General features: G+C 47.6%; 6 protein-coding genes across 10 annotated transcripts; 3 read left to right on the top strand and 3 right to left on the bottom strand.

Annotated features, from left to right (window-relative positions):
• The first annotated feature begins 12101 nt into the window (after positions 1-12101).
• On the top strand, positions 12102-15854 carry LOC109785963 (electron transfer flavoprotein subunit beta, mitochondrial). The gene is made up of 4 exons (XM_020344547.4): positions 12102-12772; positions 13651-13731; positions 15198-15292; positions 15491-15854. The coding sequence occupies exons 1-4, from the start codon at positions 12407-12409 to the stop codon at positions 15714-15716; spliced, it is 768 nt and encodes a 255-aa protein (XP_020200136.1). The 5' UTR covers positions 12102-12406; the 3' UTR covers positions 15717-15854.
• An 802-nt stretch (positions 15855-16656) lies between these two features.
• LOC109785957 (uncharacterized) lies at positions 16657-17362 on the top strand. The gene has a single exon (XM_020344543.4). The coding sequence runs from the start codon at positions 16808-16810 to the stop codon at positions 17048-17050; it is 243 nt and encodes an 80-aa protein (XP_020200132.1). The 5' UTR covers positions 16657-16807; the 3' UTR covers positions 17051-17362.
• Positions 17363-27554: 10192 nt separating this feature from the next.
• Positions 27555-33177, bottom strand: LOC109785961 (uncharacterized). Of its 2 annotated transcripts, XM_073502656.1 has the most exons (9): positions 32865-33177; positions 31846-31982; positions 31677-31743; positions 31529-31595; positions 31275-31405; positions 29465-29691; positions 29318-29348; positions 29103-29231; positions 27555-28284 (listed from the first exon to the last, which is right to left on the bottom strand). In XM_073502656.1, the coding sequence occupies exons 2-9, from the start codon at positions 31873-31875 to the stop codon at positions 28097-28099; spliced, it is 870 nt and encodes a 289-aa protein (XP_073358757.1). In that variant the 5' UTR covers positions 31876-31982; positions 32865-33177; the 3' UTR covers positions 27555-28096. The 2 variants fall into 2 exon arrangements, with proteins under 2 accessions (XP_073358757.1, XP_040249101.1); XM_040393167.3 differs by lacking the exon at positions 32865-33177 and having other exon boundaries at positions 31846-31986.
• A 1422-nt stretch (positions 33178-34599) lies between these two features.
• LOC109785964 (ASI1-immunoprecipitated protein 1) lies at positions 34600-36961 on the bottom strand. Of its 3 annotated transcripts, none has more exons than XM_020344549.4 (3): positions 36527-36961; positions 35346-35873; positions 34600-35069 (listed from the first exon to the last, which is right to left on the bottom strand). In XM_020344549.4, the coding sequence occupies exons 2-3, from the start codon at positions 35859-35861 to the stop codon at positions 34917-34919; spliced, it is 669 nt and encodes a 222-aa protein (XP_020200138.1). In that variant the 5' UTR covers positions 35862-35873; positions 36527-36961; the 3' UTR covers positions 34600-34916. The 3 variants fall into 3 exon arrangements, with proteins under 3 accessions (XP_020200138.1, XP_020200137.1, XP_073358756.1); XM_020344548.4 differs by having other exon boundaries at positions 36679-36959; XM_073502655.1 differs by having other exon boundaries at positions 35346-35892; positions 36679-36817.
• A 7616-nt stretch (positions 36962-44577) lies between these two features.
• Positions 44578-47673, bottom strand: LOC109785967 (uncharacterized). Its single transcript, XM_020344554.4, has 6 exons — positions 47443-47673; positions 46497-46656; positions 45953-46140; positions 45707-45830; positions 45361-45491; positions 44578-45118 (listed from the first exon to the last, which is right to left on the bottom strand). The coding sequence occupies exons 1-6, from the start codon at positions 47671-47673 to the stop codon at positions 44987-44989; spliced, it is 966 nt and encodes a 321-aa protein (XP_020200143.1). The 3' UTR covers positions 44578-44986.
• A 205-nt stretch (positions 47674-47878) lies between these two features.
• On the top strand, positions 47879-53119 carry LOC109785966 (DEAD-box ATP-dependent RNA helicase 48). Of its 2 annotated transcripts, XM_020344551.3 has the most exons (12): positions 47895-48144; positions 48314-48380; positions 48466-49652; positions 50109-50215; positions 50449-50504; positions 50604-50828; positions 50919-51125; positions 51252-51338; positions 51902-51997; positions 52095-52310; positions 52484-52666; positions 52760-53119. In XM_020344551.3, exons 3-12 carry the CDS (start codon positions 48532-48534, stop codon positions 52988-52990), a joined length of 2529 nt encoding a protein of 842 aa, XP_020200140.1. In that variant the 5' UTR covers positions 47895-48144; positions 48314-48380; positions 48466-48531; the 3' UTR covers positions 52991-53119. The 2 variants fall into 2 exon arrangements, with proteins under 2 accessions (XP_020200141.1, XP_020200140.1); XM_020344552.4 differs by lacking the exon at positions 48314-48380 and having other exon boundaries at positions 47879-48144.
• Positions 53120-69843: the final 16724 nt, after the last annotated feature.

Below are 69843 nucleotides of genomic sequence, written 5' to 3'. Positions count from 1 at the left end.
GCCAAAGTAGCCGGCGAGATGCTGAAGGCCGCCACACGCACGAGGTTGCCCTCCGCCACCCCCCTCCTACGTCAGCTGGCCGGAAAGTTGCAGATATGCGGCCCTTGGTCGCGGGGCGGCCCGGATTTGGCTTTTCCGGCCGCCGCCGGCTGCGCCAAGCCATGGAATGGTCGGGGAGCACCTCGCGTAGCCCCGACAAAAGTCCCATCACCGCATGCAGCTACGGGTTCGTCCTGTCGCCGCCACCGACGGTTTGCCGGCATTGATTCGGACGGCCGTCCGCCGGGCTCATCGCTCGCGCAGCGGCTCTGCGGCTCGCCGATGCCACTCATACAGTGCGACGATTGCACGCAGACAGTGCTGCGGCTAACTTCGGGCACGCCGAAGCACCCCGGATGGGTGTTCTTCAAATGCGAAAACGGCGGGGTACATGTTCGTTTCTTTCGGCTTTGGCACCGCATTCTTTGGTTCAATTTGCATAGCTCATTTCAAACACCATCATGTGTGTAGGAATATAGATGCTTATTTTGGTTTTGGGAAGGCGAATACATTGATTTATTGATAGAAAGAAAATTAATAGACATTGGTGCACTTCTTAGTAGAATCGTAGGCAATGAAGCGGCTGCATGTGCAACTAGAGGGGAAGCAGCGTCTACTAACCAAAGAAGAAGAATTAATGAAGAATGTAAGATCAAGAATCCGCAGATCAATAATGAGTGCATGGAGAAGATATTGCTTCAACTAGTGGGAGCAGTTATGGAAGTTGAAAATCTTCTAAAATGCATAATTGTGGTTCTTGTTTTCTTTGGTCTTGCTATTCTATCAAAGATTTGGTGATATCTATGTATCCAATGTTGTTAAAAAAAGCAAAAAAAATGCATATCTTGTGTCAAATTTAGGTGCAAATTTAGGATTTGCGGGCCGGCGGCAGCGGCGCAAGAGCAGACCCTGCAAAGCCGACCCGTAAAAAAGTATATTCCACGAATATCCTTTTATACGGGTCCGTTTTGCGGGGTCTGCCTCTGCGGCCGTCCGCACCGGCCCGCAAAGACGTTTTTCCGCGAACTGGAAACGCGTTTGCAGGTCGGCGGGATGCGGGGTCTACTAGAGATGCTCTAAGTGCAGTAATATACCACCCCCTCTCCCAAGTCCCAAGTGTAGTTGTGCACTGAAATGACACCCGTTGTCACTTCTAGCATAACAAATTTAGTCACTATAACAATTATAATAGTACGAACAAAAGATAATAATCAAATGTGTAACATATCATTTTATGATAATCTCTGTCATAATAACGTGGCGACATAATGACATCGACAGCAGCTAGGACCAGAACCTGCACGCCGTTCGCAAGGAACCGGGGTCACCGACCCGTATGGACCCGCACGACCACATGTTGTAATTCGTTCGGCCACGGAGCATGATGTCAAAAATCTGCTCCCCGCGGCGCAAATCGGTATCGAGGCCATTCAACACAGACCCTGGCTTTCCTATCACAATTTTGAATCTTGGGTTCACTCTTTTAGACAGTGAATCGACGACAAGACTGTGATTTCTGTATAGGGATGTAAACGGATTGGATAATGCCTTTACCATATCCTTTACCACATTTTTTTATCGGATTCGGAGCGGATCCGATAATGACCGGATGCGGATTCGAATACGGATTATATCGGACTACGGATTCGGAGCGGAAGCGGAGCGGATTCGGACCGTAAGCGGATAAAAAAAATCTATGTATACATCTTGTCCATAATATCTATCATGATCTATGCAAAGAAGAACAATATATAAGTAACCAATCAATTTTTATTGATCAATGAAATTAAGAACTTACACGCTACACCAAGCAAGACATTAGCCATCGTAGGTTCATAGTGTTCTCTGGTTCATAACAGAATATGCTATATACTATGTAAGTGAGCTTGTACAGTACGTGTTCTCAAGTCTATTGGTTGTGCTTGTACGTACATTTTATGTGTACAGTCGTACAACAGTGCTATTAGGTTTGGGGTTATATGATATTTATATGTGGTGATGTGGTGATTCTAATCAGTGGTCTAATTGGATCGTTGGGCTTGTCGATTGGACCAAATTTATCGGATAATCCTATTTGATAACACCGGATAATCCGCAAAAAATACCGGATAATCCACATCCGTCGGATATTATCGATACCATATCCGCTACCATATTCGTCGGATATCCGATTAACAATTATCCGTATCCGTCGGATTTGTGAAAGTGCATACCATATCCTTAAAAACGGATGCGGATGCGGATTCTTAGGTTTTCTTTCTCTTTGTTGTATAGCTTTTTTCTCTTTCGGTTGGACCTTCAGGTTCAACACACCCCGGTACTATTTATTTGAAAATCAATAAAAATACGCAGCAGGGACCTGTTGTTTCCCTAAAAAAACACAGACCCTGGCACAACCACCCCGGCGCCCCTTGCTATGCCGGCATGGTCAGTCACGTTCCTCGGCCTGGCGCAGATCCTCTCAGTCATGGTTCCGCTGGATGCCAGCGAGACACCACCATATGAGACCTCCACATACATGCTGGGCTGGACGCATTCGGTGACCCAGAGACCAGAGTGACCTCAGACGTAACGCGAAAAGTGAAGCTAAACTCCGGGTCGTCCAGCATGGGCCGTTGGCCGAGATCCATCGTCGATCGTGTCAAGGCCGGAGAAGGAGTCAATTTTTTTAAAGGAGGTTAAACCCCCAGTCTTTGCATCAATCGATGCATGCAGCCCAGAGAAAGAGTCAATGGCGGCGGAGTAACAGTGACGTTCCTCGTCGTCTGTTTCGTCCATGTAGAAACATGCGGCAGGCTGTGACGAGAAGGGCCACCACCAGGACGGACGTACCACAGCCAGCACGGGTTGCTCCCAGCCTAGCGGAGAGCTGATCTTGGGCGCAGGCGCCGGCCCAAGGTTACCTGGCTCTTGTTGGTGGAATTCCGGCAGACCGTCCGGCGTCGTCCGGAGATCGATCGGCGGTATATGTTGTTTGGTGGCTTGGTACCCTGGGGTTTTACATACACGTATTGTTCAGATTTACATCAAACTTGACCTTCAGAACAACCAATAACAGATCGAGAGGTCCCTTCAAAAAAATTTAACAGATCGAGAGAGTTTATCTCAACTAACTAGGACTCAGATTTTATCTCATTGGTGAGTGTGCATATCACGTCTCCACATATGCATGCGCGTATATTCCTAGCCTAAAGATTTTCTTTTCTTTTAGGGTTTAAGATTTTTCTCCACGGATGAAGCATAGTCTACTCAACCTTAGAAAATAAAGGGTTCCATGCCGCATTAGCAGAAGCGAAAAATAAAATAAAACACACACAAAACATAAGCCAACAACATTGATCAAATATCACAACCGCAGCCTTTTGAGTTGTGGTTTCAAAGAATCATAACCGAAGAGAACTTCTTCAGTTAAGCACAACTTTTAGAATAAGTTCTATATATTATCAAATACAAATATCTCATTTAGAACGTTTGATAGAATTTCCGACACCATGGGCTCACACGCAAGTTTGTCGGTGGCAAGATCAGTCTTTTACTCATCGACTGATGGTCGACTCGGTGGACTCGACCTGGCCATGGATTAAGTGCCGGTGCAGTGGTTCTTGCACTTGTGTCGTTGTTGGCGGGCTTTTTGCGTGGTCACGGGTGGAGGAGGCGGCCCCGCGGATGATGGACTTCATGGAGAGAGGGTTCTAAGGAGGCGTCATGAGATGATATCTTGGTGGCACAACCAACCTTCAGTGCGAGTTGTATGCACTTGTTTTTTCCATCCATACCTTCGTGCACTCGCCAACCACCCTCCTCTGTTCAGTTTTGAGTTTAGCAACATGTCATCAGTTGCTGTGTTAAATACAAGATTAGGCTATTTAAATCTTGCCATATAGGTGTAGTAGACCTACAGGTAGAACGAAAAATTTAACTTGTGTTGGTTAGAACAGATGCTCAGCTTGCCTCGTTTTTGTGCCTCTTGTTGGTCCCGTTAAGAAGAGATGCTACATGCTTGTAGCTGTCCGCCTATCCCGGCCCTTGTATAGTTGTATTTATTGAAAATAAGATTTGCTGATATAAAAGATGGATATGTGTTGGACGCCCTCGGGATGTTAACCTTGGATGTATATCCATGCCTTTCAGTTTTACTTGTACCCATGTTTATGACACTTGCTGCCTTGTTATGTTAATGATTGTCAGGATGTTAACACCTACACTATTTTATTTTATTTTAGAAAAGGAGGATGACCCCCGGCCTCTGCATCTGGGCGATGCATACGGCCATTTTATTAATTATTCTTATAAGACTTTAACAAAGCCATACAATAGCAAGACTAAAGCCACCGTCTAAGCAACAATTGTCGCTACACCTATCCAATTGATAAAGGGGCGCAGATAGTCTGGGCTTAATACCAAACAGACATCGCAGCCAAACCTAAACATCTAAGACCTGAGGTCCCAACCAGGACGCCTGCCGGGTATGGGGCACCTACCAGTCCGGCGCACTCCTCAACCAGGACGCCTGCCAGGTATGAGGCCGCCGCAGACACCTGCCACCAATCCATCTTCAGAGCTGTACTGTTGCATGTACCATGCCAGGTCTCTCTGCCATCGACGCCACCACGACACTCGATAGCGCCGTCCTCCTGCGCGAGTCCATCCTCCCACAGCGAACTTCGAATCTGCACTGCGCCACGCCGTCAAGATCCGTCGCCATCAGTGTGTAGGATGAAGCACCACTCCACCAAAGAATCCGTCCTCTGGTCCCTCGATCACGTGTGTACCTCCAAGGATGACGCCCCCAAGGGAGGAACGACACCAGAGCGCCGCCGTCATCCGATCATCCGATCTAGGGTTTCCCCCGGAGGTAGCAGAGAGTGGCCTTGAATTTCTCCACGGCAATGCCTTCAAGAAGGGAACGACGTAGATAGCGCTGCCACCGCCGGCCTTAGCAGAAGCCGAAGGCAAGTTTTCACCCAGATCAGTTCGAAGGGATCCAACTCTCGTGCACGGACCGCCGTCACCACCAGCACCACCAGACAGAAACCCTGGAGCACTGGCAGATCAGCGAGCCGCCGGCACCACCGCATCCAGATCGCCGGCCACGCCGGGCCGCCGCCATCCCCCGCGCCGTCCGGGTCAGAGACGAACTGCCGACCGCGCACAGGGACCACCGCCGCCTGCACACGTCGGAGCGCCGCCGAGAGCCCAGCACCCGCCACCGCTTGCCGAGGACCGCCGCCGCGCGCCCCGAGCGGACTCCCACGCACACCAGGGAAAACCGCGAGTGTGAGCCTCCTGCCGTCGCCCCCAATCTCGCGCCGCCAACAACTGCCGCGATCGGCCCGCGCCAGATCCAGCGAGCCGTGGGAGAAGAGATCCCGCCGCCGCCGCCATCGAGCGGGCTTTGCCCGGCGGCGCGCCCCGGCGGTGGCGAGGAGGAGAGGTCGGGGGAGGGACGAGGACGCGGCGGCGCTAGGGTTCCCCCCGGTCGTGGTCGCTATATATCCTGGGTAAACCATATTTCATTGTTTTAGAATCACACGTTTGTCCTACCTAAACCACATGAATTTTATTAACTTGCTTGGCTACTATATGACGAAAGGTATCGTTTTACCAGAACTACGGGTTTGCAATATGATCCGGTTTTATCACTTTTGGAGTATTTACATGGTAGGGCTCTGCTTCGAAGATATCGACGGGATTCCACAGCAGGATAAAACGTTCGACTTGCCAAAGGACCTGAAAATCTGAGGATACCTTCTATCACACCTCACGCATACGGAGGTACATATGGGAAAACAAAATCATAATCAGAGGATCCTTCCTTCCATCTTTCACTTCAGGTTTGTTGCCTTTTACAATCTACTCCCTCCGTTTACGCTCTTATATTATGTGACGGAGGGAGTATCATTTATTTTTTTAGGACTTGTTCTATATGAACATGCCGTTGAAGCTGTAACCTGCATAGAGATTTTTGGGATGGTATGGTGAAAAACTTTAACTTTCTAAAAAGCTGCTGCTTCTCAGTGGAAGCTGCTGATTTTCAATAAAAAGATGTTATTCAGTGGGTCGAAATTCACTGTGATTTCGTTCAGATTCGGAAGAAGCATCCCACGGACCATGGAAAGAAGGGGAAGCATTGGAAAGAACGCATGGTTGAGGTACGGAGGAAATTGAGCGTGGCGTGGCCTAAATATCTAGCTGTTTGTTTCAAGCGGAGCAACCACCAAATAGTCAATGCACATATGAATCCTGAATTGTTGTGGATATAGAAACATAAAAAGCAGTATGAGAACGACAACAAATTGTTCTACGCCAGCCCAGTTAAAATGAAACTGGAAAGCAAAATAACAATGTTGTACGGCGGTGATCAACAACACTTAGTATGTATATCTTGTGCACGTCGAATAAGTCTGGGAGCACCGCGTCCGCAAGACACCGGCATCACCGACCCGTCGAGTCCCGCAAGACAACGCGCAGCACCGCCATAGGCCAAGGAACACGACGTTGAAATCCGGCAATGGACCGCGCAACTCCCCCACAAGGCTATCCTGCACGGACACCGGCATGACCACGTCGCGGCCCCTCGCGACAAAGGGCCGATCCACCACCTTCCCAGGCCCGACACAGATCTTGTCCGTCGTGGGCACGCTGGTGGCGAACCAGAAGCCGCGGTAGGCCACCCCCACATATGCGCCACGGTCGAGGCACTTCTTGAACCATAGCGTGTGCGGGGCGACACGGACGGTGAGGTTGAACTCCGGGTAGAGCAGCGCGGGGCGGCGTGCGAGGTCGGTGGTGAGGTTGAGGCCGGAGACGGAGTCGATCGCGGCATAGTAATAAGGCGGCTCGTGGTATTGGTAGGCACAGAAGGTAATGACACCTACGAGGAGCACCATCGGCAATATCACGGCCCAGAAAAGGTGGCAGCGCGACATTGGCCGGCTCGGCGCTTCCACCAGCTGATCGGAGCGCTGGTCCGGAATCATGGCGCCCCCCCTAGCTGCTTGTGGATCCGTCTCGGGCGGCCGGTCTGCTGTGGAAGGTATTGTCTGTTGATTTTAGTTGCTTGGGATTGGGGTTTGTGTTTGTGGAACAGGTAGATATATATAGACGTGTTGGGAGGGAGAGGACGCGCGTGCAACCGGGACCGACCTCCAGTCGATCAATAAAATTTCCTACCGTGGATGCATGTTTCCTTTTTTTTCAGTGCATGTTTCCTTGTTGGACGTACAATGCGTGATTTCGCGTGTACGTGTTGGACAAGGACCATATATATCACAGACTCGGTTGCTTTCTAAATTATCAGATTTGGATTACAAGAACCAACAGATCAAGAAAACTAGTAAATGCTTGCGTGCAATGCACGTTTTTTTTTCCGGGTGAAAGACTTGTATTACTCAACTCATACTGTCCTTACAATCATCAGCAGCTAGCTGTAAAGAAACATTGGGACCAGAACCCAACCAAGCCATGGTTCTTCCTTCAGTACGAGCAAATTTAGCTAGAATATTGCTAACCTTATTCTAAAAGCGAGATACATGAGTAATACAAGAATCACAAAGACTCATAAGGTGTCTAATTTCCCTAGTAAGAGAGGAGTAAACCGATCTATCAACTCTCTTCGTCTGAATAAGTTTAACAAGAACAATAGAATCCATTTTGATGATAAAGAGCGAACACTAAGAGTTGTCCCGATCGCCATCGTTCCCGCCGGCGAGGACTGGCTTGCCCGCGCGGCGGCCCACGCGAACGAGTCCGAGGGATGGCCCGGACGGTCGATGGGGGCCCTGTCGTCGTTGTCCTCATGCATGTAGACGAGTCAGAGTGGAGGATGGTGGCGCCGGTCGCAGGGGAGGCCGAAGGGCGTGGAAAAGCTAGATCCGGGCCGGAGGATGGACGCCGGCGGCCTGGGGATACATATCCCGCTGATCTGAGCGGCCGCCGGCGAACTCGAAGGCGGCGGCGGCGGCGCGACGACGTCCGTGGTCGTGGTGTGGTGGCGGCAGCGACGAGGCTCCTTGCGTACTACTGCTCATGGCCAGGGAAAAAAGAAAGAACTAAGAGGCGGGGGAGAAAGAGAAAGTGAAAGGAGGGAGGAGGAGAGGTGCGCTGCGGGGAGGTGCTAGAGCTCCGCTGTATGGCAGCATGCGCGAGGACGCGGAGGTGGATCGGGCACTGAGAAGAGAGGAAGGGAATCAGGGGACGTGGAGAAAGATGAGGGCGGGCTGAGAGCATCTCTAGCAGACCCCATATAACTCCGGCGAACTGCGCTTTCCCAAACATTATGCGGGATGGCCCAAAAGAACGGCCCGCGCGGATCTTGCAAACGAGGCTCGCCCCTTTTTTTTACATGCGGCCCGTAAACCGACCGGCTTTCCGGTATATTTGCGGGGCATGGGGTGATTTTAGGATTCCTATCCGGCATTCCCCGCATCCATCTCCGCCGCAAAATCCACCCCTCCGGCTGCGATTTTCGGCGCCTCCGGCCACGGGATCTTGGCAGCAATGGCATCAGCGGGTGCAAGGCGTGCCGGCGGTGGGGGTTTCGGCAGGCACAGTGGGTTCGTCGGCCGCAAGCGTCGCAACGACGATGAGGCTGGCAGCTCCTCCCTTCTCCCTCCCGTGTCGGACAAGCAAAGGGAGGCGGTGTGCACCCGCGGCACGAAGTCCCGCAGCGCCGGCTCGCGGGCGTGGGCGACTTTCTGGCGCCTCGGGAGGTTCTTCGACTCATCCTTCCAGCGACTCCGGGCGGCCGAGACCGCGTTGTGGCAGGCGAGGGAGGCCGCCGCTGAAGATGCAGCTGCGGCCGTGCGCCTGCCAGAGCTCCGGGAGGAGTACCAACTCCAGCAGATGCTTTCCAGCACCCTGATCTACCACACCCTCCACAGCAACGAGCCCCTGCCATGCGAGGACGGCTCCGACGATGAGGGTGACAATGGCGACTCCGGCCCCAGTGCCGATGCATAGAACAAGTATGGATTATTAGAAGTAGAACGCCGTGTAGTATGAACTAGTTTAATTTCTGTATGAACTATGTTTAAGTAAGCTTGTATAAAGTATGTGTGGAACTCCGGTGATGTTATGGCGCGAACTACTAGTTTTAAAATCTAGTTGAATTCCGGTGATGTATGCGGGGTCTGCTCTATCTCCGCCTCTGTCGTCCCATAAATTTCGTTTACGGAAATTTTACGGATCGTTCGGTTGCGAGATCTGTTAGAAATGCTCTGACCAGATAAGGTTGGAGGCAATAACGGTGCCGGGGCCAGACACACACGCGTCGCCTGCGCGCGAGACAGCTGGTGCCCAGGCATGCTGGAATCCGCTTGATTCTCGCCGTGCAAACCACACATTGAGGAAAGAAGAATTAATTCAGCGCGGATTAAATCGCTTGATTCTCGCCGCTGCATGCACACGATTGACGGGTTTGGTTCTACATTTTATTTTCTTCTTGATGAAGTTTTTTTTATGGTTAATCTTTTGGATGAAGTTACATGTATAGGATTGACGGGTTTGGTTCTATATTTTTTTTCTTCTTGAAGTTAGATTTCCATCTGTTTGTGTTTTTGACATACTCATTATAACTACATAGGTCAGGACACATGGTGGAAACATATATGTTTGGATGCCTAAGACTAAGAGCAACTCCAATGGGGCGACCCATTTTGTCCGTTTGGGTTATCCGGACAGAAAACTTAGCCCAACGGGGCGACCCAAACGGACGCGCATGTCCGCCTGCTGTCCGTTTGTCATCCGCCGCGACCCAAACTGAGCCCAAATTTGGGCCACAAATGGGTCCACGACGGACAAAAGCGGGCGCTCCCCTCGTCCGCTGCTACCCTCCCGTGTCTGCCCTGGTCCTATTAGTCAGCGACACAGCACGGGCCGCTCGACCGGGAACTGCAACCGAGATCCCCACCCAGCCGAGCGCCGCCACGAGCTGCCGTCCTCGACGGCGAGGCCTCCGCCTCCTCCGTTGTCCTTGCCGGCGAGGCCTCGGGTCACTGGCCACGGCGGCGGCTGGATCTCGCGTCGTGCGGCGGCGGTTGGATCTCGCGTCGTGCGGCGACGGCGGCTGGAGCTTGCGTCGTGCGGCGGCGACTAGATCTCGCGTCGTGTGGCAACGGCGGCTGGAGCTCGTGTCGTGCGGCTGGAGCTCTAGGTGTCGCTGCCCTGCAGCTGCGACCCCGTCGGAGGGGAGCTCGTCGTGCGCCTGCTGGGAGCTCCGTCGCCGGGATTGCGGAGGAGTACGGGACCACGAAGGAGACGATACTGGCGCTCAACTGCATGCCCGACGCCAAGAGCCTCCTCGCAGGCCAGGTCCTCGACGTGCCGCTCCGAGGTAGTGCCACCACAAAGTTATCTCTCTTTTCTTGTTGCTAACCTGCTATTGCTCCAAGATTCAGCCCTTTTGCAATGCATTTTACCTTATACTTTTTGTGCTCCATATCAGCGGCGCTGGAGCTCGCGTCATGCGGCCGCAGCTGGAGTTCGCGTCCTGCACCGGCACAGGCGGCGCGGGGAGGGGCATGGCGACGGCGCCGGCGAGACGGGGTCCGTGCAGAGTGGGTGCTTGACTGGTGTTGCTCCGTGGGCGCATGTCCGCATTTGTGTCTCACGTTGGATGCATCCTTCGTCCACGCGTGTCCGTGGCATGTCCGCTAGGCGGACGAGAGACACAAACGGACAAAAAAGATAAAATTCGTGTCCGTTTGGGTCACCCATTGAAGTTGCTCTAATGAAATAAATAAATAAATAATCTTCGAGCACTGCTGGTATGCGTGTGCATACTAAACTATCGGCGCCCAAACAGAGGTATTTATATGTCATGGCCGCAGAGTCTTTAATCGTTCTCAATAAAAACTCAATGTTTTATAAAAATATTTGTAAATAGTATAAAATATTCATGAATTCAAAAAATATTCATGATTTTTTTTAAAAACGCAAATTTATAAAAATGTTCATGATTACAAATATGTTTATGAGTTTAAAAACTGTTCATGATTTTTAGAAATTGTTCACGATTTCATGAAAATATTTGCAAGTTTGAAATGATGTTGGAAAAAAGGAAATAGAATAAAAAAAGAATAGGACATAAAAGAAAGACGAAAAAGAAAAAAAGGAAGAAGAAAAAGGACCCGAAGGTTCTAAAACCTTCCCAAAACAGATGAGGAAGAAATCCAGAAATAGGCCGGTCCAAAACAGGATTGAAAGCAGGGTAGTCGCTGCGCGCCAAATAGGATACCCCACGGAGTAGCGGTTGGAAAAATACGTTTTACATAGAGGAATCCTCCAACCTGGGCCGGCCCAGGCGGTAGCAGGTGGGAAAATACGTTTTAGATAAGGGAGTTCCTCCAACCTGGGCCGGCCCAGACGGTAGCGAATGAAAAAAATATGGTTGAAAATCCCCCACCTAGGCTGCACACGTAATGAGAAAGAGAGTGATAGTGTATCTTGATGATGCAGCAAAATGTGATTATAGTCATCGAAGATTACAATCTTTTTCTCGTTACAACGCGCGGTCTTTGCTGGTTAAAGGTAATGAATGAACATGGACTTTGCTAATAACCGGAGAAACGAAAACCTTACCTCTAACCCGGCTATTGCTGGGCTATCAAGAAAAATAAGAGGGAAAATAAAGAACAACCACCATCATCGATCGAAGAATTTGTTTTGCATATCTTTCCATAGACTGATATTGCATGATGCATCACTGTTTTTTCTCTAACATACTATAATCAAAGTCGCTCACACCCTTATGAATGCAGGCACACACACCCTATCTTATGAGCATCTCTAAGAGGCTGAGCCGGCATAGCATCTTGAGATTTTACGAAGTCACCACAGACGCGTCACAGTCGACGAGAACGTCTTCTCCCAATGAACAAATATTGCTGCAAGCCTGAAATAAAATATAGGAATATTACAAGCATTAATTAATGTCAAGTCTAAGACTTGAACCGTGATGGGCTGAGATACTGCTACCTTCTAACCATACAAAAATCAAAATGTTGGTTCACTTTTGTATCCAAAGTCTTTGATCAGAAATTAAATTAAGAGTCTGAAATCAAGTTGGAGTGATGAGAGTGCCACACAAGGGTGTGTTGAGATTTGTGGGTGAGCACTGATGACTCAGCAGCAGTAGTAGTGAGACGATACAACTCGCAACCGCTTGCTTGGATGCTCTCCCCCAACTCTCCTCCCCTCCACCGCCGGTCCGCCGCCGCGACAGCTCGCCGTGGCCTCCGACCCCAAGACAGACTGCCGATCTCCTCTGCTCGGGCCTAGGGCACTGGGATCGGAAACCGGGACAAGTGCCGGTACTGGTTGACACCGAGCAGAGCGCATCGCCATCGCCATTGCCGGCGGCGGCGGGATGAAGATCCTGGTGGCGGTGAAGCGGGTGGTGGACTACGCGGTGAAGGTGCGGGTCCGGCCGGACCGGACGGCCGTGGACACGGGCAGCGTCAAGATGTCCATGAACCCCTTCTGCGAGATCGCCGTGGAGGAGGCGCTGCGGCTGCGCGAGGCCGGCGCTGCCTCCGAGGTCGTCGCCGCCACCGTCGGCCCCGCGCAGGCCGCCGACACGCTCCGCACCGCGCTCGCCATGGGCGCCGACCGCGCCGTCCACGTCCTCCACGACCCCGACCCCGCCCGCCCGCTCCTCCCGCTCGCCGTCGCCAAGATCCTCCGCGCCCTCGCGCTCCAGGAGAGCCCCGGACTCCTCATCCTCGGCAAGCAGGTCAGTAGTCCCGGGCCGCCACCGTCCAAGATTTCACCTTGATTCACTCAGTTTTGCCTGCTCTTTCATGCCTCTGAAACTCTGAACTGTTAGCTGGAACAAAGTTCAGAACTGAGACCAAATCTTATGGACAGCACATGCCCAACATCATCACATCCACTGCTTATGTAACACCTGAATCCTTAGTTTCACTGTTTGAAGTTGAATGATAATTTTGTCGAAAACAGAGTTGAACAGAAACCAGCTCAATTACCAGCTTCTTGTTGATCTACTCAGCTAGTGTAGCTGTAAAATACAGGATGAAAGTGTTCTCATTTCACATTCTGCACGGTATGTAATTCGTAGTACTATTTTCGACAGGAAAGATGGGGGATGTTACTTAGATATGCCAGTTGTATCTCAGATGTTCAAGACAGAACAATTCTCTTATCTTTCTGGGGGTATTCGTAGAAATATATAACACTCCAGTGATGTGATTGTCAATCATGCGTAAACCACTCTATTGCTCAAATTGAAATGTTTCTTCTACTGTTTCGGGGTCAAATTTTTTTGGAGTGTTTCTTTCTATATAGGGAATATAGGGATTTTAGGGATAAATTTATAGCTCGAAATGTTATTGTGAATGCCTGAAGGGCATGGATGTCTGCGTTTGTTTTCTTCCTGCTTACTTTGTTTAACATAATTGTGTTTGCTTGGATTGTTTGCAAGTTCTCGTTTGTAATAACTCGTCACGAAGAAATAATTACAGAAGCTTTACTGCTAAGTTTTGTCATGAAGAATGAGAGCAAAGAACAGACAAGAAGAAATGTGTGAAAAAAGTTTAGATTTGGAGTATATCTTTTCATAATCATAACTTCTACTTCCATCTGTAATTACAGGCAATTGATGATGATTGCAACCAAACAGGACAAATGCTAGCTGCATTGCTCAACTGGCCGCAGGGAACCTTTGCCTCAAAGGTTTGTTTTTGTTTGTTCCTTTAAGATATCAAGTAATGTCAGGTTTTTATCACTAGATCATTTTGGTCGTTCGAATAACCACTGAGACTGATGCATCTTTTATTGCAATCTGAATAACTAATGGGTACTAGTATGGATCTTAATTGCATTTAGATTCTGGAAATAACTATTTTTGTAACTGGTGTTGTACTAACTTGAAACGTATGTTTGATTATGGCATTATGCTCACGCAGAACGTCAGCCAACACACACGTTGGGACTGAACCCTGCAAAAGGACCACCACCTGACACGTTACGACCAAACTGTCACAGTCCGTGCCCTACCCTGTTTACTTTGCAATGGATTTTCTCCACCTTGAAGCGAGGTATATCCTGGAGAAGGAACTTTGTTTCTCGATTAATGGTTCTGATTGCTGAAAGATTTCTCGCCTTGCACTTCAAGGCTTCAACTACTAAGCTGCAGTCACTCTCCAAGACCACTGTGGCATTATATATCACTGCCTTGCGAGCCCATTCTAGGCATTCCAGAGCTTTGGCTTCCTCTGCACTAGCACAGAGTTTGATCGTGCCCCACGCCACGACAATAACATTCCCATTCATATCCTGCAGCGCCACACACCATGCTGTTTCTTTTGTATCGTCAAGGGAACTGGCATCAACATTCAGTTTTAGCTAGCCCTTGTTTGGACGTTTTCAAGGATTTAATTGTCAGACGGAAGTTTGCAAGACTCCTGAGTATGCACCTCATGAGGAAGTTAGTCTAGGCAACCACTAGTGCATCCCCTTTAGCGGAAAACACATCATTTTGCAGGTGCCAAGCATGCTACCAGAGGAAGAGATTCACTCGCATATCACCTGGGACGCTGTCCAACAGCACAAGGAACCATTCATGCCGTGAGTAGAGTACACAGCTGCTCCTCTGGTGGAAGCTCAAACCTGAGAGCAGGAGCCTTTGTTTATGTCAGCACTGCATGGAAGCAGCTCTAGTATAAGTTGGAAGCACATTTCTCAGTCTTCTGCTTCGGTTCTGTTACACGGCCAAAGTGTTCGTAGTTAATCTCCAGGGAAAACTCTGATTTTTGGGAGAGCTTGTGCTTTTGGACCAGGTTCCAAAGGGTTCTATCACTCACAAGCTGAGCACTAGAAGTAACTATTTTTAGTGAGGAAAGAACTTGCTGTTGTCACAGACTCGCAGTTTTCAAATTCTTATTTGACCCCACTTCCCTAGAAGCATTTAATTTCATTTCACGGGCCAACATTTTGTTTCATCTTTGTGGGCTAAATAAGATGAAGCAACAAGGGGCGCAAATCTGATGAAATTGTTCCCTTAAAATAGCGAAAAAGAAACTCGATCTTGACCATCTCTTCCACTGTGCTGTCTTATGTACTGTCAGAGTTCTATGCCAAATGGTTCTCAAGATTCTGCTAAACAGAAAATTGTAGTTAATGGTGGTTTTTTCTTTCAGGTGATAATTGACAAGGATAAGCAAAAAGCTACTGTGGAGCGAGAGGTCGATGGTGGAACCGAGACCATCTGCTTGGATTTACCAGCAGTGATCACGTATGCTCCGTTACACGTCTGTGTTTCTTATTTTCAGTAGACTGCTCATTGGTCATAAAAGCACAGTAGTACTCAAGCTTTTTTTCATAACTGAAATGTTCAGTTCTTATGCTCATAACTAGCGCTGACAAGCTACGGTTTGGCTCCCATTTCTGTGACTTCATCTGAGCTACACATGCCATGGTTGCTGTCTTGCAGGACTGATCTGAGACTGAACCAGCCTCGGTACGCGACGCTGCCCAACATAATGAAGGCGAAGTCGAAGGTGATCAAGAAAGTCACCCCCGCAGACCTGGACGTCGATGTCAGGTCAGACATGGAGGTGCTCCGGGTGGACGAGCCGCCAAAGAGGAAAGCCGGGGTGATCCTCTCGTCGGTCGACGAGCTCCTTGACAAACTGAAAAACGAAGCCCGCGTCCTGTAAATGGTTCACACATGTGCATTCAAATAAATTGCGACTCCAGATGCTCCTGCCATTTGCAAATGAGAATAAGGAGATGCTGATCCATTGTGTCCAGCGGTTGTTTTTAATAAAATGCATGACTTATGGAGTGTTTCTGAATTTGGGTGGAAACTGAACTGGTTATGTGTTGCTGGGCCTTAACCAGATCTGTGTTTGTGTTTAGTTGGGCTGCAAATAGGCTTGTAGATGGGCTGTCATGCGACCAACATGCCTGAATTGCCTCAAATTCAACCAGCTTAACTTATGGAGCGTTTCTAAAAAAAAGGATTAAACTTACTGGAGTACTCAGAAGTCAGAGAACCCCCCATGATCCCCTAAATGAATAGACATTCCCATACACCAGACATTTGGAGCCATCTTGAAAGCTATTCCTAAATGTACCTTGCAAAACCCCCACGTCCAAGTGGCCACCTCGAATTCGAAAGATGGTCTCCGGCGCTTGTCGAATTCGAAAGATGGTCTCCGGCGCTTGTCGCTAGGTCGCCGCCGAAGACTCGATGGATCGCAATCGCAACTTTCTCTTCAACTGTGCCAAGAACCACCACCAAACACACGGGGGGGGAAGGATGAACCGGGCATGTGTAGTGAGCCAACAAGGCGAGGCCATGCGGCGATGGAGGAGGAGGCGTGACCGAGAGTGACAAGCCGACACACAAGGTGCGAGGTTTTTGCTCCGAAAGGGTAAGGCACAACCGTCCTCCACTTCACGGCGCTCTAATGCGTGCCTCGCACATTAAATCCGTGTGCCAAACCACATGTCCTCTGGTCGGACCGACGATGACGTCTTCACTTCCTTTTAAATTTATGACGATGATATAGTACTTCATGTAATTTTGCGCAAAAAGATATGTGTCATAGTTAGTATGGTCTTCATGGATTTTATATTTGGTATTTGGGTTGGGGTTGGGGAGAAGTATCCCGTGGATCTCGCCAAATCCCCATTCCCCTCCCCTCCAGCAGTCCTCTCTGCTCTCGCCTAGTCGCCTCCCCGTCTCCCATCCCCCCACCCCGCTGACCCAACCCTAGCAATCAAGCAGATCGCGTCGCCGCCGATGGATCAGGGCTGGGCGAGCTGGTTCGGCGCCGGCGTCACCTCCGCCTTCTTCGCCTCGCTCGAGCGCTGCTCCTGCATCAACCTCTCCACCGACGACGACGACGACGACGACGCCGACGCCCTCATGCTCGCGGCCGCCGCCCCCTCCGACCAGCCCCAGCTCGACGCCGCCCCCGCCCCCGCCGTCGCCGCCGGCAAGGAGGAGGGGCAGGAGCAGGAGCCTCCCCTCCCGCCCGTGTGACCCGCTCCCTCCCCCCATCCATCGCTTGCGTACGCCTTACTCCTCCTCTCGTCCGCGTCCTCTGCTCTAGATCTGGTGAACTGCTGCTCGTCGCTCGTGGCCGACTAATAAATCCTGTCGATTTTACTGCTGGCCGGCCATGTTTAAATTAATTGAACTAGTAGTATGTCTGCGTGTGTGTGTATGCCATTACCATGCCTGTTGTTTGTGTTCATGTGAATATATCATCATGCCGTCGTGTGGTAATTCCGTTCGTAGCGGGTCGATGTGTCGGATCATGGATCAATCTCTATATATCTGTCGTTGAATTGCTGCCCTGTGGATGGTTCTACGCTCCGCGATGAACAGATCGATGCGGGGCATATCACCTGTCGACCTGTTCATGCAATGAGTTGTTGCTTGCCACAGCATATAGATCCCTGATGAGTGGAAATGGCCGATGCAATGCTTGCAAATGGTTCCTTTGATTTTTCTCTCAAGCCGTCTCGGATTGTGGTATGTTATATGGATGGATTGTGTCAGTTGCGAATTGTTGTACGCCATCAGTTCTGTAGCTGTGTGACTGTCGACATCGACCTGATGGCTTTCGTGATTGGGCTAGGCTTGTTCATATAAGGAATTGGTAGGGTTTTGCTCTAGACTGCTGATGAAGATGCCAAAGATCCGTTCGACAGTGCTTGCCTGTTGTGTTCATGTGGATGTTATGCTGTCCTGTAACTTGTAGCGGGTTGCTGTGTGTCGGGTTAAATTGGCATCGGTTGATTGCTGTCCTGTGATTCTAAGCCGTCAAGTGATCAGATTGGGGTGCAGCATGGCTTTGTCTACCTGTTATCTGTTCCCGACCACATTGTGCAGCTCTCAGGAGGAATCAAGGGCTGGTTGCTGGTTGCCACTAACCCTAATGCTAGCATATTTCGCAGCAATCAAATTAAGAATTGTGGCGATTCTAAACACGTTTTTACTGGGTTTTGTAGTGTTCGTGAACACACTACCATCATTGGAAATTAGACACCTGTGCTTCCTGTAGTTGAAAGAACATGTTCCTGCTAAGTTGTGCATGAAGCCGCATTCAGTATGACTGTATGAGTACAAGTATTTGCTAAAATGGCGCAATATTGTACTGTACTAGGAAGTGGTAGACGGCAAGATTTCATAATTGATTACCCCGGTCACTATCTGCTAAATCTCGTACATTATCTGCTTGCTCTTGTACGCTCCGGTCATTACACGCCAGGAGGACAATGTGTGCCGGTACTGGTGTAATCTTAATTTCCTTTGCACAGGTCAGATATCTACCTGCCCTTGTTGTTGGGGTGCTATTATGCCTAATAAGCCGTGCCGGGTACATAGATTAACCGTGGCTTCTAAGAAATGAAGTCCATTAACAGACAGGTAAAACACAGGTTCATTTTTTCAATACTGCCTGCAAATGATTTGTCCTCCATTGTGTTTCAACTGCACAGTGATGTATGGCCCATGTTCTCTTTGCCCAAATATGCTGCTGAAAAATCTGATAACCCACCCAATCCGTGATTTTTGTAGTTGTTACACAATTTCAGCATTATACTTGCATTTTGATTTTCCTGCTTCGGAAAATAGCATAAAAGCAATCGACGACTTTCGGCGCACCCAGGAGTGTGTTGTGTGCACAGATGAGAGTGCGTTAATTGGTCCAAGTTTTCGACACATGTGCAACTTATTTTCAAAATGGTTTGTGTGCTTTCTGCAATCGACATATTAGTCTGCTCTCATATGTGCTCTTGTTGTTACTGCTACCATGGCTATCACACCTGAACCCACCGAAGATCATATCACCAGGTCGCCCCTATGGAACAATGGAAGCTACCGTCTCAAGGCAGGTTTAAACTGAATGTGGACTGTGCTTACCCTGAGTCTGAAGGCAATGTTGTTTAGGGATAGCACGAGGCATATCGTGCTCTCGTCTTGCCTCCATTTGTTCACCTGTGGGACTACCTTGGAAGTGGAAAATCACAAGCTAACGTACTAGAATATTTATATCTCGTTGCAACGCGCGGACATTATTCTAGTAACACTGTAATATAAGGAGAAATTGATATAGGAGATGCTGAGACAAGTTGGAAATTCCATGGCGCAGACGAGTTGCCTGGTCACGATATACTAGGCGTCTAGCGGTCACGGGATATGTGATGGATGCATCTAGGGAGCGGCCGGATACTCCCTAGCCCAGAGTGACTGGCTAAAAAGGAAATATTTGGTCCCTTAGTCTATAAAAAGAAATAATTTGTCTCCCTATCTATATTAGGAATGTAACATGTAAACGGAAAAAAATACAAAAACACCCGTCTCATCCCTTACTAACACACCGCCAAAGATCACACTTTAAAAGTGATTGTTCGCCCCTACAAATAGCCCAAATGGCATGTCGTACAGGTTTGTACAGTATGTTGTATCGAAAGTTATGGCATCTACAAAGTAATAGTACTGAGCTCTGCTTGCCCCTGTAGACGTAGACCATAACAGATTCCATATGCGGCTCCCTTCATCCGGCTGCACTCTGTAGTACAACCCAGAATCTTTGGATCCCTGTTCAGCCAAAACTTCCATTGTCTTCTAGACATAATTGTTTGCCTGGTCTTGGCTGATCTCCCCACAAAGCCCCCTTAATACTCTTTTGCTGAAGGGAACATTGCTCATTGAACCAAAGAAGTTCCCAATTATATTGCACGCCTTGCCGATGCTAATATTATTTTCGCGAAGTTGCTTGACAAGGTTTTTTTTGAAGCCCAGAACCGTAGAACAATCGTTCTACGGTATAATTTCATTTATAAGATAAAAACAACAATACATAAAAAAGAAAAGAGGAAAAAAAAAGTCAGAGGGCACAGTTCATCCTACACCAGTTCTATCAAACATAGGTGCTTGACAAGGTCACGTGTACATATGCCGATATGTTTATGGTAAGGCCAGTATACCTTCTTGCCACACTCTGTTTATGAACTTTTCCATAGAAATCCTGTAGCTTATTCCTTTGATCCGAACGCAACTAAAGGGATGGAATGGACATTCCTTTGAAAACTCTACAAATCCTGTGAAGCGAACGCATCCTTAATAGTTTTTCTACGGGTTTACGCTCGATTCCTATGCGGGAATTGTTGGAACCGTGGGCCCCTCTTTCTTTCCTAATAAATCTCCCCCTAATCCAACCGTGGGGTCTTTCCTCAAATAAGGGCCTCTTTGATTCAAAGGATTTTCATAGGATTTTTGAAGGATTGAAATCCTTAGGAATTTTTCCTATGTTGGTCGTTTGATTCATAGGATTGAATCTTATAGAATTTTTCCTAAGGCTTCATTTGTACTACATTTCACAGGAATTCTAACATCCACTCCAACCTCTTGAAAGAAATCCTTTGTTTTTCCTATGACACAATCAAACAAACTCAAATTCTATAAGGATCCAATGGACATGCCATTCCAATCCTACGTTTTTCCTATTCCTGTATTTTTGCAATCCTATGAATCAAAGAGGCCCCAAATCTCTCTCTCTTTCCCTGAGATCTCCCTCTAATCTCTCTCTCTCCTCCCTCTAATCTCTCCCCCCCCTGATTTTAAGGGGGTGGGTGGCTGCATGCATCGTACTTTTGTTTCCTGGGCCTTACTTGTGTTTACGGTTTGCATGCAAATTAAAAAAAAAGGAAATAAAGGAAAAGGAAACAACACATGGAACCGCTTCAATCTGGAATACAAAGGCTGGTCGGAAAGCGAGCGCTCCGACGCGCGAGCGCTAATTAGCAACGTCCGTTTTCGTATAGTGGGGGGGGGGGGGGGGGGGGGGGGGGCGGCAATGGCCCCATGAAGCTGGGCCTCCATGAAGCAAGCCTTGGCACAAAATAATGAAGCAGATAGAACGACAAAGCGTGTGACTCACCCTTTGTGCATTGGACCATGGGACGAAACGGGGAAGCATATGTGACGCGCGGATCTTGCGGCGCTGCAGGTTCAGCAAGTGAGGACGTGGACGTTCGCCCACATTTTTATACCAGGCACCAAGCAAGTTTAACTCCTTAGGTCATTGGGGTTTGACACTTTGACAGTATTAGATTACCATCTAATTACGTATTCACAAAACATTAGCACCATCATGGCATGGAATTTTTTTTATTTGCCCATCAAGTTAGAGAAAGTGGAACCCACGGTAGAATGTATCAGCACTGGGTGAAAGAGGCCTGCTAGGTGAGACTGTGAGAGCCTTTCATAGGATGTGCCGAATAGCCTATCATATAAACTTACTTATACGGAATGGAATGAATTTCACTCCCATTCCTTGGAGTTGAGGGTGAGCACTTGTCTTTTATATACCGGTTTCTATACTAAGTCAGGAGCGATAGCGAAGCCGCCTATGGTAGTCGAAGTGAAAGATCGTGGATGTCGCCTAGAGGGGGTTGAATAGGCGCTTTAAAATAATTACGGTTTAGGCTTGAACAAATGCGGAATAAACCTAGCGGTTAATTTGACAAGCACAAAACCTACAACGACTAGGCTCACCTATGTGCACCAACAACTTATGCTAAGCAAGATAAACAACTAAGTGATAGCAAGATATATGACAAGAAACAATATGGCTATCACAAAGTAATGTGCATAAGTAAATGGTTCGGATAAGAGATAACCGAGGCACACGGAGACGACGATGTATCCCGAAGTTCACACCCTTGCGGATGTTAATCTCCGTTTGGAGCGGTGTGGAGGCACAATGCTCCCCAAGAAGCCACTAGGGCCACCGTAATCTCCTCACGCCCTCGCACAATGCAAGATGCCGTGATTCCACTAAGGGACCCTTGAGGGCGGTCACCGAACCCGTACAAATGGCAACCCTTGGGGGCGGTCACCGAACCCGTACACTTTGGCAACCCTTGGGGGCGGTCACCGGTACCCGTCAAATTGCTCGGGGCGATCTCCACAACCTAATTGGAGACCCCGACACTTGCCCGGAGCTTTACACCACAATGATTGAGCTCCGAACACCACCAACCGTCTAGGGCGCCCAAGCACCCAAGAGGAACAAGCTCAAGGGTACCAAGCACCCAAGAGTAATAAGCTTCTCAAATTGTAACTTCCACGTATCACCATGGAGAACTCAAACCGATGCACCAAATGCAATGGCAAGGGCACACGGAGTGCCCAAGTCCTTCTCTCTCAAATCCCACCGAAGCAACTAATGCTAGGTCGGAAAATGAGAGGAAGAACAAAAAGGAGAACTCCAAGAACTCCAAGATCTAGATCCAAGGGGTTCCCTTCACATAGAGGAGAAAGTGATTGGTGGAAATGTGGATCTAGATCTCCTCTCTCTTTTCCCTCAAAAAACTAGCAAGAATCCATGGAGGGATTGAGAGTTAGCAAGCTCGAAGAAGGTCAACAATGGGGGAAGAACACGAGCTCAAAGGATAAGGTTGAATGGGGAAGAAGACCCCCTTTTATAGGGGCTCCTGAATCCAACCGTTATGTGCTCAGTCCGCGCACGAGCGGTACTACCGCTCAGGGGAGCGGTACTACCGCCCGGGCGGTAGAACACGGAGAGAGGAGCAAAACAGAGGGCGAGGCAGAGCCGTATGAGCAGCACTACCGCTGGAGCCAGCGGTACTACCGTTGGCCGCAGTGGTACTGCCGCTTGGCCCAGCGGTACTGCCGCTTGGCCCAGCGGTACTACCGCTGGGACCGCGCACAGCGCCTACGACGAGCACAGGGAGAAGGAACAGAGAGGAGGGCCATTGAGCGGCACTAGGTGTTGGAAATATGCCCTAGAGGCAATAATAAATTGGTTATTATTATATTTCCTTGTTCATGATAATCGTTTATTATCCATGCTAAAATTGTATTGATAGGAAACTCAGATACATGTGTGGATACATAGACAACACCATGTCCCTAGTAAGCCTCTAGTTGACTAGCTCGTTGATCAATAGATGGTTACGGTTTCCTGACCATGGACATTGGATGTCGTAGATAACGGGATCACATCATTAGGAGAATGATGTGATGGACAAGACCCAATCCTAAGCCTAGCACAAGATCGTGTAGTTCGTTTGCTCAGAGCTTTTCTAATGTCAAGTATCATTTCCTTAGACCATGAGATTGTGCAACTCCCGGATACCGTAGGAATGCTTTGGGTGTACCAAACGTCACAACGTAACTGGGTGGCTATAAAGGTGCACTACAGGTATCTCCGAAAGTGTCTGTTGGGTTGGCACGAATCGAGACTGGGATTTGTCACTCCGTGTAAATGGAGAGGTATCTCTGGGCCCACTCGGTAGGACATCATCATAATGTGCACAATGTGACCAAGGAGTTGATCACGGGATGATGTGTTACGGAACGAGTAAAGAGACTTGCCGGTAACGAGATTGAACAAGGTATCGGGATACCGACGATCGAATCTCGGGCAAGTAACATACCGATAGACAAAGGGATTTGTATACGGGATTGATTGAATCCCCGACATCGTGGTTCATCCGATGAGATCATCGTGGAACATGTGGGAGCCAACATGGGTATCCAGATCCCGCTGTTGGTTATTGGCCGGAGAACGTCTCGGTCATGTCTGCATGGTTCCCGAACCCGTAGGGTCTACACACTTAAGGTTCGATGACGCTAGGGTTATAGGGAATAGATATACGTGGTTGCCGAATGTTGTTCGGAGTCCCGGATGAGATCCCGGATGTCATGAGGAGTTCCGGAATGGTCCGGAGGTAAAGATTTATATATGGGAAGTCCTGTTTTGGTCACCGGAAAAGTTTCGGGTGCTATCGGTAATGTACCGGGACCACCGGGAGTGTCCCGGGGGTCCACCGGGAGGGTCCCGGGGGTCCACCAGGTGGGGCCACCAGCCCCAGAAGGCTGCGTGGGCCAAGTGTGGGAGGGGACCAGGTGGGCTGGTGCGCCCCCCCACCAAGGCCCAAGGCGCAGGGAGAGTGGGAGGGGGCAAACCCTAGGTCCAGATGGGCCTTAAGGCCCACCCTAGGTGCGCCCCCCTCTCTTTCCCCTTGGCCGCACCCTAGATGGGTTTTGGGGGCTGCCGCCACCCCTGGGGAGGGAACCCTAGATGGGGGCACAGCCCCTCCCCTTCCCCTATATATACTTGAGGTATTTGGGGCTGCAAACACACAAGACTTCCTCTCTCTTGGCGCAGCCCTACCCCTCTCCCTCCTCCTCTCCCGCGGTGCTTGGCGAAGCCCTGCGGGATTGCCATGCTCCTCCATCACCACCACGCCGTCGTGCTGCTGCTGGACGGAGTCTTCCCCAACCTCTCCCTCTCTCCTTGCTGGATCAAGGCGTGGGAGACGTCACCGGGCTGCACGTGTGTTAAACGCGGAGGCACCGTTCTTCGGTGCTTAGATCGGAATCAACCGCGATCTGAATCGCTACGAGTACGACTCCTTCATCCGCGTTCTTGCAACGCTTCCGCATCGCGATCTACAATGGTATGTAGATGCACTCCCCTTCCCCTCGTTGCTAGATTACTCCATAGATTGATCTTGGTGATGCGTAGAAAATTTTGAATTTCTGCTACGTTCCCCAACACTAGGGGCGGTGGTAGCCGCGGTACTACCGCACACGAGCGGTACTACCGCTCCTACTGCCGCTACTACTGCCGCTGAACCCGACATGAGAAAACCACGTCTCGAGTCGAGGCGGTACCAGCGCGGAACCGGAGCCGTACTACCGCTTATGGCCATGGGCGGTACTATCGCTGTGGGGCAGCGGTACTACCGCTTGTGGCGATATGCGGTACTGCCGCTCCGGCCCAGCGGTACTACCGCTGGCGCCATCCTTATGCCACTTCCACGAAAACAAGTATACTCCAAGGAAAACCAGAACTGCCAAAACTTCTGCAAATGAGCTCCGAATTGAGCAAACTCAAGCTTGTTGGATACAAGACGACGAGTAGCATCAAAACAACGACTGGTTATAGTAAGAAGAGGCAGGGGAGGTATGCCTAACACAATAGAGGAGTGAAACCTCCAACAGAGAAGAACCGACATAACCTCCAACATCGAAAACATCATAGAAGATGCATGAGTGAACTCCGTTTTCGATGAACTCGAGCTTGTCAACAAGGTGATCAAAAGCTCCAAATCTCACAAGGAGAAGAACCAAATAAGAACCAATAAAGATGATGCAAGGATGCAATGGTTTGAGCTCTCTACGAACGATACGATCAAGCTACTCATCGAGAGGCCCCCTTGATAGTACGACAATCGATCCTATAACCCGGTCTCCCACAACTACCATGAGACCGGTAAAATAGAAAACCTATCAAGGGCAAACCTTTGCCTTGCGCGTAGTCCACTTGAGCTGGATGATGACGATCTTGACTCCCTCAAGCTGGACCACCTTTCTTGATTGCGTTGGCTCGGTGAAGACTAGTGGATTGCTCCCCCATACTCCACTATGGGTGAGCCACTCTTCGGCACATCTTCACAAATCCATTGTCACCACAATGGACGGCAAGCTTCAAGCATAAGATCTCTTTGATGATGCTCCACTTGAACTTGCACACGCAAACTTGGTGACGAACACCATTTGATGTCATCCTCCATGGGTTGTATAATATCTTCCTCTTGACGCAAGCCCATGGAAACATACCTAACCCCACATAGAACTCTCACGTAGACCATGGGTTAGTACACAAAGCATAAAGGACAATGCTTACCTTACCATGCGATCACGTGATCCCTCTCGGTACATCTTCTACGCTTTGTGTGTTGATCAACTTGATTCTCTCTTTGACTTAGTCTTGATCAACCTTGAATCTTTCCAACTCTCTTCATTTGTATGATGTCTTGAAGGTAAACATGAATGATCACACAATCTTCTTCTTCAAGACATGCTTGCAATAAGCTCAACACTCACAAGACCAATCTTTGGATAATTCCTTAATAGCACCTTGGTCATCAAAAACTCTCCTTGAAACCAACAAATGGACTCCAAGAAAAGCCTATGGACAAACCCTTCAAATATAACTCAAGGCAACCATTAGTCCATAGAGATTGTCATCAATTACCAAAACCAAACATGGGGACACCGCATGTTCTTTCACGAAGGACGAAAGTCCGTTAGACCTGATGAGCCTCCAAGCCATAGCAACCTCTTGGGGAAATTACGAGCACCACGTTGCAAATGCACGAGATCAAAGAAATCTAGCGAAGCTGTGGATGAGGCTGGCTAATGGGACGGTCATCTTTTGAACCAAAGTAAAAGGCACTTAAGTTTCATCAGATTCAGACTTACGGTCAGTGCTGAAACCAATGGCCAAATATCCCACTTAAGATAAGAGCCCAACCCACTTCCTTTTTTATGAATCTGTTTTGCAAGGACTGAGGCATCAAAATCTTTAGCAGATCTTGCTTCTGCTTGATCCTTTTTCTATAGGTCGGGATGTCATCAAAGCCAAGGCTTCTCGCCTTTCCTTTTGACAGCTCCTATCCCTAGACACCGGCCCCTGATACCAATACTAGAGATTTGCCTTGGCTGTAGTTCAAAGAAGTTCTTCGGCTTTGGGAAGATGCGAACCTTATACCATTGTCCTTGGACAGATATGAACCTTACGCGGGCAGCAGATGAGCATATCCCTAGAATACCTGCCTATCCTACCTAACGTTGGATTTCACCTAACGCAAGAGCTAGTTCTACGATGAAAATCACTTTTACGAGTGATACCTTTGTCTTTGGTGCTTGAGTTGTCCTCCCAGCGGTGTGGTCCTCGATTTCGGAAATGACATATTGAACCAGTATCTTTAGCATATAAAAAATCCGGCATACCCTTTTGACGGCATCCCTCCTCTAAAGCCGCTTCCTTCCTTCAAGCAACGCATTCGCGAACCAATACGTGGTACACGACATAGTAAATCAATTAAATAATGCAATCCGGGTTAAAGAAATGAAATAAATGGTTGTTGCCTTCTCGGACAAGAAGGATTTCTTTACGAGCACTAGAGGGACGAGCTGGATACCTTTTCTATATGACGAGCGCTAGAGAATAGAAATATCATACTTTTTGCGTTGGATCATCTGATTTCCCCATGTCAGTAGCTTCTGTCTTACGATTCAGAGGAGGGAGAATTGCAGCAGGCTGAACCTTCAAAGAAACCTCGCTAGCTCCCAACGGCACCCGTGGGCGTCCCGTAGTGACTGACCACTTGGGTCTGAACTTGCTTGCTCCGTTCTCCTACTTGTGTGTGCAGAAGTGTCGAGGAAGACGACGGAGAAGCTCTACAAGCCGGCGTGAAGAGGAGGAAGAAGTGGAAGAAGGCATGATCTATCGGCCATTGATCTCCAGGAGAGCACGCCGCCGCCGCGGAGGTTTCCTGAGAAGATTTTAGATGGCGTCAGATGCAACAAGTAACAACTTCTTCTTTCTCATGGGTTCTCTCCACCGTTCCATTGCATAAGGAAACCACAAAGTTCATACAAGGTTCAGAAACCACACACTCGAACATAAGGTTATCCAGATCCCAGCAAAACACTCTACAAAAGCTTTTTTTATTTCCATGTTTCTCTTGCCAAGGTCATTCCTGGTCATGATTTTATTCTGAGCAAGAGCCAAAACAAAACATACAAATAAATGGATCTCGGGAGGGGCCTTTATCTTCCAAACAACAGGCAAATGAAATGGGGTGACCCCCTAAAATTGATCATAATCTTATAAAGAGAACTACTAGAAGAGAAAACAATTACTAGCCACATATTGACAAACAATCCGGTCTTCGTCACCAGTAAACACAATGATCCGAGCAATACTTTCAAACTCATGCCACCATTGCATCAACTCATCGTTACGGTTCCTCCTAACAGCGCCCATAACCTGTTGGCCATCCCAGATATCAGCCACTCTTGCCTTGCTCATTAACTATGCAGTACAGGTCCCAAGATTCAGTAGCTAAAGGAACAGGCCCAAACCATCTTCAGCCCTCCCAAGATATCAAGGACCGTTCATTCTGCCAACAGTCAATCAGTTTCAGTCATGTCACATCTACCTAGAGCTCTACAGCATCAAGTCACGGCGATCATTCATCGGCCTCGCTTGATAAGGCTCGATATCCGCTCGAAGAACATGGGGAACATGTCCATGCTGAACCGTATGTCCTGCACTTTCATCCACTTCAAAGCCATCTCCTCCAGGGTGCCCAGTGAGGAGTATTTGTAGGCCCATTCACCACCATCGGGTTGCTCCAACCATGTAAGGCTGAAATCATAACCTGCAATAAATAACTTGAACATCTCAGTTAAGGTTGCATTACCACCTTTATTATAGTACATAATAATATGCTATTTTTATTTTATGCTCAGAGTTCTATCGGTGGCGCAAAATGAAACATCCACTGATGCAAAATCATCATATGCTAGGCACTTACTTCCCTGTTGACAAACAGAGGCACATGTTTATCGCCAGAATATAAATGTAAAAACATATTTGTCACATGTCGGTGATAGCAAGATAAGAGGTAACATGCCACTTCAACATACGACTATCTATCACTGACAGGAACATAGCCTCAATCAACATCAAAATTTCAGAGCCGTAATTACGACATGTGCTGGGAACAACAACTAAAGGTCAGAATAAACTCTGTTCTGAGTCCATTCTCTAACATCAGGTACTCGCCATTGTCTGTCACTGTGACAATATTGTGCGCATGGCCCTGCATCTAATAAAGTCCACACAAGTATAAACTGTTCAAAATGCAAGGCTGGCTCAAAGAGGGACTATGATACAAAAGAGGTACACAATTCTCACTACAAGGCAAGCTGTCACTGAATGTGTATTTAGGTACCACATTTTGCAGTTTAAGCTACAGAAGAAGTCCACACTTTTCAAGTTACAGAGGCAGCTACTCTAAACACAACTGCTCTCCAGATATCCAGCTTGCCCAGTTACATATAAAATAACATGCATGAATGTAAGTAAAATATCAAGGCCAAAATGTAAAATGCAAACCATAAATAACCCCAGTGTCACATTCTACTAATGTGCTGTAGCAAATTAAACAACGCGAGCACTGGTGTTTGCATGTACCAGTAGCTTCATGATGGATTGAAAGTGAGAGTCCTTCTGTTTCATCCTTCAGTGAAAACTTCATGCCAACTAAAGATTCAAGCAGCATATGATACACACAAGAACGAGAATTTTCATCTGTCCCACTCCCTGAAAGCAACAGACTTACAAGTCAAACCAATTTACAGGCATGAGAAGAAACACAAACTGCAATCCACTCGTACATTATCACTAACCTGAGCTGCAAACACCTCTTCTACAGCAGTCCTGCTACAGAACAACGCAAGCCAGTAAAAAAGGCTTAGCAAACAATATAAAGCTCAAGATAATCATTTACCCTTGCATACTTCTACACTACAAGCAAAGTAGTTTCAACAACTTGCCTCACTAGCTTCATCCTGAAAGCTACCATGGTGGGCAATGGCCTTCACACTGGACTGGACTGTATTCATTCTGTTTGACGCTGGTGTCCTTGCAGATGAAACTGGAGTTTGCTTCTGTATGACTTCATTTATTGTCTCAGGAGACACTAGAGCTGTATGATCATTTGTGTCACTCTTCTCAGCCAAGAGACGCTTAAGCCTCAAAATTTCAGTTTCAAACTCCTTTGCTGCATAAGAAAAGCAGAGCAGAGTAAATAAAATTGCAGCTAAATCACTTGGTTATCACCAAAAAGAATGAAAGATAGAAATAGATTAGTTGGCACTTGGCAATCTACAAGGTATAGGTGAATTTACGAAGGACTGCTGTGCTTCATAAGGTTTGTATTTTTTTCGAGAAACCAGTTGGCTGTTATTACACTCTGGCATACCTGAACCTGGTTATTAACCAGGTATAAAACAACCATGAATTACATTACCCTGTTAAGGCTGTTGTGTAATAAAGCACTGGAAAATGTAAAACTGGTGGGTAAGCAGTTAATGATCATTAGAACTAAACAGAATGTGAAGCATATTTTGGACCACGATAGAGACATGCAGATAAATGCAACACCATCAGCTCTCCAAACATCAGATTATAGAAGTAGAAAATAACATGATGCACGTAGGTTTTATTGCCAACTGTTCACTTGCATATAAGCATACAAAAACCATTTCATCAAATCCTACATTTTCAGAGACATAATTGCAAAATTGAGTAACTGATTCAAGCTAAACATGGCTAGTATCACAGCTCAGTTCAGTTGGCAGTTGACAAACATCGAATGTGAATTCTGAATTTTCCACAACTCGCTGCACCCACACCTCACTTCTAGAACAAGAACCCAGAATTTTCCAATAAATGTGGGGGGAAAATCATGATTGTAATATGCTATAACATGTGCACCTGCTAAAAGTTGTTCAAAATTATGTAAAGTTGTGTATTGTACCAAAAAAAGACAGAGAGATGAAGGGCCAATATAGCAACTATATATGCGCACAGCGTTTTTGTCTTACTCAAGAGAACAGTTCGCAAATGGTCATGTTTTTGCATGCCTTTCTGCAAATGCACATTTTCTAGCAAGTTGCTCATCTATGATATTTGGACTTTTTTTGCTGCACAAAGTGTACTTCTATAATAGGGTGCGGCCACATGTTGACACACTCATATAATCGATTATATGCCAATTATATGTGTGTAGCAATTTGATATAACAATGGCCCAATTAGAATAGATTACTACAATAGTGAGAAGTATCACAATAACTGTTCAGTTTGTTGACTAATATCATGTGATATGCCTTGCTTGTTGCTAGTTTTCCAACTCTCTTTCCGCATAGTATATCATATAAAGGGAAATCAACTCAGGCGATCGGCGCTTTTGGTGTTTACTTTGCAAACTAAACATCAAAGAATTGTGGCAATCAGCAAATTAGATTAAAAAAATAATCAAATAATTAAGCCTGATCTATAGAAATGTCACAGCCTGGAGAAGTAGTTGCTTACAACAATCAAATACTTAGATATGTGAGTTGCGTGAAATCCAGATCACCACAAAGATAAGTTGATTTGAGGTATAGACATCTGTTAATCAGTAAAGTACTCTCCACCGGACACATTGATGCACTCTATTTCAAGAAGACATGTATTAATCCCCCATAAATGCATGTTTTATGCTGACACACCACCGATCTCCATTCTCTAAAATTCCAAGCATCAACTTGGACCAAATGGTAAAGGGAGTAGAACTCAAAATTTAGACAAGGAAACTCACTGTCAACAACAAGTGTCTGGGCCGCAAGCTGCTGCTCCCTGTCAACTAGAAGTGCCTGGGTGTTCGAAAGCTTGTGCTCCCTGTCAACTAGAACTGTCCGTGTCTCCGCAAGCTGCCGGTCTTTGCCAAGGCTGGCATAAAAGAATCAACAGCAACAACAAGAAAAAGAAGAGGCATCAGTGTCTCAGCCGTCATTCCCCAAAAAATAAAAGTGAGCCCAAATCAGCAAGCACAACAAAAGCATTTGATCTTACAGCTCGTCGCGGAGCTGGTTGTTGTCGTCCCGGAGGTTCTGGAGCTCACTTTCCATCTCCTTCAGGGCTGCATCATCCAAATCACAAAACGTTTCAAAAAAACAACACCCATCTCTGGCCGAGAAGGACAGAATTCGCTCAGCTTTACCTTGGCACATCTCCTTGATAGCAGGCTCCTGCTCCTGCACCGTCCCATCCTTCGGAAGCTTCCTCTTCTGTGTGCAATGACGCGGTGGCGCAAAAGGGAAGAAAAATGAGACGAAAGAGTGGAGAGACGGGCAGGGTACAGAAGTGGGGAAGGGGTCAGGCGGCAGTACCCTGAGGCCGGTATTCTTTCGGTTCTCCATCCGTGCGGGCAAGGGTTCTGCAAGCTTCTAGAACTGATGCCTTCTTGCTTGCTCTGCTGTGGGTGCCGAAGCAGCTCCAAGCCTCTCCAATTGACAATGTTGATGCCCTGCTCCAAGCCTCTCCAATTGATAATGTTGATGCGCTGCTCCAAGCCTCTCCAATTGACAATGTTGATGCCCTGTTTCAACTCCGAAGTTCCAATTGGATAGAATTAGGCTTTCAGCAAGTGTACAGATGAATGTGGAGCAGCAAATCAAATCATTAGCTAGCGGTGCATCTATCATGGCGTAACACGAACGGTGGAACCTGAAGATCAACCAGTCAGCAAACATGGAAAAGGAGAAGCAATCACTTTAAACTGTACTGGCATTTCAGGTCTGACTGTTAAAATCAACAACAGAGCGCAACAGTACCACTGTATTCCCAATCATAAACGAGATCTGGGGCATCCATCACACCAACAACACCACTAGTTAGTACTGATGTGTTAAGTGTTAAGCAATCAATTTCGGCCAGTATAACCAAGGCAAAGCTCCTGCTCTGTCAAATTGCATGTTTACTGCTACTAAGCTTTGGTTTCAGGTCAAAGGCTGTGCAGATAAAAAAGAAGTTGATGTTTTCCCCTTTCATATATATCACCGTCAGTCGTTGCATGTTTCACTACTGCTAACATGTTGAAACGAAAACATCTGCGCATCTGAAGAAGATTCAAACTACATACAATCCGTAAGCATTTGCCCCTGCAAGCATTACGACAAACACCTGCCAAGCAAAAATCCTCTCACATGTAGCGGACTTGAGCACGCACGGGAAAACTCATGCGGCGAGTACTCATCAGGAGATAACCATCATCATGTACTCACAATATATCTCAGATCTACGGCAGGTGCTCATCCAGTGCAGAAATCAGGGGGGGATTTTGAGCGGACAGAGGATGCAATAGGAAGGAGGGAGGGGGGAGGGAGGAGGAAGGAGGGGTGGTGGCTACCTGCCTATGGACTGGCCGCCGGCGGCGGCGTTGCTGGGCGGGGGCGGCTGCTCCGGGGACAGGGAGGGAGGCGCTGCCGTGCCGGAGGCGGGGCCGCGGAGGGTTCGGCCGGCTGGGCGCGCCGCGGCGGAGGGCCGGCAGTAACGGCGGCGGCTTGAACCCTAGGTCTCGCGCTCGGGAAGGGCTCCGGTGGTTGGCTCGCGGAGGAAGCGGCGCTCGCCTCTCTCCGTTCGCTCGCTTGAATTCGAATTCCAAGAGAGGGTGTCGTTCGGGTGAGCCGAAACAGAGAGAGACTAATTTTTTCCAGAGAGACAGGTAGGCGATCCCGGCCAGAGCTGGCCAAACGGGCCGGCCCATCACAATCGTGCCTGGCACGGCCCGGCCCGCCATGCCGGCCCACGTGCTGCCCCCTCCAGCCCAGGCACGGCCCAGAAGCTACACGGGCCGGCTCGGCGGCACGCCAGGCCTGTTGGGCTGCCGGCATGCTAGGCTGTTTTTGTGAGTTACTCCTCAAAAAAAAAAACATATGCATGTGTTATGCCAGGTTGTTTGATTTTACCAATGTAGTACTACATGATTTTACAAGTTAATGAAAATGAAGTCTGGAAACCCTGATACTTGTCATGGTGTCATGATATGACCTGATAATGCCGTGGTGAAATTTTGAGATAGTTTGGAAACGTTTGCCATGCACTCACTTTAGACACTAAACCATCTCAGACGAGGGATCATGGTTTGGAGAGGGGGTTTGTCAAGTTTGATATTTGGAACATTTCGCTGTATCAACTTGAATTTATTCTACGCTCTTCATACACAATATAATCCTTCAGATGAGTCGTGTCGAGTTTGATATTTGGAGAGAGGGCTTATACTCAGCTCATTTCTTTTTTGAGTCGAGCCAAAAGACAAGTTGGTCTCAATTGGCTCACGAGTCTTGAGCTTTTCTTGCAGCCCTACGCGCGCCTCATAACCCCTGTCACAGCGATAAAAAGTATGTTTTTTTCCTTCTGTTCAGTTAATATAAACTGCGGCATCCGGAGCATGTTCTTTGCATCTTCATGGGTAGCACAAGTAATCTGACAAATAGACAACTTCAGACAAACAATTTATGGCATTTGGCAGTGTATGGTAGGACTTTCCATTGAGTTTCAGTTTGACTTGACCTGACAGAATTTGAAACAAGGTAGGTGTACACTGCATTTGAAACAGAGTGTAAGAAAAATCTGGGAAGATGGAGGTGGGACAAGCAAGCATGGATGGAGACCAACTTGGCTGGTGATGATTCCAAACCATATCATTCTATTCTAGTAGCAGTCAGAAAACCTGACACAATATTACTCCTAGCAACAGCAGAAAGTGAGAGGAGGTGAAGAAATTTCCTTGTGAAGAGCACCTGATAAGAAGCAGAGGCAGAATCCTCCTTGGCCCTTGGGACCTACCTACCCATTGCAGATTCAGGTGCAGCAACAGCAGTGAAAAAGCTCTGGTGTTCCTCTTGCCAGGCAGAACCTCCTTCTCCTGTGTTGCAAGGTTTGGGAACATGGCACTTGTGACTGACATTGTGTCCATTCCTGGCAACACAAGGCAGACATGATTCCCTCCTGCTCCAAGCAACAACCTGCCTTCAGGACCAACATAAAACATCTCAAGCTAGCAGCACAACTGCCAGACAGGACGGAACCGAGGGCACCGACATAATATCCGATATCAAGCAAGTTTCAAGCAATACAGGAGATGGTACCAGACATCGTTGGATCATCTTGCCGACATGCTAAGCTTGAAGGTCATACAAAGATTGATATTACACCAAGCGTACCATCAACGGATCGGATCATATTGTATCTGACAGTTGTTACACTAAGGAACTGCTGCTTTGCAGCTGGCTACAACTAGAGCGCGGCGGCACCAAACAAATCGATGCTTTATGACTAGCCAATGGATGATTACTATCACACCATCACATCTACGAGTGGGATGCCCTGGGCAGAACAAGAATCTGCTTGCACTGGTGACCGCAGTCTCCGAGGGAGGTGCTTGTACGTCGACAACTCATCAGTCGTCTCCCAGCTTGACCTTGTAATGCTGAGCGAGTTTAGTAATGTCCCCGTCAGTTATGAGTTTCTCGAGCATGTCGTACTTGCTATTGCTTGCTTCCAGGGTTTCCTGCTGCTGCGCCGCCAGCTCCTTCTCCTCTTCCAATTGATTCTGAAACAAAAAGGTGAACAAAGTTTAATGAAATTATGGCTCCTATGCAAAACAAACGAGGTTTAAAGCAACTGTATCACATTTTAAAGAACAGCATCATCATCAAAATTCTCAAAATATTTCTCAAAATATGTCTGACATTTCCTGTTCCCTGAGCAAGTGTTTTTCTCATTTTAGACAAGTAAAGGAAGGCAGAAAGATTTGCAGCTTTTCTTAGTAGTGGGCATACAAGTACATAATAAGAAGAGTAAAGAAGTAAAGAAACAACCACTTCACCTTGATAAGTGCCATATTTTCTGCTTCTTGCCTCCTGGCGAGGCCCTTGAGCTTATTCATCCCATCATACCCTGGATCTCCTTGCTTGACCCAGCTGAACTCAACCTTCAAGCCAGGCTTCCTAGGGCGGTCCGGAAACATGTCGGGCTTTGCAAAGACGGCCCTCACAGGCCTGGGCATCCCGCCGAGCATGAAAGGGAAGTTGTTCATCAGGTCCACAGCAGCCTGGGCCTGCGACACGTTGTCCACCTCCACCAACGCAGCGGCGGGGATCTCGTACTGGATCGTGTAGTTCTGAATGAACTCGGTGCTGACGACGTTGGCGCACTGGGCGAGAGACGCCTTGATGACCTGGGCGGTGACCAGGGGGGAGAGGTGATCGATGTATATCGTCCTCCTGACCCTCGCCTCGAAATCGGCGTACTCCTTCTCAGCCTGTTCGTCGTCCTTGTGAGCCAGTTGTTCGTCCTTGATATCCTGTCGGTCCTCGTGAGCCTGTTCGTCGGATGTCGCCATATATAGGAGCTCCTGCAGGAAATAACAACGCCTAGCAACAGTCACTCGTGATGGCTGAGAGAGATTTCCTCCGAACAATTAAGAATAAGCAGCACCGTGCAAGACGCATCTACAGGTTTTACATTTATAAACAAACAGAGCTGGCAAGCATCAAAGGCATTTATAAAAAGAGCTGGCAAACATCAAAGATGTATAAACAGAGCTGGCAAACATGAAAAACAACATCGTACGGGCATCATCTGAATAAGAACAAGCATTGTGCAGCGAAGGCGTCCACAGGTTTTAGACTCATAAAACTATCAAACATAAAAGACAACTATCAGCAGTGGAGGGTTGTTCATCTATCTATCTATCTATCTATCTCCTGGGTGTGTGGGTAGGGATATGGCTCCCACCCAGAATTTCAAGGCCTCATCCAGAAACAGAAACAGGGGCCGGCATGCGGGTTCAGTTTAGGATTTCCCTTTTGATGAAAGGGCAGTTGCCCCAATCTCCATTAATAGGAACCTAGAATTGTACCACCACCTCAAACAGAGCAAGCAGCCACCAGGCCAGCCGCAACTACTCAAGCAGCATCGGCAGGGAAAGTTAACAAAGCCATGCAAAAGTTCAAGAACATGGCTCGGCACATCGCTCAGACCAAGCAGGCAAAAATAAAATCTTGCCTTCGCAATCTAGAGTAGCTAGCAAGCCGTTCCCAGGTCGCCACAGCGGCTGCTGTAAGGGCGGATCTAGACGGCGCGCGCCCGGAAGCCGTGAGGTTCAGCGGGATTTGTGTTGAGCCTGACCGCCGGATGAAGATGGAGAAACCTGGTACCTCGAACCCAATGGGCGTGGGCGGACGGGGTGGAGACGGCGGCAGCGCGGCGCCCAGGCGAGGAAGAACAGGGCCGGCGGCGGCGGCGGCGGCGGCGCCGACGCCCGTGGGAAGCGGGGCCGGGGCGGGGAGAGGGAGCGAGGGGCGTCCGGCGGGGCGGCGGGGCGGCGGCGGCGGCTGTAGGGACTGGGCACGGGAGATTGCGGCGGTTCTAGCCTTTTCCGGTAAAGGTCGGGACTTTTTGGGCAATTTCCAACCCGCCGACCTTGTTTCTGTTTAGGTAGGCTCGCCTGAATTGAAAGTCCGGCTTCTTTTTAGACACAAAGTCCGGTTTAGGTGTGCCCAATTTTTTTTTTTGAGAGAACGTCGGCCTTTATTAATCAAGCAAACAGATTACACAGAGTCTCCCGGATGCAATCCGGGACAAAATGAAAAACACAAGGACTCACAGAGTTCAGACTAGATCTAGCTAGAACATGAGCTAAAATATTACTCCCTCCGTCCCAAATTACTCGTCGCTGAAATGGATGTATCTAGAACTAAAATACATCTAGATACATCCATACATGTGACAAGTAATTCGGAACGGAGGGAGTACAATGCCGACGGACATGCATAAAGGAGACCGAAGACAAAGCTCGACAGGCCATCTTGATATCAGCGATGATCGAACCCACCATGGACCTGTCCCGGATCGGAGAGTGAATCCTTTGAACCACCGAGAGGCAATCAGACTGAAAGATCACTCGATCATAATTCATCTCGCCCGCGAGCAGCACCGCCCGACGGAGCGCCAAGGCCTCAACCAACTCTGGGGACGAGACACCGGGCAAGGGATCGGAGGCAGCCGCCACACACTGCCCAGAATGATCCTGAACCACCACCCCCGCTGTAGAAGAAGCACTGTCGGCGGAAACCGCAGCATCAGACGATACCAACAACGTACCATGCGGTGGCGGAGTCCAACGAAAACCAGTCCCCGAAGATGCCCGTCCAAGGCCAGTAGCAGGTTTGAAGAGGTGCTGGAAAATCATATCCACATAAGCTCTCGACCTCGCAGCCGTCCGCTTTGGATGAGGGGGATCCGGATCATTGCGAGCAGCATTACGGGCTTCCCAGATGTGCCATAATGTGACCGTGATGACGGAGATCTCCCTGTCAGAACACCGGCCAATCAGCTCGAAAAACCACTGCTTAGGAGAAGTGAATGAGGAGCAACACAGTTTGAGACCAAAAACCTCCTTGATCTCCTCCCGGACTAATCTTGCATGGCCACAAAAGAGCATCGCGTGCTCGATACCTTCAGCCCGGCCACAGAACACACAATCCGTCCTCGTTGGGACATGGCGCACTGCAGTTGTTCTCCCGTTGGCAAGCAATTGTGAACAAATCTCCACAGCAAGATTTTCATTTTGTTCGGGACCTTGATGTTCCATATCTTCTTCCACAGCTTATCCTCCAAAGGCCAACCTGAGTGCTGACCCTCACCATTTCCACTTCGCGCCAGCAAAAACCTGTTCGTCCTGACCATATTGTATGCTGAGCGAACGGAATATTGACCATATTTTGTGAACGGCCAGCGCACAAAGTCCGGACCTCCTTCCAGACTCACATTAATATTGAGAATGTCCTAAGCCACATCATCAGGGAAGAAAGCACGCCCGGATTCCTCGTTCCAGCCTCCGCTCTCCTCATCAAGCAAACAATGGACTGTAGCCGAGCTTGGGATGGGTGATAGAGTTCGAAGCATAGCCGGAGGAGTGGAAGGGATCCAGTGATCTTTGACAATGAGAGTACTCCTGCCATCCCCAATCCCCCATTGCACACCCTTCTTGAGCAGGTCCCGCCCATGCAGAATAGCACGCCAAGTGGCCGAGGTAGAACTAGGAGCATAAGCATTCCAAAAGTCACCAAACGAAAAATACCTTCCCTTTAGAACCCAAGCACACAAAGATCCAGGGTCAGTCAGAAGCCTCCAACCTTGTTTGCCCAACATAGCTTGGTTGAAGAGCGCCATATCCCTGAAGCCCATGCCCCCGAGGGATTTCGGCGTAGAAAGCCACTCCCAAGAGCGCCAATGCATTTTCTTTTTGCCATCCTCGCGACCCCACCATTGATCAGACACGATTTGCCTGAACTTCTCGCAGATAGCCACAGGCAGATGGAAACAGGTTGAGATGAAGGTGGGGATAGCTTGAGTCTTTGATTTCAGTAAAGTTTCAGTGCCAACCCTAGACATAGTCCGATCAGACCAACCAAATATGTTCTGCCGCGCCTTATCAACAAGAAACTTGAAAGTACTAGTAGGAGAGTTACCAACCTCCGTCGACATACCCAGATATGAGTCCTTAAAGGATTCGTTGCTAATGCCCAACTGAGCCTTAACCCTGTCCTTGACACTTGTGGGGCAGTGTCTGCCAAAGAAGAGCGCCGACTTGTCTTTGTTAATAGCTTGGCCTGATCCCGAACAATAGGAGTTGAGGGTAGATTCCAATGATGCCACACTCTGATAATCACTCTTCGCAAAGAAGATACTATCGTCCGCGAACAGGAGGTGTGAGATAGACAGGCCATGATAGCCGTTGCGAATCCCATGTAGCTCGCCACGAGCCTCTTTTTGAAATAGCAGACTAGACAAACCTTCAGAGCATAAGAGGAATATATACGGGCTTATTGGATCCCCTTGACGAATCCCACAAGAAGGAACCACCGGTTCAGTTAACTCACCATTAACATGCACGGCATACCGGACATTAGTCACACACCTCATGACAGTCTCAATCCATGAGTTTGCAAAACCAAGCTTGGTCAGGCACTCATGCAGATAGCTCCACTCCACACGATCATAAGCCTTCATCATATCGATCTTTAGGGCAAAGAAGGGTTTCTTCACGCGTTGATTCCGGATGGTGTGAAGGCACTCATAAGCAATAAGGGTGTTATCCATGATCAATCTGCCAGGAACAAAGGCACTCTGACTCTCTGAAACCACCACAGGCAGAATAGATTTCAGACGGTTGGCTAGGACCTTGGAAGCAATCTTGTAGAGCACATTGCACAGACTGATAGGACGAAAGTTCTTCAACAGCTTCGGTTTGGTAGTCTTTGGAATCAAGACAATAACCGAATCACAGAAACCTTCAGGAATTGGTCTTCCCTCCAAGAAACCACGAACCACATGACAAATGTCCTCGCCCAGGAACTCCCAGTTAATTGTGCAAGAAAGAAGCGGAAAAAGCTCCGTGGCTGAATGTTTAAGGCGCCCAACTCATCATATCTGTGAAACTAAATCTCATCATAGGGCTCATCATAGGGGAACTCCATCTTTATCAGCTCTCCTCGCTTACTTTTTAAAGTAAAAGCGGTCGAGATGCGAGCGAAAAACTGATAAATATTGGCCAGTAATTGTGAAGCCTCATTTCTTGATAGAAAGGGACACCGCGTCGTGAGGTATTTCAAAATTTGAACATCTTCTGAATTTAAAATATATACATTAATTAAAATAAGAAAAACATAATAAAACCTAGATCTAGTGGCCGTCGCCGTCCTCGTCGCTGAGGTCGATGAAGAACATAACCGTCTATGGAAACGACCATCATCAGATAAGCATCACCAGCTCGCAGCTCCCGGCCACCGCCACCACCACCACCACTCCTCCCGCTACTCGCAGATGGCGGCGCCCAACCACCATCACCGGGATTTGCGTGCTGCGCCGCCGCACTTGGACCGGAATCGCTGGATAGCGTGGAGAGCTGGAGCTCGCCAGAGAAGCGGATGAAGAGGAGCCGCTCGAGACGGCCGCGACAGAGATAAGTTGATGAAGGGAAGGGGTATTGGCTTGAGGCAGTTTCATATCGAGCCATTTCCCCCCTGGCGTGGCAAGGCAACTGAGCAAGGTCCAGCATTCGTGCGGTTAATCTGATGAAGACGTTGGCTCCAACCTGCTAGAAATCTGTCATCAGATTTCCTTCCTTTTTAGCTTCACTGTACACTTATCATATTTACGTGCACAAACAAATATACCCTGGATTAATCGGAGCAAATTTCTGAAAATTATAAGAAGACAGCCAGCTCAGTCCAGTCCAGAGTTGAGACACCGCACTGCCTGACAATTTTAGGTAGTATCTGGCTCGGATCTCGAGATGAGTTTGACCAGCAAAATCGCCTGCCCAGCTGCTCCGCTCCTCCACCCACCCACCCCAACTCACAGCATCAACCCGGAGACCGGCCGCAGCTTTGACCACCACTCCAGCTGCTAATCGCATGTGTCTGCGAGTCCACCACCGACCACCGTCACCTAATCACCTGTACGTCCTGCGGCTCCGGCTCCGGGGACATCGCCGGCGACCCAACCCACGTACAGCCAGCCCAGCTGAATCACCCAAAAATTAAATATAAAATAAAATCGTACAGCCAGCTGCAGACATTTTATTTTATTTATTTATTTACTCTGCTTTGCTTCAGCCAGCCCATCTCTCGAAAAAGATTGCTCCCAAAATATTTACAAGAAAAAGGAGAGGAGGCGCCTTAATCAGCCCGTGATTAAGTAATTAACACCTGCTCCGCTCACGGGGTTGATTAAGCATTCACATGCGCCTCATGACTCTGCTTTATAGATCAGCAGATACCACTCTACTACTCCTAGATAGGAGCCCTCCAACAACCACAAGATATCACTGGCAAAAAAACAGCTTACTTAATTTCTTCAGATAAGGCAAAAAGGAAAAAGAAGAACAGCAACAACATCTCAGCATTTTAGATCCTACTCAACTATACGATTGTAAAGACACTGCTATTTAGTACTCCGTCCCTTCGATCCAAAATAAGTGTCGCGGTTCTGAACTAAGCTTAACCCAACCTTAGTTCAAAACCACGACACTTATTATGGATCGGAGGGAGCACGTACGTAAATGCTTAACCAACAAACTATCACGCCTTGGCCACATCAATCACTGCATATGTACACGAGGGCTGTAGCTAATCATGCAAGGAAGCAGGAATGGAGGGAGGGAGCCACACACAGCCCACAGGTATTGATGAGCATGCATACATACATACATACATCAATGGTGGTACTACGGCCTGTCTGTACCGTATTATCATCTTTCTAGGCTAGCCAGCTAAAAAAATAATGGGGGGAGGACAAAAAAAAGGGTATAGTATATGTATCTGGTGGCCATGGTGCCTGCCGCAGAGATCCACCGGAGCTGATGCCGACGATCCTCGTGACCCTGCGTTGATCCTCGTCAGTTGTGCAGAGGGTTGGGCCCCTGAGGAACCGCTCTCCTCGAGACGGTGAACTTCCCCGCGCCGATGTCGTCGGCGGCGGCAACGTCGTCGCCGCCTGCTTCTTGAGTAGGGGAGATGGTCGGGGGAAGCTCATGCTGGCCTTTGATGAGCTCACCGACCGCTTCTTCTTCCTCCCTCAGCGTTCTCAAGCCATGGCTCGAGCTCGGCTGGTGTGACATGGCGAGGAGCATGAGGAGGAGGATGCAGGGGAGCAAGGAGTGCTGCTGGGAGGATCTCCTCATGGCATGAGAGAGGGAGAGAGAGAGGAGCAGGGGAGGAGGAGGGTATTAATATGGATTTAGCTGGGGGAGAGAGGCCACTAATAAGAGGAGACACAGGTAACAAGAAATAGACACTGAGTGATCCTCCATCCTCCATCCTATATATGGCCTATAGTAGTAGTAGTACTCCACTGACTCTGACTACATGGTATGGTAATGTGTTCGGTTCACTAAAAGTTTGGCATGTGGGCCCCACCGATTCCCCCAGCAAAGAAAATCCATGTTTCCTGAATTTCTTGGATATGGAGACCAGAGCCTGGGCATGGGACCTGCCTGCCATGGTTAGGAGAAAAGCATGCATGGGCATGGCTAATCCTACTGACCAGATATGGGATATCTCTCTTTAGTATCTTCCAAGTGTCCCGTCCATGGACTTGGTGATCTAGAAAGGGGAGCAGGTGCTAGCAAGGTTTCCGTGAGGAAAAGCAGTGCACTTTAGGCTACATAAACTACATATATATAGAAAGAAAAGATATGTACATGAAACTCATGGTGCATAGAAAAATGGCTGGGCTGAGCAGGGGCCATTGACAACCTTGGCTGCTTGTGGCAGCAAGTCCTCCATGCCATCATGTTAGCCTGCCCAGGCAAGCAACCAAAGGGAACCAATGGCCCTGTCAACAGGAACCCCATGCCTTTGGTCATAGGCACAAGTTGACTGTGAGGTGAATGGAGATGTCTCCTACCCTTCATTAGACTTTCAGAGCATGGCAGTAGCTCAAGGCTCAAGCTTAGTTGATTAATTAGCAGGAACCCCATGCCTTAGGTTATAGACACAAGTTATCTGTTCATCTATCTATCTAATAGGGTGAAAGGAAATGTCCCCTACCATTAGACTTTCAGTGCATGCATGGTGGTAGCTCAAGATTAATTAGCAGCAGCAGTAGATTCCCCAACAGCGTAGGCCCCACACCTGGTGGGAATCCAGACACAAACAGGGTAGGTGCCCAGTAATCTAAATCTAAATAGTGCAAGGCTGGATCGAACAAGACACAAATGTCAATGTAAAGCACAGTCCCCCCTTCCCTCGATTAAATAAACAAATCATGCAAAGCGCAGTCTCCAAGTTTAGGAAGCATCCAGCAGCGTTAATGAAGAGGTAAAGGCGGTCATTTTCCTTGCACAAATCTTGCAGTCTACACGCGTCTTCCTTGCCAGCTTAGCACTTTTGGCAAGTCTGACAGATTCTAAGCTCCCAGCCAACCACCCTGGCTAAATTACCATCACAAATCTCACCGACAGTAGTGCTACTGCTTGATAGATTTTACTACTAGATCACAAATCTCACTGCCACTAGATCACAAATCTCACTGACAGTAGTACTACTGCTTGATAGATTTTGCGATGGACATGTTTACTAAATTGTTAATTGATGTGTGTCGGCGCCAGTGAGTTTTAACTGTGTGAGTGCCCTGGTTCATCAATGCTGCCCGCTCACTGCAAGCAGATCTGGCAGCGATTCAAAATCAAGCAACCAGACCACTGCTGAAGAGCAATGTTTGCCCTCCCACTTAATGCTGCTCTAGCTGGAGAATTGATGGAGTCGTACGAGCGATACACTGAGTTAGTACTGATATGCATGCATGCTTACCTGTGGAGAGGGCATCCAGTGGTGCTCGCTGCTCGGTGTTGACAGTGAATGAACGCCCATGAGCTGACTCACACAGATTGCCACAGGGGCAGGCAGGCTAATCTGGCATGATTAGCATAGTTGCAAAGCATAAGAATGCAGACATTCACTAACTGGCATGCTTTTTTTTTTGCTTCATATGAATGAGTGATACATATGGATCTAGCATCGCAGGAGCACATGAGTGTTACCTTGGAGGTGGGACCCCTGCCATCTGTGTTCCCCTGCAGTGTGGTCAAAAGCAACAGGGATTAGGGATAACACTCATGCTACAGCCTTCAGTAACAGGGCATTCCTTAAATTCATAGCTACTCTATATGACTTTCAATGCTTGATTAGCACTGGAGCAGCAGCAGTACTAGTTTACCTTTGTCCCCAGGCCACTCTGCAAGACAAGGGCATGAGTCAAATCATGTTGCTTCTGCCACAAGGCTACTGCCTCACGGTCTCCCCTCGTGGCCGCGTGAATCCCGCATCCAGTGTCTGCTTGGGTTTGATTGACAGACTTGCACACCAAGAACCTGCACTTCTGTTCAGTTTAATTTATATATGCAAAACAGAGTGACTCACCGAGACTGCAAAAAAAATTACCATTCACACAGAACAGGGTCAGTAAGATATCCTCCAGAGGAACAAAATTTCGGCCAACCTAACTTGGTCAGTAAGATATCCTACTTAAAATTATCAAACAGAGTATCATTCATCGGAGTGAAAAGATTCTTCATCGGTGATATATGGTAACGGTATATGTCGCAGACCAGAAGTACAGACTTCTGAAGAACACACATGGATGCCATTTTTATTCAGAATGGTACAGACAGTAAAACCAAGGGCAAGTTGTTCGATGGTAGCAAAGTTACATCTTTCACGCATACAGATCCAACAGAATCTACCGCTGCTGCAATTTCGGCAAACTAGTACGGGTTCTTTGTCAGGTAAAAGAAAGGGGGTTCTTTGTGTCACACTTCAATATTTTGTGGAGGAACTTGAACAAACAATTTATGAATATCATGTACTGGCTTCTGCGTCAAGTGTAGCTCTGACTCCATCCAGAAATTGTCACACTTCGATATTTTGTGGAGGAACTTGAACAAACAATTTATGAATATCATGTACTGGCTTCTGCGTCAAGTGTAGCTCTGACTCCATCCAGGAATGTAATCGGCTGGATACCAAGCGTCTGAGTTAGCCTGGTGATATCCATGGATATGTCTGACGGTGAAGCTACACCCCGGTTAACCTGGATAATAATAAATGGATGGGGCCATTAGCCACTGATAAAGGGTCATATGACTACACGATGCTTGAAATGAACTCATTTCAGGTAGACAGGCTGGAAACCTAAGACATAAAGGAAGAGCAAAGAAGCTAGCACAACTGCAAAATTAATTCAACCTGTAAAGTTCGTGACTGTACTATAGTGCATTGTGAACTACGACTATCACTGAAAACAGTTCACATGAGCAGAGGTAGAGTTCATACCGATGATGCAGGCACAGATTTGATCATCGACTTGCTATATCCACGAACTTCAGCAACAGACTCAGCCATCTGCAGTCTTGAAACCCTATCTGGTCCACCGACATTCAGAAGTAACTGAACTTTTTTGCCATCTGCAATATGTACTTTAGTGTCAGTGCAACTGATAAACGAATAATAAAGAATAAAACCACTTAAGATGCAGAGAACAATATTGAAGTTATTAAATGAAAAATGGAGTGCATTCTAGAAAGAGCAGATTTCATATAGTTAACCATTACGCCATGTACAAGGAGCATTCCTAATGACTGCACTCCATAAAATCACATTGAATTCACCTTTTTCATACCTGATAACCAACTTTTTGTCAAAGACAATATTACATCCACCATATCTTTTACATAAACTGGGCAGCGGTACTCATCATTAAAAAAATCAACTTGCTGGCCTTGTGAAAGGACAGCGTTCATCCACTGCAACCAAAGAGGCACGCAGTTTCTAATTAGATACTATATTCTGCAAGGGTTGTGCAGTCAAACAATTTTATTTTGTTTTAAATTTAGCAACAATGCTTTGGAGCGGTTGGTTATCTTACCTGGATAGGGAGCGATTTTTCAATAGGAGAGATTGTTTGTGGCCCGTAAATGATGCTGCTTCTCAAGATTGCATAGTTTGAGCATTTCTCAGTAATGAACTTCTCTGCAGCAACTTTTGATTTGCCATACATGTTCACGGGCAGTGTCTCATCCTCCTCTTTGTAGAAGGATTTCACCCCCTGATAAACTGTTGCACATGAGTTCTAGATTAGGTTTGGAGTTGGCACAGAAGATGGCATCTTAGTAAAAAATAACGTAAATATATAGTTACATACTACGTGCACCAGGCTTCCCTTTATACAGTTCTATAGTACTACGGATCAGGCAATCAGCAAGGTATAACTTTGGTAAGCTCTTCATTTGCCCTTGGCATTAAGCTCACCAAGATGATAAAGTAAACCTAAAGTAGGTCAAGTAGTAGTGCTAATTACCAACAAATATAAATGCAAGTGGACGCATGCTTGCTTGTAAATTCGGGCAAACGGTGGATGCCAAATATAACAGTACGAATGTATCACACATCAATTCACAAGAGTGCTCTACCTTGATCTGTGGAGAGATGAATCAAAAGAGTCTTGTCATTCCCGAAGCTCAGTGACCAATCGACAAGTGAAGAAGGCACATTAGTAGCCATGGCAGCAGCTGGGTCCGTTTCGCACGCCCGGGGAACCGAGATTGCAGCACAGTTCACAATCACATGTGGCTGAACAGGACAAGCATTACACTCTCAGTTAGAGGACAACAATAGAATTTTACGAACTCATGTACGGAAAGAACAGGAGATCGGTAATGCACAAGGTTCAGTTGTGGATTCTGCCCAACTGGATAGTCCAAAAGTGTCGCAACACTGACTTTACAATGAATACACTGCATTCAAGCATGAAAGAAACAGTGAAAAATTATGCGAGCACAGAAATGATGTCCGGATATTACGCTCTGATGTGGTTGAGTACTAAGCGGTGCGGGCATGTAAGAATGAACCACTGTTGGCAGAGAAATCCACCGTGGAAGATTCACAATGGCACCGTAGCTGGCACTGCAAGAAGCCATGTTCTTGGCATTCTGAATGCGCGGTTTACTTTACTCCCCTGAAAATTCAGGCGAACTTGTACAAATTTCAATCGTGCATCACAGTCAAACCGTTTCTCTCAGCTACACAAAATAGCCAACTAGTACAGACTTAGCAAGGACAGAATTCATGGTAAATTGGTAACTGACTTTGGCATCCATGGTACAGTACTGACTATTTTGGCATTCATGGTAACTGACAACCTAAAGGCAACGTTTCTACAGACTTTGGCACCGTGCACGCACGCACACTGACCAACGTGTTGAGAAACCAAGTGAGCAAGCACTCGCAGTGCCGGCCGGCTGCAGCTTGGCGGAAAAGGTGTTGGGCGAAATGCCATTCACGGCCAGACAGCACGCACGGCGGCGCTAACCAGGACGGAATGGGGCGCTCGCGGAATGGGGAGGGGGATGCAGGTACCTGGCCGAAGGACGCGGATACGGCCTCGAGCCCGTCGCCGGAGCGGAGGTCGGCGCGGAAGGCGCGGACGCCTGGGAGCGCGTCGAGCAGCGGCCGCGGCGCCGCCCCGCGGCGGTGGGTGAAGGCCACGTCGACGCCGCCGTCGCCCCCGGCGGCGAGCGCGGCGAGGAGGTGCTGGCCGAGGTAGCCGCTCCCGCCCACCACCAGCACCCGCCCCCTCTCCCCCTCCATCTCCGATCTGCCAACCGCCGACGGCCAGCGAGGGAAGCGAAGTCAGCAGCTGGCGAGGAGCGGGGTGGGGTGGGGGTGGGCCCCGCCTGTCAGCCACCGCTCGTCCCGCTGGCCCGCGCAGAGCGCTGGACTCCGCGACCTGAATGCGGAGGCGTCATCAACTTGTTCGAAGGCGGAAACCTTTCTGCTCATCTACACCATCAGTAAAAACCTTCGGCCGTCAACTCTAAACCCTACACACCCTGCCCGACGCACCGCCGCCGGCCGCCCCGTCCCCGCCTTTGCCCGCCTCGCCGCCCTTGCTCGTCGCCGGCGGCCCATCCTCCCAGGAGGCTCCTCCGCACCTGCCTCTCCGTCGCGCCCTCGGCCTACCCCGGCCGTGACCCTGCTGCCCTGCCGCGGCCCTGCAAGCCGGCGGCAGCCACCCACCGCCCAGTCTGCACTCCGGCACTCGGCTCAGCCTGATCTGAGGTACCATTTTTCAATCCCCCAATTTTCGATTTAGGGTTAGCTTCACTGCTTGCTGATTCCTTGTGCTGCGCACGGTCCACTACAATGCATGAACATGAACCGGTTAACTTAGGGCATCATTTCTGTTCAATTGTGCCACTGATTGATGAACGGTAAATTCTTATTGCAGAATTATTGAAGAAATGCAGGCTTCTTTTATGCAAAGCTGAGACTTGAATGAGAATTCTAGTGTGTTTGTAAGACCATGTTAATCTATTTCTATGTGGTATTTGCAATTAATTACAATGTTTACATGTCATATTTGTTGTCGATTTTTTTTAGGTGGATCACCCTGTTGTAAATTAATTGCTAGCTCCGCCACTGCTCGTCGCCGGAGAAGAACCAGAGATGGGGGGCGGGCCGCGGACGTTCCCTGGGGGGCTGTCCAAGTGGCAGCACAAGCGGATGCACGAGAAGCTGGCGCGGGGGAAGGAGCGGGGCCTGCTCCGCCATGAGAAGCAGCTCTACCTCGCCCGCCTCCGCTCCGAGATCCGCGCCTCCCACCTCCCCGGCGCCCCCGCCTCCCCCGCCGACCATGCCGGCCCCACCTCCTCGCGCGCCCACATCCGCGCCCTCGCCGACCGCTTCCTCCGCCCCGGCGCCGAGGACCTCTGGAACGACGACGACGGCCCGCTACGCCGCGCGCGGCTCCCCCCGCATCAGCAGCAGCCAGCGAGGAGCCTGCCGTCTGGCGCCCGGATGGTCGACTGGAAGCAGGTGGAGTCCGGGGAGAAGCTGAAGCCGCCCCGGGGAGGAGGGGACTGGAAGGACTGGGAGGAGCTGGATTCTGGGGAGCCGACAGCGGGAAGGGGAGCCGGAAATGAGCAGCGATTGCCCGCCGCGTTCAACCAGAGGAGAGGGTACGGGACAGCCGCTCCCTGGTGGTGGCAATGGAGCCCGGGCTCCGGCACGCCTTCGCAGAGGAAGGAGGCGTCCTTCGGCTTCTTCGGTCCGAAGAGATGCTACTCGATGATGCCTCCATGCTCGCCGTGCCGGGAATCGGGTGCTGTGCTGATGCCGTTGGTTGCTAGACAGCTCGCCGAGGCTGGAGATGGCAGGAATGCGACACCGTTGGCTCTGTTTTATACTCAGGAGAGGTTGTACTCTGTAGCAGCCCCACGGCGGTTTGGCCAGAAATGGAGGCCGGATTCATCGGACGAGGATGAGGAGGTTATGCCGGCTGCTAGGGATCTGAGGTTGGCAAAATTCGTGGCTTCGAGGGAAGATGAGTCGGAAGATGATGAACCGGGGGAGACGAGCGCCATCAGGAGGAAATGGAGCACTGCTGCTCTGAGGAACTGTGATATGAAGAGAGATAGGAGACCGCTCAAGTCCTACGAGGAGGAAAGCGATGATGATATCACTGGTAGAATCCAAGAGCTGCGAGAGGAGATAAGAAACAGGGAGGTGCTGGGTGCTGAGAGGAGGCGGTACGAGTCAAGGGGTGAATCTGTGTTTACCAATAAAAGGTTACACTCTCACCATTATCTCTGATGTTGTTTATTTTCCTCGTAACCGATTGCCTCATTTGTTGTGTGGCCTGCTAACTTTGTCAGAAGTAGTGTCTGCATGGTTGAATTAGGAAAAATCAACTAAGAAGACTTGACATGTGTGGCTCTTGATGTATGAGTCACCGAAGTTGCCCCCTTATGAAGTTTCTTTTTGTTAGTCAGGCACTGGTCTATAAACAAGAATTGGCCACCCGCAATGCAAATGATAGACATAATGTTTGTAGCACATCCTGCTTTTTTACATGCCTTCTAACTCAAGATTAATGAATGATCGGTGAATTAACTTCTTCAAATCACACTCCATCCTACACTGCAATAGTGATTATGCCCATCTTATCGACAAGTTATGATATTTCTTTTTTCCTTAGATTTGATGAGTTGGCATCACAAGTCATGTTCTTGTTTTATCTTCAGATTCGATGAGTGTGGCATCTCCCCACTTACTGTCAAAGCACTCACTGATGCTGGATATATACAGACAACTGTTGTCCAGGAAGCAGCTCTTCCAGTTTGTCTCGAAGGTATTATATCTTATTTCACTTTCCTCGTGAACGAATTTCCTGAATCACGGGGAAAGAATCACAACCTTTTGGCGGTAATATTATGGGACGTGTTGCTTGACTTCAGTAGTTTGTATTTAGCACTTGACTCCAGTAGTACCATTTTGGCTGTGCATGAACTATCTGAAGATGCTATCACCGAAACCTTGCAACGATCAGGGGATTGCTCCTCACTCATCAATGTCTAAATGCAGGTAAAGATGTTCTTGTCAAGGCTAAAACTGGAACCGGCAAAAGTGTAGCTTTTCTGGTAATGTTCATTTGCAAGAAGTTAGTTACTTTGGGATTTGTTCCTTTCGGTTTTGTTGCCCTTCAACCAATTTATTAAAAGCAGTGAATTGATAAACAGCTTCCTGCAATTGAATCAGTCTTGAATGCCATGAAGAGCCATACAAATCATCGAGTGTCTCCAATATTTGCCCTTGTTCTATGCCCTACAAGAGAGCTTGCCGTCCAGGTTACAGCTGAGGCGAATGTTTTGGTGAAGTACCATCATGGAGTGGGTGTTCAGTCTCTTATTGGTGGCACTAGATTCAAGCTTGATCAAAGACGGTTAGAGTCCGATCCATGCCAGGTTTGTAGCATTTACTGAGCTACTAAAGATCAAGTCTAAACTCCTAACTGCTGGGTAGACTTATATATGGTGGGAGTTTTCCCTTTGCAGATTTTAGTGGCAACACCTGGTAGGCTGCTGGATCATATTGAAAACAGATCTTCATTCTCTGTCCGCTTGATGGGATTGAAATTGCTTGTGTTGGATGAAGCTGACCACTTGCTAGATTTGGGTTTTCGAAAAGACATAGAGAAGATTGCTGATAGCTTGCCACGCCAAAGACAGACACTACTATTTTCAGCTACTGTTCCAAAAGAGGTAATGTAGTCAGCATAGCCTGTAGCATGAGTGCCTTTCTTGTATCATATAATCTGTAGTTTACCTTCTTTATGGACACCCACTGGTCTGAAAATGGGAATGATGGTTCTCATTCTTTATTGGCAGGTTCGAAGGGTTTCACAGATGGTTTTAAACAAGGATCATGTTTTTGTTGATACAGTGGGCTTGGGGGCTGTTGAAACTCCTACTAAGGTTTCTATTTCTACTCCTACTCAAGTAATATTTGGCACCAATGACAAACAGAATAATCTTCCATTAGTGGCTGCAAAGCACTTGTTTCATTCTGGCTTCTGCAAGTAAAGAGTGTTACGGTTGACATTCTCACTTTGCATTTCCCTTACCAGATGTAGGCAGTCGATGTGTTTTTATTTTATTTTTGGATAAGGCAGTTGATGTGCTGATGCTATGGTGTTCTATTGCATCATTCTATTTAAGAAAAGGACCCCATTTAGCTGTTTAGAGTTTTACACGTTGTTCAGCTTTCATTGGAAGTTTGTCATGCAAAAGATGTCGACATTCACATAAACATTTATACCAAATGTCACGTTGTATGATAACACAAGCAGCACTTCTGAACGAATTTGATCTAAAAGTAAAATATTTCTCCCTCCGATCCATATTAATTGTTGCTGATTTAGTTAATATGGATCAGAGGGAGTATGATTCTGTAATAGCCTTTCTTCTCTTATCTGTTATGGATTTTTTTTTGTGTGGTAGAATATTGATCCCTTAATGTCTTCTGTTCTTGAGCTTAGGTACAACAGCAATATCTCGTGGTACCACATGAACTGCACTTTCATATGGTTCATCGCCTTCTTCGAGAGCATATTGATCAGGAAGTGGACTATAAGGTCCTCCCTCCTCTGCCCACATCGCTTGATCAAGCAGTATGATTTGCTGGTAAATTTGCAATTTCTTAAATCACTAATGTCTTTCCATTGCATGCAGGTGATAGTTTTCTGCACAACTGCCATGGTGACTGAATTTATGTATATAATGCTTCGAGATCTGAAGCTAAATGTCAGAGAGATACATTCAAGAAAGCCCCAGCTTTATAGAACACGTATTTCTGAAGAGTTCCGGGATTCCAATCGCCTGATTCTGGTAACATCAGATGTTTCAACACGTGGAGTGAATTATCCAGATGTTACCCTAGTGATTCAGGTAGAATTTCTTTTCTTTTTGATGGTTAATACAGCTGAGGAAGTTTCTGAGCAAGAACATTTATCTGCCTAGACTAAAGCAACTGCAGGAGTGGCAGCTATCTCTTGAATGCCATTACTTTGCATGGTTGTCTTCACCATTGCTGCTCTAACCGCACATTATGATTGTATTAGGCTGGTGTTCCTCCTGGTAGAGAGCATTATATTCATCGTCTTGGAAGGACTGGAAGGGAAGGTAAATCCGGGAAAGGAATTCTGTTGATTGCGCCATGGGAAGAGTATTTCTTGAAGGAGATACATGATCTTCCAATACAGAAGGCTCCTGTGCCACAGATTGACCAGGAGATGAAACAAAAGGTTTGACTCCGCGTACTTGTTCATATTTTGTATTTCGGCGTTATATGCATACATTCTCGTCTGATTATTTTCCTGAATTTTCTGGTACTGCAGGTTGATGATTCGATCAAGATTGTTGACATGAGCATCAAGGAAGCCGCATACCATGCATGGCTTGGTTACTATAACTCGATAGCTGATATTAGCAGAGACAAAGTCATGCTCGCTGACCTGGCTAGTAGGTTCGGCGTCTCTATCGGCATGGAAAAGCCTCCGACGCTGTTTAGGAAAACCGCCTTCAAGATGGGGTTAAAGGGTGTACCAGGAATTCGGATAAGAAAATGAATAACCAAGCTACATTTTATCTCCCATTCTGTAATTCGTCTTATTTCTAATTTTCACTACATCAAGTCTGAAACTGATCGATGACTTGTTGACTGGCTCAAACGAAGAACGACTCTCACATTTTTCTTACGGCCTTACACTCATCTGAATGAGCTTTGGTCGACTGTGACAGATGTATTTACCCTTGGCATTATTGCCTTATTGTCCAGCCTCTTACTCTTTGGGGTGTACTTGCCTGCAGCCAAAGTGCCTCTTTGAGGGTTCACATAGGTAATATCATGCTTGTCTCTCATGTAAGATGGACTCTGTAAATCAATATCTCTTCGGGAGTTAGCTTGACGAAAGCTAAATAGATTATTTCTCTGTTTATGACAAGCCTATCTGTGAGAGCTTAAGGTCAGTTTGTTTTCAGATGAAATATGAGACTATCATCTTGTTTCTGTTCCTACCATATCTTGCTTTAATTCCTGAAGCAGTTGGGTTGCTAATGCGAACGTCAAAGGCCACTGCTTTACAACATTTAAGATGGAAGAAATACTGGAAGCTGTTTGTAGCTACTTGTCTCAGCTGACTTCTGGTTTTTGTTCTTACAGACAAGAGGCCTGGGGATTGTAATCAATGGTGTGAGTAGAAAGAGGACTGAAGATTAATTATTCCTCTCAAAGCCCATGCGGAACCAGTTGTTATTTCACAGGTTATTTACCTTTTCCAATCTCACCAGTTAACCTCCTGATATCTCCTGACGTTTTATCACATTGCAAAGTGGTTGGTCTTCTTTCTCTAATCCTGAATTGAACTGAATAAACAGATCGATGCACTAAGCAGCTCTCGGATGCACGTGCCAAAGGCCTGTAGAAAGCTCAAGAGAACACCTCGAGGGAAGTCGAGGAAGAGCTTTCAAGGTTTTCTAAAGATGGGGATCCTCCATTGGATTGAGAAGAAGGTGAGCCCGCCCAAGATCCGAAAAGGAGTTCTTCATAGGCTGGGTAACACAACCTTTTTGACACCCAAAACGATGCTACTCTTTGGAGTGGTTGCTCCTCAGGAACTCACAAAATGAACACTGTTGATTGAGTCAAATAAGAATCGCGGTATTTTCAGTCCCTTTTGCTGCCCTGCACAGCAGCAAACTGTATGTGGAATCTTTCTGCTTTGGGCACCTAGTGAAATGAAACCAAACACATATCACAACCAGTTTTTTCTAAACTGAATGATCCATTGACTGGCTGACTTCGATGATGCTAACGACGCAAGCTCATTGTTCGGAAGTTATAGATGGTATCTCATATGTTTCCATCTGTTGCATCGACGTGTTTCGTGAACTCTTACCGGGGTATCTTGTGCTGTTCTTTTCCAGATCGATGCATCACTCACCGGCACTTGGTCAAGTGGCACGTGAGATGAGCCTGATGAGGAGGACATGTAACACCTCTTTCTGGCGACACGCGTGTGTGGCCTAGGCTTGGTCACTGAGCACAGGAGCTCATGGCGGATGCAGTTTTTTTTTTTTGAAACGAGGCAAAAGACTTGCCATTTTCATTGATTAAGAAGAAGAGAATTACCCGGTTAATTAATGGAAAACCGGGCTAAAACTGATACAACACAACCCACATGACATGGGCCCCATCGGCCAACCTGGCCACCGAGATGGAACAGAATCCACGACGGCACATGCCAACAGATGGCCACACTCGCAAACAACCGACAGCTCCGACTTCGACGACGAGAAACAGAAGGGAAATATGTAGGACTTGCGCCGACCGTGCCCTCCGCAAACGACCGCCGAGTGTCTGCCATCGTCACCACCTGGACTCGCTCCATCGCAGCTCCGACTTCAAAGCAACCAAGCAACCATGGCGGATGCAGTTTTGTTGCTCTGTGGCCTGTAGAAGCAAGCCCTTAGTGTGTGTGTGTTTTTTGGCGGGGGGAAAGAACAAGACAAGTAGAGAAACTATATACATACTGATGCACTTGGTACCTGTGGAGCTGAAGTGAGAGATATATATTTTCAGATTGGATGGATCTGTCTGTGTCACGAGGCATGGGCTTGTGCAATGTCGTTAGAGACCCGCATCTAAGGCCTTTGTATAATGTGCGAGGTGCTTATAGTCAAATAACCCAAGCCGATGCTTATTTTTATAAGAGGAGTGGCTAATTAAGATCTCTACAAATAAGTATCGATGCTTAAAGAAATACTAGTTTATTTTTATAAGCACCATGTGCTGTCCAAGGTCTAACGACCGGCTCTGATGCTCAAATTCGTCGTGGTGACCTATGCTGGCCCACACCCGTCGAACTCGGCCGCTTACACACAGAAAGATGCAGCATGATATATTTTTTAAAGCATCTAATAATCTTATTATGATTATACTTGGTTCCTATTGTCGTTTCAGTTTTCTGACGGGCCTTCAACTTTCATTAGGGATCACACATACTATACGGTAGGAATTTTTCTCTGGGTGTTGATGGCCATGGAAAACAACTCCATCTGGTAGATACTGGCTAGCTAGGGACAACTGCAGAATGAAACGAAGAACGTAATTAGGCCGGCATTTTTTTTCTTCTAAAGTCGAGTCGTCGACGACCAACGATAGTGCCACTTCTGGCTCCAGCTCCCATACGACCCCAGATAGGATCAGGTTTCACTATCATAGAGATGATGGAACATATTTTCTTTCGAATTAAGGAGCATGGCTTCCAATTTCATCATTTCATAGAAAACTAGATGATACCCCGCGCGTTGCTGCGGGGTCTCTTTGCTGACAATAGAAGGAACATAGAAAACTTAATAGAACAGCAAATCAGCACTTTAAATTCTAAGGTAAACAATGTAACAACAAAGAGAACGGTTTCTCCACTAGTAGTAGACTGTGTCTTGTGGATGTATGGCCAGAGTATAGATATCAACATTTGATCCTATTGTATGACCAATGCTTGAGTGTCAATAGGAATTCTGTGAATTGCACTAAAGTAGTGTACCAAAGTATCAAAACATGGAACAGTGCCTTGATACTAAGAAAGACTTATTATACTCTTTTTTCCTTTGAGTTATGGGAGTAGATTTTCAGTCCCCATTGACTAAGAATAACAACCTGTTTGGCTTCATAACTTCTCACGGTATAAACTCAAGCAAAAGTGGACCAACGAGTGGCGACCTAATAAATAGTAGATTGGGATTAAACATGCTCACAAACATAGCCTCTCTGGAGGTGAAAAGATTAAATAAGGCGAGTGACTATACAATTCTGAAGATATTTGACACACACGAACAGGAGGATGCCAGCCTATGTCCATTGTTATCCATCCAGTATAATTGTAATTTTTTCATGGGAATGTGCGGTGGTTTTTGGAATAGAGACTGTTTGAGGATACATTGGTTGGTTGAAAACACAAATAAGAAAACATGTGTTAAATATTGTAGCTTTCACAACCAATGAAGAAACCTCTCTGTTGAAAAATATCAATTTTGTCAAATCTCCCTTTTGTATCATAATGCATAGCCTGCAAAGGTATATTTGAGACTAATTTAGGAATACAAAATATCATTACTAATCGTAGGTAAATGCATCAAATATACGAAGGGCATACAGCCACAAGTCATCATTCAACGATATATGTATTGTAAATAAAAAAGACATCACTCCAGCTAATGCCCATAGAACTTTTCTATCTTCGAAAATGTGGAGAGCATACCTCATACTTCCATCAACCATATCTGGAGCTTACGCTTGTGTACTAAGAACTACATGTGTCATAAACATTCATATGATCAAACAGTTAGGAAATCAAAAAGAATTCCAAGCCACGTACAACGAAAAGCATTTTCATAGGGAACATGTGTAGAACAAAAATGGTAGTAATTTATTTTTTGATGGATCTCTAACAATGTCTGCCTGAAACAACATGCAGAGAAGTATAGGTCCACGAAAGCATAGTTATCCTGTCTGGGTCTGTAACAATGGCTATCCTGCAAATTCGCCGTGCAGGTTGGGGGAAGATCAACGTGCGTCCTGCAGTTACAAATTCTTGCAAAAAACAAATTCAATTTGAAATTTTAGTCAAATAGGTGTGTACAGGAAAAACTGACCGCTTCCACGTAGCTAGGGGCGATGTACACCAGCCTGGGTGGCTCCTTCTCGTGGCTCACTTTAAAGAGATAATGAACCTAAAGCTAAAACGATGGACCTGTAGAGCAGTTTCAATAGCGGGATTTAATTGTGGTGTAGAACTGTTTCCGATCAAGGTAGGAGGGAGAAGAAGGGGAAAGATCTGTAACTTGTTAATAATTGCCGTTGCTATTTACTCGGATTCCTATATGCACTTGTGTTTATTAAAAACCATAATGAAAAGCTAAGTGGGGGAGATGAAAAACTGGTGTAGGATGCACTGCAGTAGGATTATTTTTGGCTCGATCAGTCAATGGGTTATGGCTGGAACGGAAGGCAAGCGAGGGCTGATTCGATCGGTTATGTACAGTTAGTATGACATTTTTCATGAGACCAAAATACTGAAGACAGAAAAATCCTGAAGAACGGAGTACAGAACCTGTCGACGTACCCAGGAAGTTCATGACCCTTGACACGGATACAGAGGAACAGGACTTCTTACTAATATGCAGAAGCTCAGCTGGAGAATGGCTACCATTAGTCCATTACGGCAGGTGCAGGTGGCTCAGTATCCGCAGATACATCACCTCCGCCTGTTCGACCAAACAAAAAATCAATCAGTCATCACAAAATCAATGAATCAACCAACAATCTGTGGTTGATGACTGGACTCTAAACGGCACCGAATAACGGCGACGTACCAGCAACTTGGGTGCCACTGGATGTCGTTATTGTCGAAGCTGAGCTACTTGATGGCGACCTGCTGCTGGCGAGGCCGGGGCAGAGGCCGCCCTCGATGGATACCATGTCGATGGGGCCGAAGCCGACCTCACCGAAGAAGTTGGAGGTAGATTTGTGACGGACTTGAGCTCGTCCAGGTGATGGCTTACAGCCTTGTCATAGCCAGCATCTGCGAAAGGTCCTTCAAAGACAGCAACCGCATGTTCTTCCCCGAGCGCCGCTGCCGCACCGGCCCAGGCCTAGGCCGCACCTCCTGCTCCATCATAGCGGCCGTCGCCGCCCTGTCTGATGCACGCGATGAGGCCCATCACTAGTAGAAAATAGGGTTTTCGTTCGGGCATGGCAAGCCCATTAGTCCCGGTTCAGTCACGAACCGGGACCCATGGGGCATTGGTCCCGGTTCGTGAGCCCAGGGGGCCGGCCGGGGCCTTCATGGGCATTGGTCCCGGTTCGTATGGAACCATTTGTCCCGGTTCGAGGCACGAACCGGGACTAATGAGCCTCGCTCCTGGCCCACAACCATTGGTCCCGGTTCTTGGCATGAACCGGGACAGAAGGCCCAGATTTAGTACCGGTTCTAGCCACGAACCGGGACAAATGAGCTGCCTATATATACCCCATCGCCACAGCAGAGCACTCCACGGTGCTCTATTTTTTCTGGCCGTCGAGGGGAGGGCATTTGGGTGCTCTAGCTCACCTCCTATGCACATGAGGTGTTCGATGAAATGTCTGAGCCACACTAGTTAATCTTTCTCCTCTCGAAACTCGACCTCCGAGCTCCATTTTCCCCGAGATTTGTCTAGGTTTAGCGGTCCGTCACGTCCCGTCCCCGTCTTCACCGCCGTCGATCGCCCGCGCCGATCTCGTCGCCAGCACCACCGTGGTGAGCCTCTTGTTCTTATCTTCTTTCTGAAAGAAAAAAAAATTCTTACTTCAGATAGATACTTGTCTAATTTTGTTACTTTTATTATTCCTTCTTATTATATAGTGCGATGGTTTTGGTATCCGCCCCCGTCGGCCCTCGTCCTGTCTATGATTCAGATGTGGTATATATTATCTTTATAACTATTGGTTCATTTATTGTTTATGAAAATTATGCCGACCAACGTGACATAGATTTTATTTATCTAGGAGGTATGTGAACCGAAAATTCCAACCGACCCTATTGTCGAGAGGTTAAATTTAGTTGAAGAAGAAAACAATTTCTTGAAGGAAAAAATAAAAAAAATTGAGGAGGAGAAGATGATATTGGAGTTGCATGTTGCGGATGTCGTTGATGATCACAAGATCAAGATGGACGCAATGCGCTTGAAGATTAGAAAGATTAGAAAATATGCCATTCATACCGAGGCTTGGTATCATTATGCCGTTGGATCAATTGTTACCTTGGTTGCGATTATGATCGCATTTGTTTTCGCATTGAAATGTTTTACATAGTTTCAATGTATGGTTTAATTAATTAGATGCTCTGGAGAGCTATATGTTGTTAGATGAGAACTATGTATGTACTTTGGTTTTAATGTGATGATGAACTTCTATTAATTTGGTCACTTAATTATCTATTCATGATGTTCTGTAATAGTTTTTGACACACTTAATTATATATAATGCACGCAGATGAACCGACAATGGATGTACGGTAACAGACACACCTCCGAGTACATTAAGGTGTTGGAAATATGCCCTAGAGGAAATAATAAATGGTTATTATTATATTTCTTTGTTCATGATAATTTTCTATTGTTCATGCTATAATTGCGTTATCCGGAAATCGTAATACATGTGTGAATACATAGACCACAACGTGTCCCTAGTAAGCCTCTAGTTGACTAGCTCGTTGATCAACATATAGTCATGGTTTCCTGACTATGGACATTGGATGTCATTGATAATGGGATCACATCATTAGGAGAATGATGTGATGGACAAGACCCAATCCTAAGCATAGCTCAAAGATCGTGTAGTTCGTTTGCTAGAGCTTTTCCAATGTCAAGTATCTTCTCCTTAGACCATGAGATCGTGCAACTCCCGGATACCGTAGGAGTACTTTGGGTGTGCCAAACGTCACAACGTAACTGGGTGACTATAAAGGTACACTACGGGTATCTCCGAAAGTGTCTGTTGGGTTGGCACGGATCGAGACTGGGATTTGTCACTCCGTATGACGGAGAGGTATCTCTGGGCCCACTCGGTAATGCATCATCATAATGAGCTCAATGTGACTTAAGGAGTTAGTCACAGGATCATGCATTATTGTACGAGTAAAGAGACTTGCCGGTAACGAGATTGAACAAGGTATTGGGATACCAACGATCGAATCTCGGGCAAGTAACATACCGATTGACAAAGGGAATTGTATACGGGATTGATTGAATCCTCGACATCGTGGTTCATCCGATGAGATCATCGTGGAACATGTGGGAGCCAACATGGGTATCCAGATCCCGCTGTTGGTTATTGACCGGAGAGGCGTCTCGGTCATGTCTGCATGTCTCCCGAGCCCGTAGGGTCTACACACTTAAGGTTCGGTGACGCTAGGGTTGTAGAGATATGAGTATGCGGAAACCCGAAAGTTGTTCGGAGTCCCGGATGAGATCCCGGACGTCACGAGGAGTTCCGGAATGGTCCGGAGGTGAAGAATTATATATAGGAAGTCAAGTTTCGGCCACCGGAAAAGTTTCGGGGGTCACCGGTATTGTACCGGGACCACCGGAAGGGTCCCGGGGGTCCACTGGGTGGGGCCACCTATCCCGGAGGGCCCCATGGGCTGAAGTGGGAAGGGAACCAGCCCTTAGTGGGCTGGGGCGCCCCCCATGGGCCTCCCCCCTGCGCCTAGGGTTGGAAACCCTAGGGTGGGGGGGGGGGCGCCCCACTTGCCTTGGGGGGCAAGTCTCCCCCCTGGCCGCCGCCCCCCCTCCAGATGGGTCTTGGCCGGCGCCCCCCTCCCAGGGGGCCTATATAAGGGGGGGGGGGAGGGAGGGAAGCAATACTACAGCCTTGGGCGCCTCCCTCCTCCCCTGCAACACCTCTCCCTCTCGCAGAAGCTCGGCGAAGCCCTGCCGAGATCCCGCTACATCCACCACCACGCCGTCGTGCTGCTGGATCTCCATAAACCTCTCCTTCCCCCTTGCTGGATCAAGAAGGAGGAGACGTCGCTGCACCGTACGTGTGTTGAACGCGGAGGTGCCGTCCGTTCGGCACTCGGTCATCGGTGATTTGGATCACGGCGAGTACGACTCCATCAACCTCGTTCATTGGAACGCTTCCGCTCGCGATCTACAAGGGTATGTAGATGCACTCCTTTCCCCTCGTTGCTAGTATACTCCATAGATGGATCTTGGTGAGCGTAGGAAAATTTTAAAATTCTGCTTCGATCCCCAGCAGTGGCATCATGAGCCAGGCCTATGCGTAGTTACTATGCACGAGTAGAACACAAAGCAGTTGTGGGCGTAGATGTTGCCAATTCTTCTTGCCGCTACTAGTCTTATCTTGTTTCGGCGGTATTGTGGGATGAAGCGGCCCGGACCGACCTTACACGTACGCTTACGTGAGACTGGTTCCACCGACTGACATGCACTAGTTGCATAAGGTGGCTAGTGGGTGTCTATCTCTCCTACTTTAGTCGGAACGGATTCGATGAAAAGGGTCCTTATGAAGGGTAAATAGAAATTGGCAAATCACGTTGTGGTTTTACGTAGGTAAGAAACGTTCTTGCTAGAAACCTATACAAGCCACGTAAAAACTTGCAACAACAATTGGAGGACGTCTAACTTGTTTTTGCAGCATGTGCTATGTGATGTGATATGGCCAGAAGATGTGATGAATGATATATGTGATGTATGAGATTGATCATATTCTTGTAATAGGAATCACGACTTGCATGTCAATGAGTATGACAACCGGCAGGAGCCATAGGAGTTGTCTTTATTATTTTGTATGACCTGCGTGTCATTGAATAACGCCATGTAAATTACTTTACTTTATTGCTAAGCGCGTTAGCCATAGAAGTAGAAGTAATCGTTGGCGTGACAACTTCATGAAGACACAATGATGGAGATCATGATGATGGAGATCATGGTGTCATGCCGGTGACGAAGATGATCATGGTGCCCTGAAGATGGAGATCAAAGGAGCAAATGATATTGACCATATCATGTCACTATTTGATTGCATGTGATGTTTATCATGTTTTGCATCTTATTTGCTTAGAACGACGGTAGTAAGTAAGATGATCCCTTATAATAATTTCAAGAAAGTGTTCACCCTAACTGTGCACCGTTGCGAAGGTTCGTTGTTTTGAAGCACCACGTGATGATCGGGTGTGATAGATTCTAACGTTCGCATACAACGGGTGTTGACGAGCCTAGCATGTACAGACATGGCCTCGGAACACACGCAATATACTTAGGTTGACTTGACGAGCCTAGCATGTACAGACATGGCCTCGGAACACGGAGGACCGAAAGGTCGAGCATGAGTCGTATAGAAGATACGATCAACATGGAGATGTTCACCGATCTTGACTAGTCCGTCTCACGTGATGATCGGACACGGCCTAGTTAACTCGGATCATGTTTCACTTAGATGACTAGAGGGATGTCTATCTGAGTGGGAGTTCATTGAATAATTTGATTATATGAACTTAATTATCATGAACTTAGTCTAAAATCTTTACAATATGTCTTGTAGATCAAATGGCCCACGTTGTCCTCAACTTCAACGCGTTCCTAGAGAAAACCAAGCTGAAAGATGATGGCAGTAACTATACGGACTGGGTCCGGAACCTGAGGATCATCCTCATAGCTGCCAAGAAAGATTATGTACTAGAAGCACCGCTAGGTGAATCACCAATCCCAGAGAACCAAGACGTTATGAACGCTTGGCAATCACGTGCTGATGATTACTCCCTCGTTCAGTGCGGCATGCTTTACAGCTTAGAACCGGGTCTCCAAAAGCGTTTTGAGAAACATGGAGCATATGAGATGTTCGAAGAGCTGAAAATGGTTTTCCAAGCTCATGCCCGGGTCGAGAGATATGAAGTCTCCGACAAGTTCTTCAGCTGTAAAATGGAGGAGAATAGTTCTGTTAGTGAGCACATACTCAAAATGTCTAGGTTGCACAACCGCCTGTCTCAGCTGGGAGTTAATCTCCCGGATGACGCGGTCATTGACAGAATCCTTCAGTCGCTTCCACCAAGCTACAAGAGCTTTGTGATGAACTTCAATATGCAAGGGATGGAAAAGACCATTCCTGAAGTATATTCAATGCTGAAATCAGCGGAGGTGGAGATCAGAAAAGAACATCAAGTATTGATGGTGAATAAAACCACTAAGTTCAAGAAGGGCAAGGGTAAGAAGAACTTCAAGAAGGACGGCAAGGGAGTTGCCGCGCCCGGTAAGCCAGTTGCCGGGAAGAAGTCGAAGAATGGACCCAAGCCTGAGACTGAGTGCTTTTATTGCAAGGGAAGTGGTCACTGGAAGCGGAACTGCCCCAAATACTTAGCGGACAAGAAGGCCGGCAACACCAAAGGTATATGTGATATACATGTAATTGATGTGTACCTTACCAGTACTCATAGTAGCTCCTGGGTATTTGATACCGGTGCGGTTGCTCATATTTGTAACTCAAAACAGGAACTGCGGAATAAACGGAGACTGGCAAAGGACGAGGTGACGATGCGCGTCGGGAATGGTTCCAAGGTCGATGTGATCGCCGTCGGCACGCTACCTCTGCATCTACCTACGGGATTAGTTTTAAACCTCAATAATTGTTATTTAGTGCCAGCTTTGAGCATGAACATTGTATCTGGATCTCGTTTAATTCGAGATGGCTACTCATTTAAATCTGAGAATAATGGTTGTTCTATTTATTTGAGAGATATGTTTTATGGTCATGCCCCGCTGGTCAATGGTTTATTCTTGATGAATCTCGAACGTGATGTTACACATATTCATAGTGTGAATACCAAAAGATGTAAAGTTGATAACGATAGTCCCACATACTTGTGGCACTGCCGCCTTGGTCACATTGGTGTCAAGCGCATGAAGAAGCTCCATGCAGATGGACTTTTGGAGTCTCTTGATTACGAATCATTTGACACGTGCGAACCATGCCTCATGGGTAAGATGACCAAGACTCCGTTCTCTGGAACAATGGAGCGAGCAACCAACTTATTGTAAATCATACATACCGATGTGTGCGGTCCAATGAGTGTTGAGGCTCGCGGAGGATATCGTTATGTTCTCAATCTCACTAATGATTTAAGTAGATATGGGTATGTCTACCTAATGAAACACAAGTCTGAAACCTTTGAAAAGTTCAAGGAATTTCAGAGTGAGGTTGAGAATCAACATGACAGGAAAATAAAGTTCTTACAATCAGATCGTGATGGAGAATATTTAAGTCACGAATTTGGTACGCACTTAACGAAATGTGGAATCGTTTCACAACTCACGCCGCCTGGAACACCTCAGCGAAACGGTGTGTCCGAACGTCGTAATCACACTCTATTGGATATGGTGCGATCTATGATGTCTCTTACCGATTTACCGCTCTCATTTTGGGGCTATGCTTTAGAGACTGCCGCATTCACTTTAAATAGGGCTCCGTCGAAATCCGTTGAGACGACACCATATGAATTATGGTTTGGGAAGAAACCTAAGCTGTCGTTTCTAAAAGTTTGGGGATGCGATGCTTATGTCAAGAAACTTCAACCTGAAAAGCTCGAACCCAAGTCGGAGAAATGCGTCTTCATAGGATACCCTAAGGAAACCATTGGGTATACCTTCTACCTCAGATCCGAAGGCAAGATCTTCGTTGCCAAGAACGGGTCCTTTCTGGAGAAGGAATTTCTCTCGAAAGAATTGAGTGGGAGGAAAGTGGAACTTGATGAGGTGATAGTCACCCCTTCCGAACCGGAAAGTAGCGCTTAGCGGGAAAATGTTCCTGTGGTGCCTACACCGACTGGGGAGGAAGTTAATGATGATGATCATGAAGCTTCAGATCAAGTTACTACTGAACTTCGTAGGTCCACAAGGACACGTTCCGCACTAGTGGTACGACAACCCTGTCCTGGAAATCATGTTGTTAGACAACGGTGAACCTTCGAACTATGAAGAAGCGATGGCGGGCCCGGATTCCGACAAATGGCTAGAAGCCATGAAATCCGAGATAGGATCCATGTATGAAAACGAAGTATGGACTTTGACTGACTTGCCCGATGATCGGCGAGCCATAGAAAACAAATGGATCTTTAAGAAGAAGACAGACGCGGATGGTAATGTGACCATCTATAAGGCTCGACTTGTCGCTAAGGGTTATCGACAAGTTCAAGGGGTTGACTACGATGAGACTTTCTCACCCGTAGCGAAGCTGAAGTCCGTCCGAATCATGTTAGCAATTGCCGCATACTATGATTATGAGATATGGCAGATGGACGTCAAAACGGCATTCCTTAACGGCTTCCTTAAGGAAGAGAGTTGTATATGATGCAGCCGAAAGGTTTTGTCGATCCTAAGAATGCTAACAAAGTATGCAAGCTCCAGCGCTCAATCTATGGGCTGGTGCAAGCATCTCGGAGTTGGAACATTCGCTTTGATGAGATGATCAAAGCGTTTGAGTTTACACAGACTTATGGAGAAGTCTGTGTTTACAAGAAAGTGAGTGGGAGCTCTGTAGCATTTCTCTTATTATATGTGGATGACATATTATTGATGGGAAATGATATAGAATTCTTGGAAAGTATAAAGGCCTATTTGAATAAGTGTTTTTCAATGAAGGACCTTGGAGAAGCTGCTTATATATTAGGCATCAAGATCTATAGAGATAGATCAAGACGCCTCATTGGTCTTTCACAGAGTACATACCTTGACAAGATATTGAAGAAGTTCAATATGGATCAGTCCAAGAAGGGGTTCTTGCCTTTATTGCAAGGTGTGCAATTGAGCACGGCTCAATGCCCGACCACGGCAGAAGATAGAGAAAAGATGAGTGTCATCCCCTATGCCTCGGCCATAGGGTCTATTATGTATGCCATGCTGTGTACCAGACCTGATGTAAACCTTGCCGTAAGTTTGGTAGGAAGGTACCAAAGTAATCCCGGCATGGAACACTGGACAACGGTCAAGAATATCCTGAAGTACCTGAAAAGGACTAAGGATATGTTTCTCGTATATGGAGGTGACGAAGAACTCGTCGTAAAGGGTTACGTCGACGCTAGCTTCGACACAGATCTGGATGACTCGAAGTCACAAACCGGATACGTGTATGTTTTGAATGGAGGAGCAGTAAGCTGGTGTAGTTGCAAGCAAAGCGTCGTGGCGGGATCTACATGTGAAGCGGAGTACATGGCAGCCTCGGAGGCAGCACAGGAAGCAGTCTGGATGAAGGAGTTCATTACCGACCTAGGGGTGATTCCCAATGCGTCGGGCCCGATGACTCTCTTCTGTGACAACACTGGAGCTATTGCCCTTGCGAAGGAGCCCAGGTTTCACAGGAAGACCAGGCATATCAAGCGTCGCTTCAACTCCATTCGTGAAAGTGTTCAAAATGGAGACATAGATATTTGTAAAGTACATACGGACCTGAATGTAGCAGATCCGTTGACTAAACCTCTCCCTAAAGCGAAACATGATCAACACCAGGACGCAATGGGTGTTCGATTCATCACAATGTAACTAGATTATTGACTCTAGTGCAAGTGAGAGACTGTTGGAAATATGCCCTAGAGGCAATAATAAATGGTTATTATTATATTTCTTTGTTCATGATAATTGTCTATTGTTCATGCTATAATTGTGTTATCTGGAAATCGTAATACATGTGTGAATACATAGACCACAACGTGTCCCTAGTAAGCCTCTCGTTGACTAGCTCGTTGATCAACAGATAGTCATGGTTTCCTGACTATGGACATTGGATGTCATTGATAACGGGATCACATCATTAGGAGAATGATGTGATGGACAAGACCCAATCCTAAGCATAGCTCAAAGATCGTGTAGTTCGTTTGCTAGAGCTTTTCCAATGTCAAGTATCTTCTCCTTAGACCATGAGATCGTGCAACTCCCGGATACCGTAGGAGTACTTTGGGTGTGCCAAACGTCACAACGTAACTGGGTGACTATAAAGGTACACTATGGGTATCTCCGAAAGTGTCTGTTGGGTTGGCACGGATCGAGATTGGGATTTGTCACTCCGTATGACGGAGAGGTATCTCTGGGCCCACTCGGTAATGCATCATCATAATGAGCTCAATGTGACTTAAGGAGTTAGTCATGGGATCATGCATTACCGTACGAGTAAAGAGACTTGCCGGTAACGAGATTGAACAAGGTATTGGGATACCGACGATCGAATCTCGGGCAAGTAACATACCGATTGACAAAGGGAATTGTATACGGGATTGATTGAATCCTCGACATCGTGGTTCATCCGATGAGATCATCGTGGAACATGTGGGAGCCAACATGGGTATCCAGATCCCGCTGTTGGTTATTGACCGGAGAGGCGTCTCGGTCATGTCTGCATGTCTCCCGAGCCCGTAGGGTCTACACACTTAAGGTTCGGTGACGCTAGGGTTGTAGAGATATGAGTATGCGGAAACCCGAAAGTTGTTCGGAGTCCCGGATGAGATCCCGGACGTCACGAGGAGTTCCGGAATGGTCCGGAGGTGAAGAATTATATATAGGAAGTCAAGTTTCGGCCACCGGGAAAGTTTCGGGGGTCACCGGTATTGTACCGGGACCACCGGAAGGGTCCCGGGGGTCCACCGGGTGGGGCCACCTATCCCGGAGGGTCCCATGGGCTGAAGTGGGAAGGGAACCAGCTGTTAGTGGGCTGGGGCGCCCCCCATGGGCCTCCCCCCTGCGCCTAGGGTTGGAAACCCTAGGGTGGGGGGGGGGGCGCCCCACTTGCCTTGGGGGGCAAGTCTCCCCCCTGGCCGCCGCCGCCCCCCTCCAGATGGGTCTTGGCCGGCGCCCCCCCTCCCAGGGGGCCTATATAAAGGGGGGAGGGAGGGCAGCAATACTACAGCCTTGGGCGCCTCCCTCCTCCCCTGCAACACCTCTCCCTCTCGCAGAAGCTCGGCGAAGCCCTGCCGAGATCCCGCTACATCCACCACCACGCCGTCGTGCTGCTGGATCTCCATCAACCTCTCCTTCCCCCTTGCTGGATCAAGAAGGAGGAGACGTCGCTGCACCGTACGTGTGTTGAACGCAGAGGTGCCGTCCGTTTGGCACTCGGTCATCGGTGATTTGGATCACGGCGAGTACGACTCCATCAACCTCGTTCATTGGAACGTTTCCGCTCGCGATCTACAAGGGTATGTAGATGCACTCCTTTCCCCTCGTTGCTAGTATACTCCATAGATGGATCTTGGTGAGCGTAGGAAAATTTTAAAATTCTGCTTCGATCCCCAACATAAGGGCGTGCATGATTTTCTTGAAGTGGCTGAGGCAAACAAGCAGAATGGTTTTATGTGTTGTCCATGCCCTACATGTGGGAATACGAAGTCTTACTCTGACCGGAAAATCCTTCACACCCACCTGCTTTACAAGGGTTTCATGCCACACTATAATGTTTGGACGAGGCACGGAGAAATAGGGGTTATGATGGAAGACGACGAAGAAGAAGAGGACGATGACAACTATGTGCCCCCTGAATACGGTGATGCTGCAACGGGGGAAGCTGCTGAAGATCAAGAGGAACCAGACGATGTGCCCAATGATGCTGCAACGGGGGAAGCTGCTGAAAATCAAGAGGAACCAGTGCCCGATGATGATGATCTCCGCCGGGTCATTGTCGATGCAAGGACGCAATGCGAAAGTCAAAAGGAGAAGCTGAAGTTCGATCGCATGTTAGAGGATCACAAAAAAGGGTTGTACCCCAATTGCGAAGATGGCAACACAAAGCTCGGTACCGTACTGGAATTGCTGCAGTGGAAGGCAGAGAATGCTGTGCCTGACAAAGGATTTGAGAAGCTATTGAAAATATTGAAGAAGAAGCTTCCAAAGGATAACGAATTGCCCGACAGTACATACGCAGCAAAGAAGGTCGTATGCCCTCTAGGATTGGAGGTGCAGAAGATACATGCATGCCCTAATGACTGCATCCTCTACCGCGGTGCGTACAAGGATCTGAACGCATGCCCGGTATGCGGTGCATTGCGGTATAAGATCAGACGAGATGACCCTGATGATGTTGACGACGAGCCCCCCAGGAAGAGGGTTCCTGCGAAGGTGATGTGGTATGCTCCTATAATACCACGGTTGAAACATCTGTTCAGAAACGAAGAGCATGCCAAGTTGATGCAATGGCACAGTGAGGACCGTAAGAAAGACGGGAAGTTGAGAGCACCCGCTGACGGGTCGCAGTGGAGAAAAATCGAGAGAAAGTACTGGGCTGAGTTTGCAGCTGACCCAAGGAACGTATGGTTTGGTTTAAGCGCGGATGTTATTAATCCTTTCGGGGAGCAGAGCAGCAATCACAGCACCTGGCCCGTGACTCTATGTATGTATAACCTTCCTCCTTGGATGTGCATGAAGCAGAAGTTCATTATGATGCCAGTTCTCATCCAAGGCCCTAAGCAACCCGGCAACAACATTGATGTGTACCTAAGGCCATTAGTTGAAGAACTTTTACAGCTGTGGAATGGAAATGGTGTACGTACGTGGGATGAGCACAAACAGGAGGAATTTAACCTGCACGTGTTGTAGGGTAACGCAGCAGAAAACAAAAAATTTCCAACCTACGCACCAGCCCAGGACCACTATGGAGACTGCATACATGGTTTGATCTTTTTCGTTACCGACTCGTAGCGCAGCGGGAAGTAGAGTCGATGACGATCGGCGGTGCAGATCCCCGCAGCTAGGATTTACAACCTCCCAACCGCGAGGATGTATACCCTCATCTGCTCCTCAGACAGCCCTCCGGGAGGCGCTCGAACAACCCCCCGGACGGTGTCGCGGACAACCCTTCGGGAGGACCTTCGAAACTCGAACGGTCACA

The sequence above is a fragment of the Aegilops tauschii genome, chromosome 6 (genome assembly GCF_002575655.3).
Source record: "Aegilops tauschii subsp. strangulata cultivar AL8/78 chromosome 6, Aet v6.0, whole genome shotgun sequence".
Classification (NCBI taxonomy): domain Eukaryota; kingdom Viridiplantae; phylum Streptophyta; class Magnoliopsida; order Poales; family Poaceae; genus Aegilops; species Aegilops tauschii.
This window is presented reverse-complemented; position numbering and strand designations above follow the sequence as displayed.

Excerpts from the sequence above, each read along its gene's own strand:
- LOC109785963 (XM_020344547.4), top strand. The coding sequence starts at position 12,407 with ATGAAGATCCTGGTGGCGGTGAAGCGGGTGGTGGACTACGCGGTGAAG. Across the intron at positions 13,732-15,197 it reads AGGGAACCTTTGCCTCAAAG|GTGATAATTGACAAGGATAA; the intron begins GTTTGTTTTTGT and ends TTTTTCTTTCAG. Across the intron at positions 15,293-15,490 it reads GATTTACCAGCAGTGATCAC|GACTGATCTGAGACTGAACC; the intron begins GTATGCTCCGTT and ends GCTGTCTTGCAG.
- LOC109785957 (XM_020344543.4), top strand. The coding sequence starts at position 16,808 with ATGGATCAGGGCTGGGCGAGCTGGTTCGGCGCCGGCGTCACCTCCGCC.
- LOC109785966 (XM_020344552.4), top strand. The coding sequence starts at position 48,532 with ATGGGGGGCGGGCCGCGGACGTTCCCTGGGGGGCTGTCCAAGTGGCAG. Across the intron at positions 51,339-51,901 it reads CTGTTGAAACTCCTACTAAG|GTACAACAGCAATATCTCGT; the intron begins GTTTCTATTTCT and ends TCTTGAGCTTAG. Across the intron at positions 51,998-52,094 it reads ATCAGGAAGTGGACTATAAG|GTGATAGTTTTCTGCACAAC; the intron begins GTCCTCCCTCCT and ends CATTGCATGCAG.
- LOC109785961 (XM_073502656.1), bottom strand. The coding sequence starts at position 31,875 with ATGGAGAACCGAAAGAATACCGGCCTCAGG. Across the intron at positions 31,744-31,845 it reads GAAAGAATACCGGCCTCAGG|AAGAGGAAGCTTCCGAAGGA; the intron begins GTACTGCCGCCT and ends CATTGCACACAG. Across the intron at positions 29,232-29,317 it reads AAGAGGTGTTTGCAGCTCAG|GGAGTGGGACAGATGAAAAT; the intron begins GTTAGTGATAAT and ends TGTTGCTTTCAG.
- LOC109785964 (XM_020344549.4), bottom strand. The coding sequence starts at position 35,861 with ATGGCGACATCCGACGAACAGGCTCACGAGGACCGACAGGATATCAAG. Across the intron at positions 35,070-35,345 it reads AAAATATGGCACTTATCAAG|AATCAATTGGAAGAGGAGAA; the intron begins GTGAAGTGGTTG and ends TTTTTGTTTCAG.
- LOC109785967 (XM_020344554.4), bottom strand. The coding sequence starts at position 47,673 with ATGGAGGGGGAGAGGGGGCGGGTGCTGGTGGTGGGCGGGAGCGGCTAC. Across the intron at positions 45,831-45,952 it reads AAAAATCGCTCCCTATCCAG|TGGATGAACGCTGTCCTTTC; the intron begins GTAAGATAACCA and ends CTTTGGTTGCAG. Across the intron at positions 45,119-45,360 it reads AATCTGTGCCTGCATCATCG|GTTAACCGGGGTGTAGCTTC; the intron begins GTATGAACTCTA and ends ATTATTATCCAG.